Raw genomic sequence first — 72,089 nt, 5'->3', positions numbered from 1 at the left:
ATTTTTTCCTCCATGTTTCAGGCGGATAAATACGAAATTTTTTGATGCGTTTGTTTTTTATCCAAAACAATTTCTTCATGTAATTTTTCAGACTTTATAGACAGAAACATGAAACATGAGCTTACTACGAAGAGCGAGTGACGTGTGAGCAGCGAGAATTCGTATGCCCTTGACTCATAAGATTCATAATTTCATTCGCCATTCCCTACCCTCATAATTCAAATCCCCGTTCGCAAGTATAGCTCCCCAAACGCCAAGCGTCTCGGTAAATGATTAAGCATACCTTGAAGATCATCATTGCATCGCGGAGCACTGATACCTTCTCCTTAGCCCGGCTCGCCAAGGCGCCCAAGCTCTCCCGCCGCAACGCCGCCGCTTCCCCGAAGGAGATGTGGACATGCTGGCCGATGTGGTGGTCTTTCAGCATGCAGAGCCGACAGATGGGAATATCGCAAGACTGGCAGAAGAACTCCAGCGGGTTGCCCCTGTGACTCCGGCACATTTTGTCCTCCTGCTTCGCAAAGTCGCAATCCACCCTCATTCCACTTGCCTAAATTACAAGAAACAAAACTACGTGTTTCTGAAAAACTTTCAAGAAAACGAAGTTAAGAACCAAAGGAAAACATTCAATACCAGTGTGTCATAAGCTAATAGAATGACAACGTAAATATTTTCATTGAAACAGCATGCTACACCACCTTAATACTGAAAGAAATGATTTCCGGTTCTGTCTGCATTTGATTGACAGAGAGTTTGAATGCGTAATCACTCGACCACTAAAACAAATGGGAGCTACCACGGTACCGACCAGTTTCCGTCCATCACCCCCTGAATTGACAACAATCATAAAGCACCTCTCCAATGACACTCCCACTGGAGAAAACGAACGGAGGACCTTCATGGTTCCAAAAACTTATCCACTCACTCACTTGATATTCATCGAGAGTGGTCAATTTGTGACTTTTGGTCACGCGGAGACGACGATGTGCGCCTGCGCAGTCAAAGCATAGCTCCTCCTCGCAGTCCTGGCAGTAATGCGACGCCTCGTTCTCGCAGCCATTACATAACTGCGCGTTTGCCGACGCCTGTCGCTTCCGCCCGATGAAGTCGATGATGCTGTTGACGAAGAAGTTGTCGGGAAGGGCGGACACGCCGTTTGCCGGGAGTTGGTACTCCTTGCGACAGACGGGGCAGGAGAGCTGGTTGTCGTTCTTGGCCACCCATAGCTCCAGGCACCCCTCGCAGAAGGTGTGCTGACAAGTGAGTACCTTGGGCTTCTGAAGTCTGTCGATGCAAAGGGCGCACTGCAGAAATTCCCGATCGATCTCCTCGGCACGCACTACACTACTCGCCATTCCTTGGTTGAGGGTGCTCTCCAGAAATCAGGCTTCGTAGACTCTTCTGTCGGATAGAAATAAATAACAATGATAATAATTCACAACATTTATACAGCGCATTATCACATGAAATGTATCTAAGCACTACGGGAGAAAAATAAAGATATCAATAAGCGTGAATAACCGTAGTGTCGAAAAGAAATGTATTTCTGATCTCAGATTTGGGCGATTTTATGACCAAGACGACATGGGCAACATGACAACATGGACAACAAGGACGGACCCGAATTTCCCGTCTTTTCTGTTTCGAACGTAGGTAAAATATAGTCAGTTCTTTCTGATGAACTGTGCGAAGGTTGTATACAGTGAAGAACTATATAGTAAATTGGTGCAGCTGTCGTTGATACACCGTAAGGTAAAAGCTGCTTCGAGTCCTTGATCAACTCTATGAATTATAATGTTCTTTTAATGTAGTTATCATAATATAAAAAGACAGCTGACTCGTAGACATGAAAGAAATTTGAGTGCACAACGGACACCTGACGGATCACCCAAACACTTTCATCGCTATTGACAATACATTTTTTTTTTTTGCGTTGCTAAAAACATGGGGATTGGTATCACATGTTTTTGATGTTTGGGGAGAGCATTCAGCTTTATACCCCCCCCCCCCCCTCCCAACATCCAGCGAAGGGGCAACGAATTGAATACGAGACCCTCCTTCCGGCCTTCAATAGGGCGTGTAATCTTTGCAGCAGACCGTGTAACACCGCTCCATGACTCACATAACAGTCGCAAACTTTGCGAGCGGAGTCTAATGTCCTCCGAGATGCGACAGACGAGGACATCAAAACGACTTTGGAAGAGTCTATGACTCACTTGTGTGGCATTCATTTACTAGTACCACCAAGAGCGATATGTTGTTGTGATGAGACAGGAAACGGGATCGGACAATGACTCATATAGTGATGACTAATCATAATGAGATATCAATCCGCGCGATATAGAGCCCAGTGATGAGAAAAGTAGTCCTGGGGGTGGTTCACAAAAATCTTGATTCCGTCTTTACCTCTAAAGTCGGATTCGCATATTTTGTGGATCAATTTTCATGTCAAAAGGGCTCATTTTATGATAATTGCAGATTTCTGATTTAAAATGAGATACAAATATTTATTGATACTACTGAACTTTAAAAAAATAATAATATACAGCGTGAACATTTTTAACTATTCTATTTTTGTCTACAATATTCAAGTTCAAGAACATTTTAATTTGGTTTGATAGTGCAAGATAGAGCTCTTAATAACTGTCAATAATTCTTTTTTTTTCTATCAATACGACTTTTTTTTTTCCTCTAGCCAACCACTGGTGTTGTTGTATGTTCTTTCTCATGCTGTGAATGTTATCTTTTGTTATCATATCGTGTTGTTTGTATGCTGTGGACTGATTTACGGACTCACTAAAAACAGCCCTGAAACTGAGAGTTTTAAAAAAAAAAAAAAGTTTTGTTGTAAACAAAATAAACAAAACAAACAAACAAATGCATTCTAACGATCTAAAAGTCTCGTTCAAAATCGTTTTGATCTACGTATAAAACCAGAAAGTCTTCTTTGTCGGGGACAAAAGTTGTGGTTTGTGTGTGTGTGTGTATGTGTATGTGCCGTGTGCGTAATATGTGTGTGTGCGCCGTGTGCGTAATATAATATGCGTGTGTGCGTGTGTGTGCATGCTTATGAAATGGGAGTGATCAAAAAGGGCATGGGTGGGGACGGGGCGGAGAGAAGAATGAGGGGAGAAGGCGGCAAGTGAGACGGGATCTTTGTTAACACTGTGGTGTAACCGTCCCTGATTCGATATCAGTCTCGTGTTCAGTATAATACTGACATTTTGTACCTGAACCAGATAGATGAAGAAGTTGATGTGTCACAATTATGAGGCGATAAGCGATCCGTTTGTTTTTCTCTTTTGTATGTCCTTTTTTAATGCATACTATAGCGCAGTCACGACTTTCGAGATTCGAAAGTGACATCACAAATAAAACGAGTAGTATCCTCGAAAACTTTTCTGACACACAAATCACAAGATAGCGAACATATAGCTGTCTTTCAACTCCATATATGATCACAGTTCATAACTTCAGCCGCAGACACACGTGTCTGGGATGCGACTATACCAAATTGGCACATGGCCATCGCAGCCTCATCTCGGCGGATTTGAATTGTTTGTGATTCCCCATCGGAGAGTGTTAAGGCCATTTCTGCGGAAGCCATTTTGTGTAGTCTCCGATACAATCATGATTGATTAGCTCTCTTTATCACGAGTAGAAGGTTGTCAAATCAGCACACATGCACATCAAGACATTAATGTTTGTTATTACTTTTGTAGTGATGCTTTTCTCCAAAGTCCATACCTTTCCCCTATCCTAGTTTTGCAATCTATCAGACTCTCTAAAGTAAAGCGCATGGAGAAATGATGATGTTTACCAGTGAACATGATGTGTGTATAAAAGAAATATTTGAAGATGTTTAGGAGATAATGCATGCTGTAATGACATTTCAAAACAGGTTTGGACAATTTGGCCCATAATCCATACTTACTGAATCACTTTACAAATAAAGGCAAGACACAGCCATGGATACAGAGGAGTAGATTATCTGTCCACTATTTGATATATTTTTGACATATTTGAAGAGGTTTGTTTATAGGCCTTCACCATCATGCGTCATCTGTCGTTTTCAGTGAGTTAAATGAAGTAATAGCCGAAAAAGTTGAGCTGTTCAAGTCAATGATGGTCTGTTGAAATGCACTTAAATTGCGGCCATAATGCCTATGCCCTATTCAATGACAAATCAATAATCAAATGAAAGAGCTTTCAAGGTAACCTGATTTCTTCATTTCCGTATTATATTAAAGTTATGGTCTTAATCATCCAGGAAAGTAGCCTCTTTCATGTATCTACTATTCTACCACAGAGTCCTGTTATTATGACTCTATTGGCAAGTAAGGCCTACCTGGTGTACACCGTTGCCGAGAGGGGCATCTTGAGCAAACGCATCTTGCACATGCAATGACTTTAACTCTCGGGATTCGATCCCTTGACCTCCGTTTTAAAGGCATGAGTCTCATCCACTACATACGCCTCAGTGTCCCCGTGAAGTTTATACCGCGAAACTAGAAGAGATAAATCGTTTCTACCTGTCGGGCACCCCACGCCAGCGTGCCGTGAGCATGCCGTGAAAAAAAAAATAACATTCGGCACTCGTCATCCGATTACAGCAAAGGATGCGCCCAGGCCAGCGTTATGCCCCTTCAGCGCACGAGTACCAATGCCAACAGGATAAAAACCATGCAAAAGAGTTCATGAAGGAATTTATCGTAATTTCAATGCACCGCGGGAGAGCGTCACGGATTCATTTTCATCATCTACCCCTATGGGGTTTAATACCAATCATCCTTCAGTTCGGCAATGTCGTAATCGAGCGAAGATTGACGAGAGTCGTTCGTGACGACCGGGCCTCGCACGCAGTCGATTTTTTTTTTCAGGTTGGTAAATTCTTGGTCAAGTGACAATAAAAAAAAAATGCTCATATTGAATCAATTACTTATTCTTATTTTGCTCTGGTTCTATTGTGAATAAGGGATGTTGAGTATTGTGCATATTTCGGAAACAAGCCTTTACCAATTCTTCAAAAGCATGTTCACCACAGGATTACAGCTCATTATTCTGAAGGATCGTTAATTCGAAAATGAAATACGGTTCGTTAAGCCGAAGGTTCGTTAATCCGAAAATGAAATGATGTTCGTTATGTCGAAGGTTCGTTAATCCGAAATTGAAATAAGTTTCATTAGTATGCATCCTTAAGTTATTTTCGGATGAAGCGAATCACCAAGTAATCTTTAGAATTGTGGGAAAAGAAAATATGAGACTCAGTCATGCTAGATAACTGACCGATTGGCATAACTCACTTTCCACGTAAACTATTTGACGTCTTCGAATATACCTGTAGCATGGACGTTATCTCCGGAAGATGTGTAAACATTACACCGGTATATCAACACCCCTCTATCAACAAACCATTCCTGTGAGCAGGTGTACCAGATGTTTGTTCATAATGGATAGCATAGTTGTAGCGCTTGTTACAAATGTTCCAGGCAGTTACTTGTGGGTCTTTAACTTGCCTACTAAATATCAATACCGATACAAATCTTGCATTTAATCAACATTTTCGGCACAATTCATTCATTACCATTCTCTTAAAATCCACCCGGCATCGTAATGAATAAACCGATCAGCCTGATACAGAATGGACAGAAACAGAGAAAACAGCGATAAAGATCAACATTTCTTGATTCAGAAAATACTCATTAACTGTTGATTAATTCGTTCATTTATTAATAGATGACACAATAAATACGAGAAGGTCTTTTAAATGTAAACAGCGGGGGAAATGTGTCTTTACAGAAACACAAAATGAATGTACTTGATAGAAAGAATGTAGCTCAAAATTGAATATTGCAGATCCTTGCAGAAAGAAGAGACATACAGATTCGAAAGTACATACAGATACACGTACCACAAACCAGCATGCATAACACACTTGCAACCTGTGCACGGGCTTGAGGCTAATAAATGGTTAGCCATCATGAGAATTAGAAAGCAAAACAGGGAAAACCTAGAAATGAGACCACAAATGCTTATCAATAGGCAATCTTGGGTTTAGCACAAAAAGGAGAGGGGTACGTCCGCAGATTGCATGATTTGAAAATGTCAAATCGCTACTTTCCAGAAGTAAACGAATAAGATATTATGTTTATATTATATGACTATGACATGACAAATTTTCTAAGTCACGTGACCTCACGTTGTAATGCGTTTTACAGTTCAATGTTTTATTTTGTATGTTACATTCTGTTTTCACTCTTTCCATTTTACAAGTGTAAATGTATTCGGTAAATTGTTGCTATATATCTGAAACCAAGCCTCATACAAGACCAAAAGTAACAATAATTGTCACTTCTGATGATGGGCTACCCGCTGTAATTTTTTGCTTTCTATGCAAATCTCACTTGCATTTGAATCTGATGATTGTGTGTGTGTGTGTGTGTATGTGTGTGCGTGTGTGTGTGTGTGTGTGATACGTAAATAAAAGGAAGAAACAAACGAACGGATGATTTAAGTGCGACGTCTTCATCAGACCGTGCTAATGAACTCCATGCTGTATTTCCTCCTTGCCTTGCCATGCCATGAAGTCCCTGGTCATAAAATTTATTGCCATCGACAGCTGGCAGTGGGAGAAGATGGAGAACCGATCTTTCCCGTCGTGACATGTCAAACCCATTATCAGCACGCCATATCCGGCATCTCGCATTAACTCACACCTATTGAACCCCGCGAGTCCACTTGGCCGGGGTGTACAAAGCTCAAAATAGCAAAACTGACGTAAGTGTGTGAAGATGACAGTAGAATTCAATTTCAAGATGCCACTTCCAAAAACAAAACAAAACAAAACAAAACAAAACAAAACAAAAATAAAAACAAGCAAATCCCCACTAACAACAACTCCAATAAAACGATTCGAAACCATTTTTAACATTTTCGGTTGAAGAAATTACCTCTGAGTGCCCAGTGAGATAATTAGATATTTAAAAGCAACATGAGCAAAATGCTGCCTCAGAAAATAACAAATATGTTCAATCCGCTCAATGACACACACACACACACACACACACACGCGCACACACACACACACACACACACACAAAATCTGCGAATGCCACTTTCTTGAGTAAAGTCTATGAGCCCTTTTGATTAAAATAATAACAAAACAGTAGCAACTGTGATGGTTTTCCTGGAACTTCATCACCGTGTATTATGGTTATGAAAGGATGAGTATATTATATGAGTATTTACTGTTATTTTTTGTAAACATGCAAATCCACCGTGCACATGAAAATAAAAACCCTATCATATCTAGCGTCCTGTTATGTTTTGCTTTCCAGTTGAAGCCATAGATGTTACAAAACGTGACGCAGAGAAAAAAAAATATGACGCAGAGAAATATTCTTACTTATATTCAGACTAAAACAAACCAACAAACAAACAAGCAAACCCTCGAAATAAACAAGGCACAGGATGTGATATAACATGTTAAAACATACACGAAAAAATTGATGAGATATAATATTTTAAGGAGGGAATATTGAGAGAGGATGTTACAAAACATGACGCAGAGAAAAAATTGTAACGCAGAAAAATGTCCCTTACCTATAAACAAATAAATAAACCCTCCAAATGAAAAGGCACAGAATAAGATATAAAAAAAGATAAAATATACGCGATGAAAATTGGTGCAAATATACTTAAAGGAAGGATATTGAGAGAGGAGGAGATGGGAGAGAGAATGTCATACGTCTTAATCTAACTTCGCCACTCGATGAAAACAAGGAGGTATCCCCCCCCCCCCCTCCCTGATGAAAACCAATTAAGTTCACCATTAATAGTCTTCTCGCGCGACGTCGACAACGAAAGGGCCACAGGCGCAAATGCGACCGCACCGTAAATGTTGGTCGATTCTGAAACCACGAAAGTTTGAAAATGGAAAGACCAGGGAGCATCACAACGAGTCCTGCCTTCTCTAGACATCGTGTTTCACCTCTACGGCATTTGGAGATAAGGATCAGATGTCCTGGAACATGATCGCCGAGACAACGTACCCTGGGCACAAAATAAGTGATGTAGGAGTGCTCTGTGCTGTACATCATGACGTGTATTGTGCAGCTGTGCGCTATCATGGATCTAATCGTTTCTTACTTCGATCATTGAACTCTGTTTACTAATTCGTTAACAGTATAATTGTAATATGTCAATAATGTTTTTATTTTAGGCACGGAAATATCGATTTTGTCAAGAAGGCATTTGTTTGGCGCGGAAATATCGATTGTGTCAAGAATGTATTAATTTTAATCATGGAAATATTGATTATGTAAAAAAAAAATATTTATTTTAGGTACGGAAAATCGATTATGTCAAGAATGTATTTACTTTTGGAACGGAAATATCGATTATGTCAAATGACAGGTCTAGAACTAGACGGTCTCCTCCTTCCAGAGATGCCTTTCAGCACCATCGCATTACAAGGTTGCGCAACGCTAAGGGCTGATTTCAGATCAAAGACATTCTGAGCTTAAAATAATACCTCACGTAATCTTCTCATATAGCTCATAGTGTCACGATGCTTTCTTGCATGATTTTAACCCTTTTAGCATGGAGCACTTTGGTTATTCGGTTTTTTCGTATTTGTGTGTATTCTTTCTTGTCGTTTTGTTGTTGTTACAGTTTTGTTTGCTTTGTGTGTTTGCTGTTGTTGTCGTTGTTGGTGGTGTTGATGTTACTCGCTTGCCAACGTCAGTATTCATTGTTTAGCAAATATAAATCGTTGGTTCCAAGCATTAATTTATTTCCGGCGTTTGTCACTCCATGCTGTTGCTCACTATAATAGGCAAGTTCTTCCTAAATAATGGAATAAGGAAAATCATGGAAGATTTCTGCTCACGCTATTGTACAGAAAGTGTGCTTCCCAGCCTTTTTTTTTTTTTTGGTTTTTTTTTGTTAATCCCCTTTCAGTGAGAAATTTCATGATTACGTTTCTGTTTTTGCTCGTGTTTTACCGATGGTATATGTCAACGAAATGTTGGTGCACGTGACCCTATACTCTATTCTTAGAATCAGCAGACGACATGGTTCTGTATGAGAGTACTCAGACAATATGTAACGATGAATCTGTAGAAAAATGGCCGAAAATAGATAAGTTGAATGCTTAACAAGGAATTTAAAAAATCTGCAATCCCCTGATTTATCACATTCTATTTCCCGTAGACAATAAGCTACCGGCTTTAGAATAAAAGCGGTTGGCTTTTTAGATCATGATTCTTGTCTTGGCAATGACAGAAAAATTCTCTCCAATTTTGATTATGCGTTGATGTTTCTTATGTCATCCACATGAGTAGCACCGTACAGATCAATAAAAAGAAACACTTTTTCTCACCCTCTTGTTCTACTGCCAATGTTACACACAATCCCTAACTCAAAAGCCATCCATGTAGAGATTATCTATGAGTGAAAGAGATGGGAGAGAGAATCTGAACTCAGAGCCATTCGAGACATACTTCACATACTGACATACCTAAACGTAAATAGCCATGCTCTTTACAATTGGCCACTCGGGCAACTAAGAATATCCATTTCTCATTTTCACATCTGCAGGCAGATCTCTCTTTCCATCCATGTATTTATCCATCCATCCACCTATCTGTCCATCTCACGTCTTTTACACTATCACTTTATCTTGGCCGTCACAAATCTGCTTAAGAGACAGAATATTGTTATTGTTAATCCATTTCACACGTGAAGATCTTCATCAACTCTACATAGACGATAACATGTATACAATTATTGTATAAGCTCTCTAAAAAAAAGTCGAGTGAAAATATTCACTCTTAAAGGAGTGAATACAAAAAAAAAAGTGAATTTTGAGTGAAAATGAACATTTTCACTAAAAATTCACTCTTTTTGTATTCACTCATTTAAGAGTGAATATTTTCACTCGATTTTTTTAGAGAGTGTATATATATATATATATATATATATATATATATATATATATATATAGTATATATATATATAAAACGTGAAGCGGGCTTGGCCTCGTACGTGGTGGGTACTGCATCATTGGTATATGTGTGACGGAAGGAAAACTTGCAGTATAGACGTTGCAGTGATGTTCAGTCTTGCCTTTATTCCCCAAGCTTTCGGCTGTTTCACCAGCCTTTCTCAAGGGCTTGATGAGACATAAACATATGCAAATTGGTGTTACTGTCTACATTCCGTTTGGTTGGCTTCTTGTTATTACTATTTCTATTTCTGTTCAAATGCATGCAAATTGGTTGCTATTTTGCTTTTATGTTTATGTCTCATCAAGCCCTTGAGAAAGGCTGGTGAAACAGCCGAAAGCTTGGAGAATAAAGGCAAGATTGAACATCACTGCAACGTCTATACTGCAAGTTTTCCGTCACACACGCACACATACACACACACACACACACATATACACACACACACACACACACACATATATATATATATATATATATATATATATATATATATATATATATATATATATATATTACATAATATTCAACAGTTTCAAAACTCGTATAGTTCTTACATTTTCATGGCCACAAAAGGGCATGCTGAAAATCGCTTTGGATGCAATAACGCAGCGTGATATCTTGCCATATTTTTGTTATCATTATTGTTGCTATAGATACCATCATTATTATTATCATCACTATAGACATCTGTCATTAAGATGTAATCAGAAAGAACAATGATTTTAGTCCGCTTCATTTACAGTACAGATAGACTTTTCTACTCTTCATGGCCCTTTAAAGACTAAGATGTTTTCGTGGTCCTTAGTTTGAGTTTTGGCTTAAGTTTTTCTTTTTACCCCTAATCTACGTCGTCATCGGAATGGGCACCGACATAATTGGCAGTTATCCAAGGCATATGGCGATCGTTCCCCGATCCGAGTTGTGACTTTTATAGTCTCTTAACCCGCCGAGTTCAGGTATTTTATTCATTCCGTTTATATCACGCCCGTATATCATTTACGCATCTTTATGCACAGGCCAGACATCAAACACAACGCCTGGTTTATCTCAGAACTATATCAATATCATACACTATACATGATATGCACTACGCCACACTTCTTTATTTAATATACGCTTCACAGAATATCACTAGAGTTTTGCAAAATCAAGTGTTTTAGGGTTTAAATATCAAAATCAGTTTTGGAGGCGACAGATACTTTATCATTCTGTACAAAGTTTCGCCATCCTCTACTATATAGACGGAGATTATGTATGAAAATGTACGAGTGTTATCAAAACACACTGACTCGAAATTATATTATGCTCGAAGTGGAATGAAATATCTGCATATTGTGTTGACAAAGAAAATTGATTCTTGACCGGAAATCGGCAGTGTGTCGGCTCCATCAGTGGTCCGTTATTCAGCAGCAGAAAGCTATAAGGTAATAAGTCTAAAAGTTTCAACTTACATGAAATATACTATCATTTTGACGTTTGTAATATTCATGTATACTGTTTGGAAATGAAAAAAAAAACAATGAAAATAAATGAAAAATAACTCAAAACTAAAACCAATTTAGCCAATTGACGATTTGAAAAAGATAAAAGCACTTTATTTTTCAAAGATGATGCACTGTCAATCTCCCCAAAATCAAAATGTGTGATACTAATTTCTTTTCTCACCGTGTTAACAGTAGAGAGAGAGAAAAAAAAAAAGAAGTACAGTTTTAATAACTTTGTCGATCTCCGAATCGCAAGAATGAAATGAAATGAAATGAAATGAAATGAAATGAAATGAAATATAACCTACTCTTTATATCTCTTCCTTTATATAATATTTCTTCAGATCCTGCTTCAATGTACCGTAGCCTATATCTGTATGTATACCATTCACCTTTTCACTTATGTTTTATGTCACTTGTAATCTTATATATCGCAGGGGACTTTTCCCGACAAATGAAATGAAATGAAATTGAATTAAATGAAAGGGAAGGAAAGGAAAGGAAGGGAGAGAAAGTGAAATTAGATGAAATGATATGAAGTGAAGTGATATGAAATATGATATTAAATTAAATTAGATTAAATTAAAATAATTGAAATGAAAAGAAATGAAATGACAGTGTCATTTTTATAGTCTCATAATCATCTATACTCTCGGGTAAATGGCAGCTATGTCAATGAACTTCTCATTAATAGCATTTGAAATGACAGAAAGGAATCGATTTTTAACGTTGTTTCGTATTTGTTTTTGTTTCTTTCTTGTCTTGACTCAACATCCTCTCATTGCGTGATAATGGCATACCAGTACAGTTAGTGATGTTTTTGTTACGGAGAATACGACTAACCTGTTTATGTGTAGATGTCGTTGGTTAAAGACAAGATTGATGACAAACGGAGAGTGGGGGGGGGGGGGAGGGGGTGGGGGCTTGACAGAAGGCCTGCCATTGTTTATGTCTCGACAACTGTTTACTGGGGCAACCCACTGACAACTGTTTTCTTGGAACTGTGTCATCCACGGTATAATGACATCGTTTTCCGCCCAGCATAGGAGAAATCTCCGCGGATATGATTGAAAGTCAAGACCAGACTGAAACGCAAGTGATGGAAAAACGTTTTAAACATGTTAAAGGATTATGGGTATCACGCTGCATAATCAATGGGACACATTTTCAACGCGATGTAATTTGCTAATCCACTTTCAACTATATGCCACGTGTTGTGTTTGAAAACAACAACAACAACAACAACAATCGGTGTACAATGTGAATGCCTTTTTGTTAATCATTTTCTCACACCTGATGCCAATAAACGCATATTAGCCTACTAAGGGGAGTAAGTAGATGGCGACAAAATTGGTGAAAATGACTATGAGTAAGTTGTCCACGTGTTGGTGTAATGATAACATCAAAAATAAAACTGAAACCAAGTTCATGCTGTAATCACCAACAGTTTATTTCGGCACTCAAATTTTCGAGCGATTCGCCCTTTCAAGTGTTCTTGATACTGAGATATATACATTGTATGATTGACTAAAACTTCATCTTTTCGCACTACATAATGATTATGTAATCATATTTATTTTTTTAGTTGCTGACATTCTTACATGCATTATTTAAATTTGTCTCTTTGGTTATTGGTGGTGATATAATAACAATGATGATAATTGGAGGAGGTGATGAACAAATCGAACTAATGTGAAGATTATGACAGTGACGAAGACACCAATAATATTTCTGTCATAAAAAGAAGACACAAATTTTGTTGCAAGGTGACGAATCGTCACTGATAAAGTGTCTGTGTTCTCGGATACCCCCAAGGAAAGGAAAGATTCTCGTATTATATACAGTATACAAACGAGTACAAGAGCAAGTTTAAATTGTTCATTTGTATCGACGACAATGATCCCCAAAATGATGACGATTATCATTATCAGAAAATGGAGACAAAATAGCAAGCGATGTTACAACAAATATAGATTCATGATTTTTTCACCATGTCTACATCTTACTAAGAAGTATATTGGTTTATACCCTCGTTACCAACAACAGTACTACTTACCTAGTGTGGACTTTCGTGGATGTATTTGTGTCCACTTGAAGGAGGCAGGTCTTACATCCAAGGACACATCCACAATATACATACATGTGACTATGATCCAATATACAGAGAATTGCAGCTACCACTCGCGTAAAAACACTACCAGTATTATATACAAGAACTTGAGAAGTTCGAGTACGCCACTATGCGCTTAGCCGTCCATTGCTGATATGCCATCAAAACTCGAAGGAAACCTCCGGCAGCTGCAAACACAAACTGATTTTCATCATACCCTTTATTTACTTTGTGTGTCTGTGTGTATGTGTGTGCGTAATGGTGTACTAGTACGTGAGTGTGCTGGTAGTGGAAGACGTGCATGGGATACTTCAGTACAGTGCATGTGACATTTGACTCCGCCAGACATGATACGCACGGCGAGGGAAAGTCTCACATACTGCGCTTGCGCAGGAATTTGTGGTACGTGAGGTACGCAGCTGAATTATAGCGGTGCAGTGACGGTATATTATGCCTGTGGAAATGGGGTTGGCTGTGTCGTCTGCTAGAACTAGCACGGCAGCCCAATTCCTACCTTTCCCCAGGTGACTGAAAACCGCACTGCGAAATAGTTCACACACATTATGACGAAGACAACACTCTTTCTGTTCACAATACGTTGATGTGGTTCTATTCTTATTTTTTTTTTCGGCAGCTTTAAGATCGATTTTGAAGGAACCAATATGAATAAAAGAAAACGGCATTTCGTGCATGTAATACATTTTGCTTCCTACAAATTTAGAGAGCTTTTACATTATTATTATTTTTTTTTTTTTGGCGATGGTTCTGATTAACATCGCACTTTATTCCAAGGAATTATTGTCTCCAGGGTAAACTTGAGAATTAGATAGTCTGACAAACTAGACAGATTGCGTATAGATGTGGGCTTTAAAAAGAACAAGTAAGTGTAAACCCGGTTAAGTGTAGTTTTTAAAACTTGGCCTCCGGTAGATAGGTTTTCAATTCAAACTCCTAATGGTAATCCCTGTATATTTGACATGCAGCTATTTCTGCACTCAAGACGAGCCTCCAACACTTTATGTACCACATCAAAAATGTTGTGCCTAAACTATACGTTTTACATCGCTGAAACTCCTTGCTTTCTGATTTTGGTTGCTATACTATCTATTCAATGTATAGGCATCTGGTTCTGTGAGCAATTGATATATTTGTTCCTGTTGTCCTTATTGTCATTGTTTGTTTGTGTGTGTGTGTGTGTGTGTGTGTGTGTTTTGTTTTTTGGTTTTTTTTTTGCTTATTTGTTTGTGATTTTTGGGGGGCGGGGGGGGGGGGGCTGGTGAGTGTCCGAGATCATTTCGAAATTACATTTCACTATACTCTAAGGCATTGACCAAAATAACAAAACAAAACAAAACAAAACGAAAAAAATAGTTATCACTGTAATAGGTATGATAAAGTGTACATACCCTTAGCTTGTTCTTACACAGGTTACAAAAACGAAGCTAGTGATCAGAAAATTCAAAGCTATTGCTGATCGGATAGAAAAAAAAAATTAAACCCTTTCTATATCCTCACTTGTTATATAACAAGTAATGTTCTTTAAATTATGATTAAAAACATCCCATATTTTCTTTGGGTTTTTTTTTTACCAGCTTTAATCGCAGATAGGCCTATCTCAAATTAACACGATTGGAGATGACTCCTTTTGCGATTATACTCTTCATACGTAGGGGCTATGATAATGCCTGTTTTAAACTCACTGAATTTTTATTGCCTTTTCTTTTCATTGGTAGACAGACTTCCCATAAAATGTCGACTATAGTGTTTTGACAGAGACTCCAGCCTCTTACATCACTACTGACAGGTTCTGTTCGTATCATCTAACTCTTCTCTGAAATTCTAATTCAGAAACTGCACCGAAGATCTAAAAACAATCGAAGAGTTTCATTGCAAAATGATCTAGGCGCCATTTTTAAACATTTTAAAGTAAGTCCATCGTCAGATGGAACAAAATAAAACTTTTCCAATGATACCTCACTTATTGCATAAGAAGGAATATTCTTGAAGTCATGATTACAAATATCCCATATTTTCTTATCATTTTCTTTGTTTTTAACACCTTTGTGTTCGCAAATATCTCAATTTAACGAGAATGGAGTTAAGTCGTTTTGCAATTAAACTCTTTTTTTCAGAGCATGTCTTCGAGGCCAACCCAAGTTTTTTTTTTTTTTTAACTAATTTTTAGGATGTGATGAGCACCGTGTACAAACAGCCTGCATCCATACCCAGCGTGCCCGGGAGAACAATATAAACATTGTTATAATGGGGTCAATTAGGACCAACTACCAGCAGTTTCTATCAACCTATACATCTGAAAATGACTTTAACGATTCAAGCTTTTAAATCACGCGTGTTTGGGTTCTCACAAGTGCGACTGTATATGCAATGATAGCGTCCCCTAGTTATGACAAAGTCTCTGGAAAGATGACAAAACGAGTAGAATTCTGAAAATTTTGAACGAGAATGTTATGTTGATATCGTCTTACCGAATTACAATGAATGGATACTGTTACGAAGGTGCCCGTCCAAGCACTTTAGAATGCAGTTCTGTGTTTTATGATCATTATGTGTGCGACACACGTGCTCGATCGCGAATGTTTGTAAACACCGCCGGTTATGTAATCTTAATGTCGAGTTATTCGTTTTGAACCGCAGCCCCACACAGTTCGCCCAGGTTGAGTTTAATGTTGTGAATAAGCTAGGCGTGCCTGATGGAATTTTCCATGTATGGGAGAATACTCATGTTTAAAATCCATTGCTCGCGTCAGTCGACAATCGGACTCCGGTTAGAGAGGACCGTCATAACTTTCTCAGCGTTCCCGCCCACGGTCTTGGGAGAAATTGCTTTCCCTAAGACAAGTATTCTGCGAACTGAGTTAAAGTGCTAAACAGCAGGATAATCCAGGAGATGCCAACCTGCTTCTAGCCCTTTTCCCTTCGACAACGACGGCGTCGATAAGTTTTCGTTGATTTGGCCAGGCGAACCACCAGGCGGTCTGGAGCCAACGCCCACCTGTGATTGCTACACGGCAACCAGTGGGAGCCACGCCGAGGTCGATCCAGGGAGCCGAGACACTGTGAATGGCAACGCGCACCCAGCGGCCAACGCCCTTCTGTCTGACATAGTCGCGGAGCTGCAAACTGACCGGAGATTGCGTAGTAACAATGGAGAAAACCCTACCTTCCTTTCATTTTCTTCATTTTAAGAAAAAACACAGCGGTAGAATTATGTTTCAGGCCTCAAAATATCAGCAGAAGTATATTTTCTGTCGATACGTTAAAAGAAAATTGAAGAAATGTCATTACTTCTTAATCTGTGGTCCTTCAAAGATTATATTTGAGCTGACAAACGCCGTCGTATACCTCTTTCTCTCTCGGTCTACTTTAGCTCAAACTTTGTGGGACTGCATATTGGAAAATGAATGACATTTCTTCAATTGGATTTCATGGTTAGACAGGAATGATACTTCTGTATGACAAAATGAAGTCCTAATTACATCTTTTCCCCTGTATGCCCCCTAAAAAGGGGGAAAATGAAAGGCAGACAAACATCACTACTATAAAATCTGAGTTATGATCACGTAAAATACGCCCTCTAAGTCCATCTTGCATTTATTAGTGTGAATTTGACCGTAACAATACCATGCAGGCTTAAAGGTATTAGCCCACATTTGTAAACCTGCAGCAATTGGTCTCATAGTTAGCGTGGAGTTTGGGTATGATTGCAGTAACACCTGTGCAAAATTTCGTTCCAATTAGTCCATTACTTTCATAAAAATAAATGAAAATGCACCGTAATCCGTATGGATGCGTATAACGCTCGCTAGCTCCGGTCCACGTACGTGTTACATGTACAATGTACGTAGCTATAGCCCGCGCTCGTAATTCGATTTTGGGTCGGGTTGACCCGGTTTGAAAATTGATTTTAAAACGTTGATTTTCTCTCTTTTATCGAATGGTATAGACAAAGAGCGACAGGTGAGGTATGTTACTGTTATAACTTGTACTTGAAGTCATATTGGACCTGTTTTATGCAGTTTTGATTTTCGTGGGTTTGCAAATGTGGGCTAGTACCTTTAAGACACTATCGTGTACAATCATCAACGGCGTAAATCCGTACTGAGGAGTGGGGGGATGATCGGCGATAGTCACCATCACCACGATTACAAGCCCATAACCGGACCGGCGCAGCCCTTGGGGGTGGGGGGGGGGGGGGGAGGGGGGAGAGAAGCTTGCCCCCCCCCCCCCCCCACACACACACACACTTTACAGGGATCAAAATGTCCCTCTCTTTTCCATGCAAAGTTTGTTTGCATGTTTGTTTGTTTGTTTTTTGGTCGTCAGCCGACTTTCGGCGGAAAATCAGACCTTAAAAGTATGAAGACTTTTTTGTTGTTGTTTCTCTTGTCTTTTGATGTTCTTTCTTCTTGAATGACAGGCGATTTTGACACCCCCCCCCCTTCAAAAACGTAGCGCAGCCCTGAATAATGCCCAAATAAATTCAATAAAATGCTAATATAGATATCCATTTCTTTGCATGTAATAACGTAGTAGGTATTTTCCTGTAGCTTTTAATTGTATTCTTCAATGTTCTTGATTTAAGTCAATAAAGCAATCATCCCAGGGGCATCGTTCCGTTTTAATAATGGGGGGTGGGGGATGGACTTGGAGTTTGAATATCTGTGCGAGGGAGTGGAGCGGCCTAGCCGGGGGAGGGTGTGGGAGAGGGGTATCCCCCTCCCACACGAGGAAAATGTGGCATTTTCAGACCTGAAATTCAGCGATCTGGTGCACACTTTTGGTGAAATTTGGGATTTTTTTCCTATCAAAAACAAGTAAGAAAAAGAAATATTATATATAATTGAAAGACTACATCGTGGTATTTCAGCTGTTGCTCCGCCTGTCCGACATCACTGTGCCATGAAGACCTACAGTGCACTCCCGTTATAACGAACACGGCTATAACGAAATTCCGGTTACAACGAAATAAAATTTAGGGCCGCAACATTATCAACTCTATGTATTTTTACTGTTTATTCATTCGGTTATAACGAAATTTCGTTATAACGAAAGAAAACTGCCGGTCCCGAGGACTTCGTTATAACGGGAGTCCACTGTACTAAATAGTGGGGCCTATCACCGGCGTAGCCAGGATTTGATCTTAGGGGGAGCGGTTAGATGCGAGGGAGCGATGCGAGCGAGGGGGGAGGGTGAGAACTTTTTGCATATTTATGTTGTAAATGGTGCAATTTGATGCATTTTTTGCGTGTTTTATCGACTTACGAAACAGTCCAACATGTTTAAGGTAGCAGTACATTTTATGTAGATTATTATTGAACAATTTTGCCTATAAAATGGTATCATCTAGATAAACTTCTTGTATTAATTCTTACACTGAAAATCATGAACGCGATCATGAATTTTGACAATGTGCAGTCCCCAAAAGGCCGTTTGTAGCTAGGCCTATATTTTTTCGCTTAGGCAATTAAGGGGGGCGCACCGGGCGCAACTGCTGGCAATTACTGGCAGCAACATCGGGAGAATGACATAACGATTAAATGCGAGCAAGCGAAGCGAGTGAGCTTGAAAATGTTGACATTTTACGGTCCAAAAACTGCCGTTTGTAGCTATATTTTTTCGCTTTGATTAAGGGAGGGGGAGGTGCACCGGGCGCAACTGCTGGCAATTACCCGGCAGCAACATCAGGAGAATGGCATGACGATTAAATGCGAGCGAGTGAAGCAAGCGAGCTTGAAAGTTTGGACATTGTACAGTCCAAAAACGGCCGTTTGTAGCTATATTTTTTCGCTTAGGAAATTAAGGGGGTGGGGCGCACCGGGCGCAACTGCTGGCAATTACTGGCAGCAACATCAGGAGAATGACATAACGATTAAATGCGAGCGAGCGGAGCGAGCGAGCTTGAAAATTTTGACATTTTACAGTCCAAAAACTGCCGTTTGTAGCTATACTTTTTTTCGCTTTGGAAAGTAAGGGATGGGGCGCACCGGGCGCAACTGCTGGCAATTACTGGCAGCAAAATCAGGAGAGCGAGCCAGCTTGAAAATTTTACAGTCCTAAAACTGCCGTTTGTAGCTACATCTTTTCGCTTTGGAAATTAAGGGGGGAGCCCGGTAAGCTCCCCCCCCCCTCCCCTGGATCTGCCACTGGCAGTCAAGGGTGTCGGTTTATGTTCATGATTGGGGGAGGTATGACTAGCGAGGTGGCGTCGAATTGACCAAGCGGGGGAAGGATGTCCAAAATCTGCACTTTAGAGCATCCCCTTATTGTTTGTGTTTGTGTGTGTGTGTATTTTATATGCATGGAAAAGTTAGGAAATAGCCCAGGTCAAGTCTTATTATTGACAATGCAAGGCATTTTAATATAGACAAGTATGTAAAGCAACACTGCAAAATCAATGATCTAGCTTTGATATAACGAAGCGTAAGGCATAAAGGTGTATACATTCTATAGAATCACATTGCGCAACATTGCAGCGACTCTTTTTTGCCGTTCGGATGTTCTGAGTACACTGTGCATATCCTGCTTATATTCCGAATGCCAACCAGGAATCACGCTGAATCACAATCTTTTGTCGGCTCCTGGCTTTTTGAACAATGTTTCACAGTATATACCTCTTTAATTACTAAACCCTTTACTAAACCCTTGAATTACCATTTTGGTAAGTCTTTTTTTTTACCAGCTGATGGGGGGGGGGGCACATGCCCCCCCCCCCCCCCCCGTATAGTTACGCCACTGCACGCCCCTGCATACGAGGGTGCTTTTGCATTTTTAGAATTCAGATGAAAATATCTCGTAAACACATTTATGGCGTAATCTGGGGGAAAATTCAATCCCAGAAGTGTATACTTTTTTTTTTAGGGGGAGGGGTGGAACCCTCCGTTAATTGAAAATATCTAGATATCTCCTTCCACCCAAGGAACATTTGCATTTCTTTAAACTGAAGTAACAGACCTGGTGCACACTTTATATAGATGAAACATTTTGAAATCTGTCAATCTTAAGTGTGTTAAGTAGAAATGACTGAACGGGGAGGGTATGGGAGGGGTTACGCCTAACCCCCTCTTACGCGAGGGAGATTTTGTATTTTCAGAATTGAAATTCAGCCATCTTTGGGTGAAATATTTAGACAGTAATCTATCAAAAAAAGTAAGAACATTTCCACATCTCGGGAGTTACGAGGAGGGGCAAAATGATCTGTTTGTCCACAATACATTTATGGGGGAACCATCCCCCCTCCATCGACGCCTCTGCATATGAGGGAGCTTTATGTGAAAGATCTGCTGCACACTCTTTGATAGATATAAGGAAATAAAACGTCAATCTCAAAAGACAAGTCTATCAAAAGGGACCCAGTAGCGGAGCTTTTGCATATTTATGATTGCAATTCAGCGATCCGGTGCATAATTCTGGCGGTATAGTTGTACAATTTTCCATAAAGAAAGTTCGAGATTTGTCCTCATCTCTGGAATTGCTTGGGGGAAAAATGATTTGTCTGCCCCCAACATTTCCGTGGGGGCGGGGCAAATGCCCCTTTGCCCCCCCCCCCCCAAGATAGATTGGCACCCCTGATCATCCCTGGGTATGCCCGTAGATGTATCAGAGTCATCATCGTTTCAGGAATGATTCAGGAAATAGAGGGGGGTTCAATATTATGGCGGTATAGTTGTTGTTATTGTTTGTTTGTGTTCATACATAATTTGCAGATGGTCCCGAGTTGCTCGCTTCATAGCATGTTTACATGTAAGCCTATTTATGCTATTTGACGTTGTCAACGTCTGGACCATACCTTATGTCGATATTACTTTCTTCGCGAGCGAGCGAAGCGAGGGAGCGCTTGAGAAAATTATGCATACATTATCCTACAAGATAGAATACTGTTCAGCTCTGTTACCTGTCTGAAGGCGGGCGTACGAACGTCATGCAATATGCCAAAATTGATACGATCACATTTCTGCTTCCTCCATTTTTTCTCAGATTTCAGGGGGGATGATTGTACAGGCCATCCCCCCCCTCCTCCATTTCAGGGGGGGGGGGGATATATCCCCCCATCCCCCCCCCCGGGATTTACGCCCATGACAATCATGGGATAAAATGGGAAGGGGTAAACAAAGTGTACACGGGCAACGTTGTCTTCATTATTCAAACTTTTCACCCGTGAAAAGCGATCATTGTGAAGAGAGCAATTAACCAAGATCAGTAACTTTACGCGCAGTTTCGAGCCATAGCTATCGCTGTCACCAACTTTGCATGTTTTTACCTTCAGAAAACACTGTCTGCGGTACCACGTCACCTGCAGTTAATAAAATTGTCGCTGCCTGAAATTATTTTTGTCTTGTTTTGTTTTGTTTTTGTTTATTTAGGCGTATTATCAATGATATGAATTTGAAATTATTTGTCTCTCGATGTACGTTTCAGTTTTACTTTTGTTTTGTTTTGTTTTTGTTTATTTAGGCGTATTTGTCAATGTTATGAACTTGAACTTATATGTATGTCTCTCGATGTATACCCCCTTTCGAAATATGTGAGTAATTTAATGCTACACAATACTATGCATTTAGACAGTCTATAAATCTGGAAAAAAAAAAAGAAAACCAATCCAATAGTGGTAGGCAACAGTGCACAATGGAACTAGTAATGGCCTACATCAAAAACTTATAAACAGAATAACAGACTCAAGGAACACAATGATTTTCTTAGAGGTGCTTAGGCCTATATACTTTATAATCATACATAGAAACAATAATGACGTTTACAAACTTGACATGTTTCGATAAACTTGTTTTACCTTCTTTTTTTCTCGAGTATATATCATTCAAACAACAGGGCAGCATATATTCTAAAATACAATTAATATGAGTAAAGGGCCTACAGCATGGGATAGATTCCACCCTGTTTTCCAATATAAAATATTCTATCTGGTACAAAGTACGTTCATTGTCTTGAATTACATCTAGCGCATGGTATAGATAGTTTCACAACGCATTTTACACAAATTTGGCGATGATCGGCATCATTCTAAGTTTTTTTTTAAATCGAGTTTAATTCCAAGAAAGAATACCCGTATACTTCATAGGCCTATGGTCCAAGAGCTATAACTTTAGCTTTTGGAACTGCGCCTGTAGACGTGTTAACTATATCTGTTATCATTAAATGTATTACTAGTATGACTTCCGACTTCCAAGATTCAAGCCTCATAATAATTTTTATCATAAACCTTCTCCATCTCTTTTTATCGTAACTTGGCAAGTATCTTTTACAATTTCAAAACAATCATTATGCAGATTGACACTTACTTATCCACTGAGATTCCCGGCTTCAATTAAATTCCGCAGTCTGTGTTAATTAAAACTCAGAGATTATTTGGAGCTGAATGGTTATACCAGTACGAAATGACCACTGGTTAAGGAAAATCATAATCATACAAATGCAGAATTTATTAGACGTCCAGGTACGGTATATCATTTCCTATGTTGACAATCTGGCACACAAGCGCGGGAAATCTTGCACAAGGAGCTTACTTGCTCTGTCACAGTGCTGGTGGTGCTGGTGGTACTTATGGTGCGGATGCAGAGACATGCCACCCTCTTCGTCTGCTGCTTTTTGTGAGATGAGAGGATCTTTGATGTAAACATCCGCACACATCCCGCTCAGATACCAGAAGCACGCAGCCTCCAATAACTTACTCATACGTGACGTATTATTGGTCATATCAGCGTTAGAGAGTCCCATTTCGCCGATTTGTAAGTACAATGTTGCCATCAGTTGTTTAGATTTTTTGCAATGTCTGTATTTCATGTGTAGCAAGCTGTTCCTGAAGTATAGGACTAGAAATTGATTTGTCCAGTGCTGTGGTCCCAATCGATTGCACGACTGTACCATAGTCCCATGCGTAGTATTTATTGTTCTGCTTTGTGTGCCCATAAATCCAGCCATGGCATGGGATGTATGGATGGCATTGCATGCTGAGTGGGAACGAACTCCGAATGTTGTTGGGCGGAATTAGGAATCAAGTTAGATATACTAGTAGGGCCTACTGTCTTATGACCTGACACAAATAAAGAAAAGTGGGAAAGGAGGATTGCCAACGAGTCGAGAGCTGAGGGGAAAGGATTGTTAAGAAAAAGAACGAACAAGCAGCAAGAATTTGAATTTAAAAACGAGAGTTCCTGGCTTTCGCTCAACGAACTTTACTCAACAAGTCAAGCCAGAGGAACATTATGCCATTAATGCTGGCACTGCTGCTCATAATGCCACTAATCCCTATTAGCAGCAGTGCCAGTATTAACACAGTAAGTTAAATTAAGTTCAAGCATTTCCAACCAGTTAATGATAGGGAGAGTGAGTAGGTGCTCTTCACATTCTGGGTCCACTGTGGTTTACCTTGCTTCCTGTTTTTGTGAACTCTGTGGGGAAGCTTAAGTGACTGTTCCATCATGTGCTCCTGAAGATATACCGACAGATGATCTATGCCATCCTGGTCAAGTGTCAGCGAATGCAGGTCTCTGCGGAATAGAGAGGTCGCTGCGGATTCCAGTGCAGTGGGTCAGTGTAGAGTTCTGCAATCTTGTTGGGGTCTGAGGGCCATTGGACTGTCTATCTCTGAGCTGGGCAGACTGGATTTGGCACTGGCTTCGGCACTGGATGAGATTCACATCCCTGAATAGTGGCAGGATCATTTGATGGGAGGTGTGCAGTCACTAGCACTGGGCAGTGGTCTGAAGTGTTTAGTGGGTGTTCCAGGATAATTTTAAGGTCATGGAGTAGCCCTGCATCTTGTCTTGGGATGATGAAGCCATCAATGTTGGTCTTCCTGGAGCCATCATCGGACATGAAGGTGTAGTGAGATGAGGAGCATCTCAGAGCTGTCAAACACAAAGGTCTTCTGAGGTGATGGTACTCTTAAGAATCTCTGCTGTGCACTTTCTTGGTGGAATGCGGGAGACATTAAAATCACCTGCAACGATTTTCAGGCAGAACTTTGTGTCGGTGGTGTTGAGGAGTGACAAGGTGGTAGACAGACAGAAGTGGTACTCATTGACTTCATCAAGTGAGGTGCCACTGGGGAGGTAGCAGTTAATGATGAGGATCTTCTTGGATGTGGAGACATGTCGTGTGGAGATGGCAAGAACTCGTGTAGTGTTACACCTGAGTTCTTTTGTGTCCATGAATTTCACTTTGCGAAGGAATGTAGCTAGACCTGAAAACCCGAAGGGATTGGAGTAAGGTGATATGGATAGCTGGCTGGAGTGGGGGGTTTCCATGATGGAAGCACGGCTGTTGAGGTGGTGTAAGCCCCTGACTGTAATGCGATGGTGTATCAGTGTGTCCTGCTGAGTACTGGGTGGGAGGAGGTTGTGAAGGATTCTGCAAGGTGACAGGCCTAGGATTTGGTAGCCCTGGGGTGTTGATCCTGCTCACAGAATGTAAGGTATGCAGGGGGGCCTGGTATGGGATATTGCTGGGTAGATGTAGTTTACTCCGAGTAGCCTCCTGTCCTGACGAGTTTCTTGCAGGGTTGGTTTGGAAATCCGGCTCAGTAACTGAGGATCTCTGTCCTGGCATCAAGGAGTCTGAGTTTCTGGTTTGCTGCTGACTATTAGTTTTGGCAGTAGAGTTTACTTGTCTTTGGATCTGCCCTGCTGAGGAGGGAGTTCTGTTCTCACTTATTTTGGCGGTCTTTCCTGAGGTATGATGGTTTGTAGATCCAACTGCTGTGGGTGTTGCTTCTATAGATGTGGGAGCTTTGTTGGGGTGACGGGTTACTTTCTTTGGAGATCGATGTCCATAGAGATCTGGTGATATGGGTCTCTTTGAGGGCTCTCTCATGGGTCGAGGCAGAATATCTGCAGTAGTGTTGCCTTTCTCGCAGTAAGTGCCAGTGGAGATGCGATCTTGCTGAGCAGTTCCAAGGTGTCTACGCAGATCATGTTTGACGGGTTGGTGGTAGTGCGGCCTCTTACCGATTGCAGCCTCATTACGACAGCTCATGTCTTTTGCCGGACTCAGTTTCTTGGAGGATAGGTATGGGTCGCTCTGGCTTCTGTGTAAGTGCTTCCTACCAGTGTTGCTGCGACCTCCTCCTGCTTGTGTGTGTTCAGGGTGAGTGCTTTGCCTTCTGGGGTTTAGGGCATCATCCTTTGTGTCCTTCATGCCATTCACTTTTATGTACACTTTTTTAAAACAATTTGTGAAGTACACTGTATTTACAGAACTGAAATCAAGGGGTTGTGACCAACATAAAGTACAAAGCCAAAATTCTGAGTGAGATAAATCAAATTATAACACCACCTATGTTCCACAACTGTGTGAATGGGACCCTGGCTTGGTCCGGTTTCACCTTTGATCTCAACTTATCACTTTATCCCAAATAATTACAACGACTTCACTATTAAATTACCATCACAATCCATATCACTATCGCCATCACTGTCGTTATCAAACACAATACTATTACATTCACATCACCGTATAGTGCTGATCCTGAGGTGACCAGCCCGCACGCACGACGGTTTACCGCGGTTATAACATTCTACTAACAAGTTACACTGCTTCCCTTAACATAATATCAGGGTTCTGTACTAACCCACAATTCTGGAATAACAATATTCAAATTGTGTTCACATTACATTCTTCTCACAATTTCAGCCGCATCTCCATGTGATTGCAATTCATGTCTACCGGGGTGCCATGCACCCGCCCGGTTCATCTCTCATCTGCGTCGTCCAAAGTCACAAATTCATTGTTAACAATTTCTCGCTTCCAGCTCATAACCTTTTGGGTAGAGCGTCCGTGGATGCGAGGTTTCGAGGTTGAGGTGGAATGCACTATCCCTGTTCCAGCTCCAAAATGTCGCGAGGGACCCGCATTCCGCAGTCACAGGCGTCCAAAGGCTCTCCCTAGCGAGGGACGGACACAGTCGCTCTGCTGGGAATGTGTCGGCCTGGGAGTAGACTCGACCTCGGCGCCATCTACAAAATTATTTTAAAAAATGCAACATGTACCATTGGGGTGCGTTCTAGTCACACACACACAAAGTTAGCTTAAAATCCTGACATCACAGTGAAAATTGAAAACTTCATTACTATTCATTTCACATACAAAATTCACACAAAAAATGTTGCAAGAATTAAGAGTATAACAGTGCATGCCTTGTTAAACATCACCGCATCATTTTCGAAAGCTGTACACCATTATTATATACTTTATCATTTATTTACAGAGTTCTCCAGGGCTATATGTGGTGCCCTGAAGTACATTCACATCTTTATACACGACAAAATTTTAAACCGCGATTAGCTTACCGATGACCGGTGTAATATGAACAAAATGCCTCTTCGCCTTGTGTGCTGTAAAGCTGCAAAGGCTGTTGAAGTACGACTTCTGGCAGCAAACAAAATTTTAGCTCTGGTTAAACAATATACATGTTCCTGGCCGCAAACGAAATTGAGCTCCGGTTAAAATATCGTGCCAACTGGCGCCTGGGTGTGGCAGGTAGGTTTCTTGCAACGGAGCTGAATCAGTGTGTTCTCGATGAAATCAATGGTATCTGCAATTTTTGTGTTTCATTCACTGCTTCCTTATTGCAAACAGAAAGTTGGTTCTTTTTTCTTGAATGTATGTAAAAAAAAAAAAATGTCTCAATGTCTCACAGATACATAGCCAACAGTGCTAAATGATGATCAAGAAAAAAAGTTACATGTATGATTTTAAAGGGGTCTATGTATTTCAAGTTACATGTATGATTTTAAAGATGTATTTCATTTTATAATCTGTAGTTCCCTAAAAGTGATATAAACATGATAGAGACACTTGTAACATCACCAAAATATAATCTAAAAATATCCTGACATCGTAGTTCCCTAATTTGTTTTAACCAGCTGTATTTCAATATTATGCCCATAGACACTTGCCCGTGTATACTCCGGACTCGTCCTCAACGGGTTAATAACAAACATCTCAGGATCAACGATGATCATGTCTCTGTAAATGAACTACCACACCTGTTTGCTGTAATCACAGCTGGGCTCTCTCCATGACTTTCACTGCTGCTTGCATTCATCAGGGCAGGACCACCACAGGGGCCCCTCACCCTTGGCCCATTGCTCCTCCCATCCCCTGCCATCCCTTCCTTCCTTTTCCGCTTGTTTTCCCCCTCCACCGTGTTCTCCTCCCCATCTGTCGTGCAGTGCTTGCCGCTGCTGTGGCCGGCCGGCCTCCTCATCCTCTATGTCTATCACCTTCTGCTGCTGATGGCGACCACCCTCTTCCTTGGGGGCTTGTCGTCATCGGCCGGGGGAATGCTGGGCTTGTTGGTCATCTGCTCACCGAGTGGGCTCCCTGCCTGCTGGATCAGAACCATCTTTCTGTGCCCGCGATTCTCCCGGTATGGACTCTGATGGCGGCACTCCTGACTTGGAACCTTCAATATTTTTCTTTCCTGACTCACCCGGAACAGCTTGTAAAGGTTTAGAGTCTGATCCTGCTTTTGGCTCTGGTTTCTTCTCGAGAAAGTCATCGGGACCAGGTATCTTCTCTTTGTCACATGGGCAGACTTAAATAATAACTCGATCACACTCGTGCCATTTACTTTTATGTACACTTTATTAAAACAATTTGTGAAGTATTTACAGAACTGAAATCAAGGGGTTGTGACCAACATAAACTACAAAGTCAAAATTCTGTGTGAGGTTGATTAAATTGTAACACCACCTATGTTCCACAACTGTATGAACGGGAACCTGGCTTGGTCCGGTTTCACCTGTGATTTCAACTTATCACTTTATCCCAAATAGTTATGATGACTTCACTATCGAATCGCTATCAATATCACTATCGCTATCGATATCACTGTCGCTATCGCTATCACTGTCGCTATCGTTATCAAACACAACACTATTACATTTACATCACCGTATAGTGCTGATCCTGAGGTGACCAGCCCACATGCACGACGGTTTACTGCGGTTATAACATTCTACTAACAAGTTACACTGCTTCCGTTAACATATTATCAGGGTTCTGGATTCTGGATGTAACAATATTCAAATTGTGTTCACATTCCATTCTTCTCACAATTTCAGCCGCATCTCCACGTGATTGCAATTCATGTCTACCGGGGTGCCATGCACCCGCCCGGTTCATCTCTCACCTGCGTCGTCCAAAGTCACAAATTCATTTTTAACAATTTCTCGCTTCCAGCACAAAACCTCATGGGTAGATTGTCCGTGGATGCGAGGTTTCGAGGTTGAGGTGGAATGCACTATCCCTGTTCCAGCTCCAGAATGTCGCGAGGGACCCGCGTCCGCAGTCACAGGCATCCAAAGGCTCTCCCTAGCAAGGGGCGGACACAGCCGCTCTGCTGGGGATGCGTCGGCCTGGGAGTAGACTCGACCTCGGCGCCATCTACAAAATTATTTAAATGTAACATGTACCAATGGGATGCGTTCTAGTCAGTGACGGTCACACACACAAAAGGTTATCAGCTTAAAATCCTGACGTCACAATGAAAATTTGAGGACTGCGTTATTATTCATTCGACATACAAAATTCACATAATAAAAATGTAATAAAATATAACAGTGCACACCTTGTTAAACATCACTGTGTCATTTTCAAAAGCTGTACACAATTATAATATGTACTTTATCTCTTATTTACGGGGTTCTCCGGGGCTATATGTGGTGCCCTGAAGTACATTTTGTATACTTAACATCGATTATAATGGTACAAATTTTTACATTGGTTGTTTCTATCCCTAACTCACATTTTATAACTATTTTGAAGCACTAGTGCTGGGTTTTTCTTTCATCTGCAAATGGTAAATTATGCCTTTAACACTGATTAAAGGGACCTCTGGTCTACTATTCTTTTTACTGACAAGAAGGCGAATGAAATGCATGTATGTTGTGGCTGAAGCTAGGTCTTCTGTAGGCCCAGGCTACTGGTGCTGCCAACTGATCAATCAGAATACATAGTCTGAATTGTTTAAACTTCATTATTTTACAAGTGAGTTTTGACAGATACGATTCTAAACATGCTAAATGAGTAATTTCACACACTGACAAGATTCTACCAATATCAAATGTCTTCTCCATACATTCTTTGCCTCCAGGCTACAGCGTATTGCTCCACCAGTCATCACTTGTGGCCGGCCATACTCAACTCAAGCCGGTAGGGAGCACTTTGCTCATCATCGACAATGACCAATATATACGACGTGGCCAAGTGGCCGATATTCTCGCTGCTTGAAGACGAACTCTTGAGCAGTATCAAGCTGGCTTGTGTGTTCGGCAGCGCGGGCAACGAAGCCATCTTCGTCACCAAGGACGACGATGTCTATGCGATCGGGAACAACCACAACGCATGCCTCGGTCTGGGCGATGTTCAGTCTATCTTGACACCGCGCAAGATTGAGTCCCTCTGCCAGAAGGGGCTGTGCACGATGTCCTTCGGCAGTGGACCCCATGTGGTGGCAGCCACTGAGAATGGGGAGATATTCAGGCATGTAGACCATTTCTCTCCTTAAAATTCTATTAATTCACTAGCCCAACCAGATGAATCGAATTGTGTACAGCGACAGGGCTGTGTTTAGTTATTAATTCACCTGCTATTAATTTTCATGCTGCTACTCTGCCGTTTATTCATTTATGCTGTAATGTTCACTATATTCCAGAAGTGGAGAAACCATTACATTAAAGGGAAGGTTCAGTATTGGTGGAGATGAGAATTGAGCTTTTAACTTTTTGTGAGATACCAAGAAAACACTTATGAAATAGTACAGAGCATACCATTCTAAGAGGAATTCAAAGTTTGTTTGATGAAAATCGGGTTTGGAATGACTGAAACATCAAAAAACAAAGTAAAACAAAGCGATCGTAAAAAAGTGTGGGTCCCACACCTTATTAGAATTGCTCTGTTTTGGATATCTCAGCCATTTCGAAACCAATTTTCATCATATAAACGTTGAATTCCTCATGGAATTACATGCTCTTTCATATTTCATAAGAGGTTTCTCATTATCTCACCAAAAAATTTTAGAAACCTGAAATTAGGTCTCAACCAAAACTATACAATCCCTTTAAGGCGATATGTTTGCAAGAAAGATGTCATTGCAAGAGGGAAGAAATAAAACGTTGGTTTGAATATTCCATAGGAAATTGAATAATGATTTGATACACGTATCAGTATACTGTACAATGCTCGACCCAACCTGTAAGTTGCAAAGAAATTCAGCTCTCCTTCACTTGTACATAATTCAGAAATATATAATAGATATCTTTTCAGTTATTTAAGTTATGATTCAAAGTCCAATCCTTTCTTCTGATTAAAAATTTGTTGTTTCCCTGTACTTACAATGTACACGTGCCTTAGATCTGTTCTGATAGGGATTTGATTCTGTTTGGTATGATGTCTTTTAAGAATATTAATCTATCATACAGCCCAAGGATGATTTTGCGTGCAGCAAGAATGGTATCGATTTTGTTTTTGTTTAATCATTCTAGTAAAGAAAAAAAAAAGAAGATGTTTAGTACACCTGTAGGAAACATCAATCTCATTCGTCTTCTAATTTGATATATATTTAAGCAATTGGGTGAATCTTTGCTTGCTTCGTTCGTTACATGTGCCTGTTTGAACATGTAGCTGGGGACACAACGGCTATTGTCAACTCGGTAACGGGTGCACGAACCAGGGAATGCTGCCATACCAGATCTCCACCAATCTTGGTGACAGCAAGATAATGCGACTGGCCTGTGGAAGCCACCACACTCTCGCCCTCACTGACAAAGGGGAGGTAATAAGCCCCCACTGCTGGCAATTTGCTAACTCCGGCTTTCTCATTTTTAAGAATAGGTATTATTACTGAAAGGTAGCAATTCAGTGATTAGTACAGAGTATAGAAAAAGAAATGGCTTGCCTGACTGGCGTCCACAACGCACATATTTGATCCAAATGCTGTGTCTTACTCTCAGGGGTTGTATTCTGAAAACACCTGAAAGCTAAAAATTTTCTCATCTATGTCACTCAAAATATTTTTACTTGGTATCGGAAGGTCAATATTTTGAAATGGTATATTGATATTACGTAAGATGAGGGTGACAAAGTCTGTGTAGCTCCTGTGGCATCTACAAATTGTATGTTGATGAATGAGGAATTGGTCTGCTGAAATCATTTATGAACTAATACTTGCTGTTTGTTGTAGATGGCAAAGATTAAGATCCAAATGACTATTTTTGTTATCTCATAGAGAGTATGTGTAGCACACATTACCCATGATTCTCCTCGTATGATCTGTGAAGAGGGATCAGCGTGATCAGTGCAATTGTAGCTCACCTAGTTCCTGATAAAACACTGAGTAAATAATTAATCATTGACTAAAACAAAGCCACATTCTTAGCTCATTAAATTGATGATCGCAAGCATGGGTGCTGTGCAGAGTAGTATTGAACTGCACATTGAGATTAGGCAGTACATATGCATACGACTCGTACGTACAACACATCTGCATACTTAGGCACAAAACGCAGACCTCGCTCTCATAGGAAGAAAATGATATGCAAATATTAAGTTTTGTCTCTAATATTTACGCAAGCATGAGTCACATTAAATGAATACAGTTTAGGAATATGTGCATGTTAGATACTGAATTGGGGGGGGGGGGGGGGGGGGGAGAGAGAGAGAGATTGGTTAGTGACCAGACACGAGAGAAGGATGAATTAGGCATGGCAGTCAATATGAACTGCGGGCAACATATATATTGCTATCAGTCCAACATTTTGATATGCTACAGTCATTTATCTGCTCACATAATACGCAAGTCACACAGCCACTATGCGCAAAGCATAATTTTTGGCTGCGTGGAAAGGGAAGAAATAGAGAGTACATTGTGGTTCACTGCAATTCACAGCGCCGTACACTGTAGTGTCTGGTACTGGGGAAGTATTAAAACTGAATAGGTCCACGTGCAGACAGGGCATTGATTCATCAAATTTCATCAAGCAATTGCTAATTGGGTAATTGTAGCTCACACATACCTCTCAAGTGGTATCATAAGAGGTTTCAATATCTATTTGCACATTGCACACACTACATTTAAGAGCAACTAGATATATCGCTACGGCGATTGATATGCCTCCGCCATAATGCATGGTTCTCCTAATAGGTCTATAGTACAATGTCTTGACAATGTGTGATGACAGTTTCACACAATTGGCAAAATATTAAAATGACAGGTTTGCCACAAATGTGCTGAATGTTCACTTTCCTAGAACTAGGTTCAATTGGATGAATGATTAAAATGTCACAGTGCAGGTATTTGGGGAACTGATGATTTTTACTTGACTTTTGACCCTTTTATAAGTTTATGCATTGAGTAATTTTCAAGGTATTGAGAAAAAGTATAATTTCAGTATCAAATGGGAAAATAGCATTATCTAAACCTGGCCTTTGACCTTTGACCTCACAGTTCCAAAGAGAATCCCTGTTAGGTTGAACATGCATAAATATGTAAGTTTCATGATGATACCTTGAGTTACTTTTGAGATATGGAGGAAAAAGTGCAATTTAGCACTTTCGCTTGACCTTTGACCTTTTGGCAAGAAACTTCCCACAGAATATATATTGGGTAATACATGCATACATCAAGTTAAAACAAAAACAAAAACCTTCAGGCATTGCATAAATATAAGGAAAGTAGTGATATTTTGAGGAGTTGACCTTGACCTTTGACCCCCTGACCTTTGAACCATGACCCCCCAACTTCCCTAGATAATCACTGCCCATTGGAACAATGTTCCATGAAGATACCTTGAACCATTTGCGAGATATGGAGAAAAACATGAATTTTCAACCTTTTTTTTTTCACAAAATAACCTGTGACCTTTGACCTTTGACCCCGTGACCCTAAAATCCAAACAAAGTATTATCCCCCCAGGATATACCCTCATACCAAGTTTGATGTAAAACCACCACACGGTTCTTAGAGATATCGACAAAAACAAAACGGGACGGACGTACGTACGGACGGACGGACGACCCGAAAACATAATGCCTCCGGCCACTTCGTTGGCGGAGGCATAAAAATGACTGGACTTTGTATTCTATGGCATTAGCTCGCACCATTGAAATGTTGACCTTTTTTTTAAAGACTCTTTATGTGCCACGTTTACATGTCTGACTCATTCGACGGCATGCCAACTTCGCATATTCTGCTCAAACGCACAAACCCGCCAAATTGATCCATAAATCGCCAAATGCCATAGTACAATGAAAGCGTTTCTCACGCTTTCGTTCCTCTCATATATAACTTGCATTTTATGTGGTGATTGATTATCAAGCGGTGTTCCTTTCTGGATTTGTGTGTGAATTCTAAGTTTCTGTCACTGTTTTGTGTACAAAAGTCACGCTTTTACAGTAATGTAGCTACTGGTCATTTGAAAGAAAAACAATCATAGACTTGTCATACAATTTACATCAAAGCAAAGCATAGCACTTTCACTACAATGTTACTCACTATATGTCCATCTTATCAGAAATCTATAGGAGTTACATAGTTTTGAAAAACAGAATGTTTTCTCAAAGTATGACTACGTTTGTGTCTCAGAATAATGTGGCACACAGGAGGTTTCTGTCATGGCACATAAAGAGTTAATAGGCCATATGCCATTAATGAATTTATTGTTTGTTGAATTGCTAGTAGCTTTTAGAACTTGTTCTTTTTTTTTTCAGCTAGCACTGAAATATTCTAGAAGTACCGGTAATCAGAAAATTACACATAACGATGCCCTTTGGATGGATGATATCATAAGCTGAGATCCAAAACGGCTTTATTGCAATTTTGGGGCATATTGAGTTATTGGTATCACATTGTAGAGCTCAATCTCCTTTACATTATGTTGTCAATTTTAAATTATTTTCATTTTCAGTAAAATGTTAAAAAAAATCAAAACCACAAGAGCACTATTTTACCCAATATTTGGAACAATGCCTATATAAAATCTACCTACACTTGATAGTAATAGGCTTTATATTTCATGAAAATTGATTGCTCCATCTTTATTTACACTCAAATCTTAAAATGCGATGGCGCCCTTCTGGTTCACAGCTGATGACGTGTAGTTTTTTCCATTTGTAATGAATCTCCTATTGTTTCGTCTCTGCCTAATGTAGCACATACCAGTATTTTTGCATTTAATAGCATACTCATCTGTGTTATTATCGTTTGTGCTATCAAGATGTCCATTTCTTGTTGTTGATGCTATAAGGTGTTTGCATGGGGATACAATAACTGCGGCCAGGTGGGGTCAGGAGCCACAGCGAACATCAACACACCAAGGAGAGTGTCTTCAGTTCTAAGTAAGTATGATTGTAGGTAAATTGATAACTCAGCTACGTAGATACTGTAAACCCAGAAATGTGTGCAGCATGAAAATTTTCTTGAATTGGAGCCGATGTTCTTTTCGCGAATCTTGGCTCTTAAGCAAAATTCGTGAGAGTTTCGTGTACAAAAAGAAAGAAAAAATGTCAGGATTGACAGTGTTGCACTGACAAGAAATCAGTATACCCCATTTGTTTTTGTTTTCGTGACAGAGTCTTGTATGTGGGAGCATGCATGTGAGCATGCGTGTAAGATCTAATAATTTACATGTCACAGAAAGCATTATAGTACATTTTACTTAATTATGAAGATATTTCTCACTATTGCCCTGTCTGGAAATAATATGCATGAGCTTATTGAAAGGTGGTATTACATGTTAAGTTATGGATTTTGACAAGCTCTTTTCTACCAAGAGTGTGTCTAAAACTTCTATGTTGAAGTAGTACTTGATGAAGAAGGTGTGAGTAATAAATGGAAGGAAATCTTCTTTGTACTACTGCATACATTTAGCCATTGTTTAGCCAATGTGTGATCTATTGATTTCAAGCTGAAGATTCAGTTTGTAATAATTGATAAACTCTGGAACTTGTTGATTTTTACAAAACTTGCCTTGTCTTAAATAGTATCATTATTGTTTAAGATATTTTAATATCATGAGAGAAAGCGCATAACACACAAAAAAAGTAACTACAGTTACTTGCCTAGTATCTTTTCAAAACATTCAAAACATTTATTCTGATAAAATAGATGATGTGTAACTATGAATCATTTAAAACTTTAATGGTAAAAATTTGCCATTTATTCACTTGTATAATTATCATTAACTGGATTTCCCCTAATTCAGATGGAAAACGAGTAATATCGATAGCTTGTGGGCAAACATCATCATTAGCTGTTCTGGAGAGTGGAGAGGTAAGTTCAGGATTGTTGCAATAAAAGAAAGAATTTATCTACATGGAGTATTGCAATCTATGACGACATTTCTGCTCTAGATAACATCTCTCTACAACAACAACAACAACTGCTGCTGCTCAGTCGTCTACTATGACTACTACTACTACTGCTGCTGCTGCTGCTGCTGCTGCTGCTGCTACTACTAGTAGTACTACTACTACTACTACTACTACTACTACTACTACTACTACTACTACTACTACTACTACTACTACTACTACTACTACTACTACTAGTTGTACTACTACAATTACTACTACTACTGCTACAACTACAATGTACTTCTACTACCACAACTTCTACTGCTACTTCTACTGCTGCTGCTGCTACTATTACTACATCTGTAATCAGGGCTAGTAAGGCAATTTCACAATTGATTTAATTCATGATTTAGAGCCACAGTAACCCTTTTTAGCTCACCTGAGCCAAAGGCTCAAGTGAGCTATTGCGATCGCCCTTCGTCCGGCGTCCGTCGTCCGTCGTGCGTAAACTTTTTACATTTTCATCTTCTTCTTGAAAACCCCAAGACGGATTTTCATCAAACTTGGCAGGTAGCATCCCTAGGGGGTTAGGAACTCAATTTGTTAAAATGGGCACCATGCCCCATCCAGGGGGCCCCCAGGGGGGCCCAAACCCCCCAAAATTAAGGAATCTGTAAAAATCTTCTTCTCTAGAACCAGAAGTGATAGAGCTAAGTTAATACTACGAGTTAGTACATTGATGACTGTAGTTTCAAGTTTGTTCATGGCAGAATCAGGGGTGCCCCCCTTGGGACCCAGGGGAGGGGGTTGGGGAGGGGTCCTAATGGGGCCTAAATTGTACATTTTCATCTTCTTCTTGAGAACCCCATGACCCATTTTCACCAAACTTGGCAGGTAGCATCCCTAGGGGGTTAGGATCTCATTTTGTTAAAATGGGCACCATGCCCCACCTAGTGGGCCCCAGGGGGCCCAAACCCCCCCCCCCCCCCCCAAAAAAAAAATGAAGGAATCTTTAAAAATCTTCTCTAAGATAAGCTAAGATAATGCTATGAGTGAGTATATTAATGACTGTAGTTTCAGGTTTGTTCATGGCAGATCCAGGGGTGCCCCTCTTGGGGGCAGGGGGGGGGGGGGGTTGGGAAGGTCCAAATGGGGGCCTGAATTGTACATTCTCATCTTCTTCCTGAAAACCTCATGATGGATTTTCGTCAAACTTGGCAGGTAGCATCCCTAGGGGGTCAGGATCTCAATTTATCAAAGTGGGCACCATGCCCCACCCAGTGGGCCCCAGGGGCCCCAATCCCCCCAAATTAAGGACTCTTTAAAACTTTTGGCCCTTATTGTACATTTTCATGTTCTACTTGAGAATGCCTGGTCAAATTTTAGTAAAGCTGTGAATAATTTAGATTAGTGACTGCGTGAAAGGTGAACTTGCGATACTCAGGTGAGCGCTAGACCCGCGGGTCTCTTGTTAAGAAGAAGTGAGTGATATGCAATTTTGGAGATGATGATTATACAGTGCACTTGTGTTACTGGAGGTATTACTTTTGGAAGTTGTTAATCTTATTGGTTAACTCACAGAATTTAATGAAATAAAAAAACACTGCAAAATTTACCATGTGTAGTGTACATTGGAGGCTGTGATAGCAGAGTGTTTTGTCTTCACAACCCTTCTAGGTGTACGGTTGGGGCTACAACGGCAACGGTCAGCTGGGACTTGGCAACAATGTGAACCAGCCGAGCCCCTGCAAGGTGTCCAGTCTCAATGGTGTGGTCATTTCACAGGTCAGTGAGTAGAAACATGAAGCACTAGTAGAGTTATGCAGTAATTATTACCGGCACACTGGCTATTATTGTAACATTTTTGCAATGTGACACCAAACTCAAATGTGAAGTAGCACAATATCATGATCCAAATCTCAGTACGGAGCAGGATTTTAGGACCTGAATACATTATTTGGCCGTGCCGTGTGATAGTTTGCATGTACGTTATAGGTAATCAATTGTGTATATGTTATGTTTTGCTGTTCCACTATGTATAAATGTTGTTTTGAGTTACGATGAATGTTTATGTATTTTTATCATGGGCAGGTCTCTCTGGAAGAGCAGGACCTGCTGCTGGTCTTGATGAGACTACCCTGTGGAAATAAAACCAAAATAAATGAATAAATGTTAATGCAGCTATCTTGGCAGGAACAGGTTAGCCAGCCACCCACTTTGTTGGTGCCAGATTAATGTGATGACAACCAACACGGTAAAATGTCAGTATGGGCAGAGTGACTTTTGGTATGGTCCTGTCCTCTCTTGGTGATCTCCCTTCCTGAAAAACAAACTACAAACAAATATAACAAAAAACTTCCACAATCTTGTTAGTTTATCCTGTTTCTTTGTTTGTTTTTGTTTTTCTGCATTGTCAAATCTTGCTTTGTTCTAACCAAGTGGCAAGTACACAGTGCAATGAGAATGAAACTAACTCCTTGAGGTTAAAGACGTTGATCACTTTGCTGTGCGACTGTGTGCTTGTCTCTGCAGATTGCCTGTGGATACGCTCACTCACTGGGTCTGTCAGATGAGGGCCATCTCTTCACATGGGGGGCAAACTCCTATGGTCAGCTCGGGACAGGAAATAAGGCCAATCTGTGTGGGGCTACCAAGATCGCAGAGGACCTGGGGAGGTAATTCCTTGCCAATGAATTCTCTTGTTTCCTTAGCAGTAGACTGTTTTTTAGAATGACACAATTTCCTGAGGACAAAGATCTCCTAATAGGTTGCGGATGAGAGTGGCTGAATGGCAGAAATTAAGCCGAGTGCACTGAGAGCATTACTTGTGGCAAACCCATGGAATCGGAATATTGGAGTGTATAAAATTTATTTCACGAGCAAATCAACTAGATAGTGAATAGATTTAGAGCCAGCAGATTTTTGGTCAATTGAGAAAGAAACGCACAAACACCTAATACACACCCTGTGTACACCCACTTCCCACACAATGCACTTTAAGATCACCAATGATGTAATTTAAATAATGAAAGCATGGATGCATCAAGTCAGTGTAGGGGTGTATGTGAGAACGGAGCATATGAGACCTGTTAACAAATCACACTAATGGCACTGGAAGTCATATGTGGGAATTTACCATGGTATCCCTGCTCCCAGATTCACTGATATAGCAGCAACCCACTACTCCCACATCTCGGCCGCCCTCGCCCAGTCGGGAAAGGTCTACATGTGGGGTCAGTGCAAGGGTCAGTCGGTCCTGTCGCCCATGGAGACGCGCTTCACCTGTCTGGACGACGTCTTTGCCTGCTTCTCCTCACCCGCTGTCACGTACAAGCTTCTCACGTTCGGTAAGACTGTGATGCTTCTTCTTCGTCATATCCAGCATCTACAGAAACTATTTAAGTATGTGCAGTATTTCACACACATTTTCGTGGCTTCTTCTTATTTGTTGTATCCAACATCTTCACAGTCATTAGATAATTAGCCAGGACTTCCCACATCGCAGAGCCTTCTCATTTGCAGCCCATCAGGTCGTTTTAGGCTACACTGTTCCTCAAGGCTAGGGCATATTTGAGAAGGTTTGGCATGGTTTGAGGTGTCCCGCATTATCTACCATCATGTTAACACAGTGTGAAGGAAACCACAAACCAAATTAGATCTTCCAACATCTTAGTTCCTGCAAAGACCATTGTTGTCAGCTGCATGACTGTATCAGGGCAATTACCTCCCAAGGGTAATTACCCCTGGCTAAATACTGGTTAGTGGTAAGGTTAGAGTAAAGATTAGGATTAGGGTTAGGTTTAGGGTTATTAGAGTTTGGGTTAGGGTTAAGATTAGGTTCAGGATTAGGATCAGGGTTATGGTTGGGGTCAGGGGAAGGGTCACAGGGTAATTGCCCAGAAGGTAATTGCCCGAGACCCTGCATGACATCACCCTGACTTTTATAAGAATGGTAAGATGTGACAATCGGGAGATAAATTAATGTCAAACCTTACAAAATAAGATGGGAAAAAAATGGGAAAAAAAGCACTCAAGCAGTTCGAATGTAAGATGATTTGATAATCTTTCTGCTTTACCGAGAAGGTCGCTCATGGAGCCGTTAATCCTTATCGAGAGTAGTCAAAGAGAGTGCCACGAATCAATGAAATCGGTAGAATTGCAGAGAAAGTTTATGAGTGTTTGAAAGTCAGGAAGCGGTTTATCAGTCAACTGGTGCCTTGAAAAAGATGAATAATATTGTGATAATGAGTTGACTTCTGAAGACCATTTCCTCATTTGTTCATGTGAAACATGGCTACTTTATAGATTTCTGTAAAATTGATTATGCTTGTGCAGCTGCCCTTTTTGTTGTTGGTTTTTTTGTAGCAAAAGTAAAGACTAAGAGGAGTTATGGTCATAGTGACCATTTGAGTGTGTCATTCAGTATCACAGACAATAAGATATGGATTGTCAAGCATGTGGTACCCAGTCATTTGAAATTAAAGGTGTACATTGTTGCTTTTAAACGGGATGGCTAGTAACTGATCACTGGGAATCAGTGGGAATGCTGGGGGATGATTGTTCCGTTAACGGCCCGTAACGATTGCCCCGTCACTGTACAGGCATGCTAACCTGGAAACATTGAACTGCACATTACTTGAATAGGAGACCATTCTCAAGCAAATAATTTTCACACAGCAATAGATATATAATGTGCTCTTAAATGAATCCCACAAGGATTGGAACAATCATCCCCCAGCATTCCCACTGATTCCCACTGATCAGTTACTAGCCATCCCCTTTAATCAAACAGTTGCATTGTGCACTTGCCAATGACTGCAAGAAATACTATTCCTGGGTTTTGAAAGTGGCAATTTATTGTAACTTTACAGAGAATTTTGCTGGCAGAAGAGCTCTGGAGGAAACGCTGGCAGTGGCATTTGACAACCAGGAAACATGTGACCTGAGGTTCATGGTGGAGGACAGGAGTATCCACGTTCACAAAGCCCTGCTGAAAATCAGGTGAGTTTTGTGGTCATTCAACTTTGAAAAAAAAAAGCGAATCCTTTCCCCACAAAATCAAGTATGTTTGGGTCGTGCTCTTTACATTTTGTTTCTTTTTAACTTGGATCTTGGATGATGCCCCGATATTGACTTACTCCTGGTCCTACTGTTGCTTGCTTACAGGCATTCATTTGCTTCCTTAATAGTGACCTTGTAAAAACAAATCATAATTTGATTCAATAAAATTGTGATATTTTTTTTTTCCGAGAACAAGCCATACAGGAAAAGCAATAAGAGTTTAGGAGTAAATTGTGTCGTTCTGATGAACTGTAATTCCAACATTTTAGTTTGCTAGAGTACTGTATACGCCATATATTTTGCGAACCTAAATTTTCGCGAATTGGGAATTCTTACAATTTTGCGAGTGGTTGAATTCGCGATCTTGGAGTCCTGTACTGCACAAAGAAAATGCACATGCGTGCGTCACATTCACATCGGGGATAAGAGTCAATATTTTCGCGTGTCTTTAATTTCGCGAAAAGCACAAGACTTGCGAAATTTGCGAAAATAAAAACCTCGTGAAATATTCGCCGTATATGGTATAAGGGTATGATACTTGAATATGTATGTTGTCACATAGATGAGAGATTTTTGCCAGAGCCAAGAGTATGAAATTCTGATAATGGGTTTATAGTCATTTTAGAAAGGGTCAAGTCTTGTCTTGACCATTTTGAGTGACTTCTGTAGATGCTGCTCAACCCATCAGTAACTGAACCGCCCAAAACCGCCTGTCTTATTACTCCCTAAAATGCCCGAAACTGCCTGTCTGCTTTACTGCTTTATTGCTTTACCATTTTTATAGTTTTCATAAAGAATATATAATTACATATATGTCAGAATTACTTTTGCGACAAGCCAGTTTCTTGGTAAAGTCTCAATAGGCTTTCAAATAAACGTAACTTATTATGATATACAAAAATAAGCATGCAGTGAGCTACATTTTACATAATTTTGAAAAATGTCGAAATGAGAGTTGCTAAAGGGTTACCTTCTTTCTTCCCTGCTGGAATTTCAAATTCAGGTGTCAACATTTTAGGAGCATGTTCCAGTCTCACTGGGAGGAGAATGGAAAAGAGTAAGTTACTGATGCATTTTTATGCCTCCGCCACGAAGTGGTGCCGGAGGCATTATGTTTTCGGGTTGTCCGTCCGTCCGTCCGTCCGTCCTTCCGTCCGTCCGTCCGTAATGAATTTTGTGGACAAGGTAACTATCAAAACCCGTTGAGGTATCCTAATGAAACTTGGCATGTATGTGTATTAGGGGGTGAAGTTGTGCCTATCAACTTTTGGGTGCACATGCTCAAGGTCAAAGGTCAAAAGGTCAAGGTCAAATACATAAATTTTCACTATTTCCACCATATCTATTGAATACCTGAAGATATTTTCTTGAAACTTAGTGTATACATGTATTACCCAATTAAGATTCTCTGGTGAAAGTTTGGGTCGTGAGGTCAAAGGTCAAAGGTCAAAAGGTCAGGGTCAAATACATAAAATTTCACTATTTCCACCATATCTATTGAATGCCTGAAGATATTTTCTTGAAACTTAGTGTATACATGTATTACCCAATTAAGATTCTCTGGTGAAAGTTTGGGTCATGAGGTAGGTCAAAGGTCAAAAGGTCAAGTAAAAATATTAAAACTTTTTTTTTTTCTCCATACCTTGGAAAATTGTTCAAGGTATCTTCATGGAACATAGTATATACATATACTGACTGGAAGTGATTATCTAGAGAATGTAGGGTTCATGGGGTCAAAGGTCAGGGGTCAAAGGTCAAGTGCAACACTTCAAAATTTTACTATTTCCCTCCTTTCATGCAATGCCAGCAGGGTTATTTTTTTTTACACTTGGTGTATGCATACATGTGTAACCTAATAGAAATTCTCTGGAAAGTTTTTTTTCTTCTTTTTTTGCCTCAAAGGTCAAAAAGTCAAAGATCAAGTGAAAGTGCTGAACTAACTTTTTCCTCCATATTTCGGAAGTGGCTCAAGTTATCTTGAAACTTAGTACATATTATGCATGTTCTACCTGAAAGTGATTATCTTATGAATTTTAGGGTCAAGGGCCAGATGAAAATGGTAACAATTTACTATTCAATTCAGAAATTGCACTTTTTCTCCACACCTGTACCTTGAAAATTACTCAATGCCTAAATGTATGAATGGGTCAAAGTCGAGTTAAAGTCCTTAAATCCCTAGATACATGCTCTCCTATTCATCCAATTAAACCTAGGTCAAGGAAGGTGAACATTCAACACATTTGTGACAAACTTGTCATTTCAATATTTTGCCAATTTTGTGAAAATGTAATCACACATTGTCCACATGTACTATCTAGACCTATTGGGAAAATCATGCATTATGGCGGAGGCATACCAGTCGCCAAAGCGACATTTCTAGTTCTAATTATTATTTTTTAATATTTGTTTTAGCATTTTAGTTCTTTGTCAGAATGAGGTAGGTAATGTATGTATTGTACTCAAAACGTCATGGGGTATGCCACTACAAATTCATGTTCTTTTTTTGAGAGAGAGTAGTGTCCATTATTCTGAACAGGGAAAACTGCAAAATGAAATATCTGAACAGAAATCTGCAGTTTTATTCCATTTGCTGTTATATAGAAATTAGTTTTTGAACTGATTCAATGTAGATTTACATTGTAAACTTTGCATTCACACTTCCCCAAATTATATGTGATATGCTCCTCTTTCATCTATCACTGAACTTTCATTGGAAGTAAAATGGGCACTGTTAAAGGACAAGTTCACCTTCATAAACATAAGGATTGTGAGAATGCAACAATATTAGTAGAACACATCAGTGAAAGTTTGAGGAAAATTGGACAATCGAAGCAAAAGTTATGAATTTTTAAAATTTTTGTGTTGGAACCGCTGGATGAGGAGACTACTACAGCTTGTGAGTCATATGCGTACAACAGTATAAAGAAAATGTAAAAGAAAATTCAACATATTTTCACTTTTTTTGCATAATAAAAGAGCACTTGACTTGCCTCTTTCTAAAGGCAGGGGGAATAATATTACCCAAAACATTTGTTGGTAACGAGTCAGGGGAATGTGTATTTTTTTCAAAAGATGGAATTTTGTGAAATTCTCTTTATATTTTCCTTATATTGTTGTACGCATGTGACACCTAAGTTATTTGTACACTGCAGTAGTCTTCTCATCCAGCGGTTACTGCACAAAAACTTCAAAAATTCATAACTTTTGAACGGATTGTCTGATTTTCTTCAAACTTTCAATGATGTGTTCTACTAATATTGCTACATTCTCTCAATGCTTATGTTTATGAAGGTGAACTTGTCCTTTAAGTGCTACTAGGTGTTGTGCATCAGTGATCACCTCCCCTTCCCTTCATCTTGCCTCCTCACACAGTGTCATTGAAATCACCCAGTTTTCGTATCCGGTCTACCGAGCCTTCCTGGAATATCTGTACACTGACCAAGTATCTCTCTCCCCAGAGGACGCTATTGGTATGTACGAGTCCCCAATACTATTTTAGTAGTGAATGGGAATGACCCTCTACATTGAACGCATGTGCACAACAAACAAACACACACAAATAGACACACACACACACGTATATACTCATTTTTTTTTTTTTTTTTTGTGCTCTCTTTTTCAAAGGAATAGTTGATTCCAGTCATTAGTTCAAAGATTCACAAATTATGCAAGCCATTGTGCTACGTGAATGATACAAGCAAAGGGGAGAAAATAGAAAATATTTTGCAGCGCACAACTGAACACTCCGTTTGATGATGATTGCTGAGGGATTTTACGCGTTTATATGCAGGTCAAAATGACACAAATTGTGTCTTGAAATTAAACAAAATCACTGCATTCACGTCATTTACATCAACTTGAGCTGACTTGGGGTTTCAGGTGTTTTTCGTTTGTTTATTTTTCTGGCAGAGTTAACTTTTCTTCCATCCACAGTACGTATGATATTCAGTCACACATTAGAATGATTCATGATTAATTGTTAATGTAAGCTCATACAGTGATTTGTGCTAATGGCTTCTTTTTTCTCTACACTCATACTTTTTGTGATATTCTTATTCTTTCTAACATCATTCATAGATGTCATTATTGGTTTCTTTATCAGTTATTTTGTGCCTTACGTTTTGCATACGACCGCTTTCCTTCTCTCAGGTCTGTTGGATCTTGCCAACTCGTACTGTGAGTCGCACCTCAAGAAGCAGTGTGAACGCATCATCAAGCAGGGGATCAACATCGAGAATGCCGCCCTCCTTCTGGCGGCCTCCATCAGATACGAGGCGAATGTGAGTCTGCCCTTGCTGCCCCGTCATCTCATACGAGATTTACAGTGTCAGAGAGTGGAATGTGTCCCAATACCCCCATGACAGGATTTAAAGGGGAAATCCACCCTGAAAATTAGTTTTGTGTGAAAAGAGAGCAGAAAAAATTGTAGGAACATGACCTGACTGAAAGTTTGAGCAAATTCTTATATAAACAGAGAAATCAGTATTTTAAAGTTTTCTCTTGGTTAGTAACTGATCAGTGGGAATGCTGGGGGATGATTGTTCCAATCCTTGTGGGATTCATTTAAGAGTACATTGTATATCTATTGTTGTGTGGAAATTGTTTGCTTCAGAATGGTCTCATATTCAAGTAATGTGCAGTGTAATGTTTCCAGGTTAGCATGCCTGTACAGTGACGGGACATTAAACTGCACATTACTTGAATATGAGACCGTTCTGAAGCAAATAATTTTCACACAATAGATGTATAATGTATTCTTAAATGAATCCCACAAGAATTGGAACAATCATCCCCCAGCATTCCCACTGATTCCCACTGATCAGTTACTAGCCATCCCCTTTAAGTGGCATAAATAAACATGGTCCAGCTTCAAAATATGCACTTGCAAACTCTATTCCTTTGTGCCATATTTGGATTTCAGAGAAGGAGTTACACTCATTGTTATGAAAAGTTGAGCAATGTGAAATTTTATTAATAAAACCTTGGAGACATGTCCACAATTACGTCACAAGCTGTCTACTGCCCTCTAGGGATCTACTGACTGTTCAACTTTGCAAAACTGGGATTTCTTTATTCCTTGCATGCCATAGTTAATTCGAACATACAAAGAATTCGAATGGGGGGGGGGGGGGGAAGGGGGTAATTACCCTGATACGAGGTACTGGTTCCCTTTAATATGCCCAGGCTTAACTTCTCAAGCTTCATCATCAGCATTCAATAATCATGCCAAACTGGTAAAGTTATAGCAAGCCCACTCGGGTGTAGCGATGCATCCAGCAGTCCAAGGGAAAGCCCATGGTGAGGCAGTGAGGAATTAGGGGGATTAGGCGGATTACGAAGTAATCTCTATTCACTGACAATATTAGTTTCCAGACATCCGTGCCAATCTGCAAAGAAAGTACTCCGGTCTGTGTGCCGATTGGCAAACAGCACATTAACCCTCAGCATGCCACATTAATTACCTGTTCATAGTTGTCTGTGTGGAATTTGTGCACATTTGAGTCATTGGCACTGAAAACTTTAAAGGCGCATAGTTCCGGTAGTGTAGAGGGCGCTGTTGATGATACTGCCGATCACCATTAGTGTTGATAAGAAGATTGCCAAAGTTGAGCTGTCATCAAGAGTAAAGCGCGTAGATGTTGCTAAGTAACGTTGCCTTTGTTGTCTTCTCTGCGCATCATGAAGTCTGTAGTAATGCCAGGGTGCGTGCATATGTGTTTCTTATTATGACATCACAAAAGAAGTTTGCTAAAGCTGTCATCCCCTCGGCCGAATCATGAGCCGAACTGTGATCGGACCACTGGCTCCAGTGGATTTGACCACCGGGACCATCAGTTTAAAGATGGGCCTTCCCTTTTGCATTCCTTCCCAAATAGCACAGAACATGATATATTCCACCAGGATGACAAGACTATTGTAAAGCTACAACATTTTGGTGATATTTGAAGGTTGTTAGCCATTAAAATTCAAATAATGCACCAAACGCTCAGCGTAACGTATTCTGTGTACTAGGCACAGCTGCATACATTAATCCTCCTGTGGTTGTAATGTGATACTTATACTTCAAACAAAAAATATGCATGTTCAAACTGTCAGAAAAGAAAAATTCACTAGCTTCTCTTACTTTGTTATCGATGGCAAATAACAACACACCACTTACATTAACTACATGTGCAACTAAGTGCATCACACAGGTCTGTAAAACTAGACTGGTAGTTTAGATTTGTAATTTTTTTCGTAGTACGAAAAATTATTCAAATCTAAACAGTCAATTTAACTAAACAAATAAAGACCCTCTTGAGTTCAAAATTTACAGGAGGTTTCCAAATAGTGTTTTCTTCAATACCTAAGTGTTCACTCCAATTTTTCAAAAATTTGCATGCAAAAGGGATTGGTTGTCTTGAATGCATTGATGCATGTAGATTTCCCCTTTGATGCATGCCTCTTAAGATGTAGATGAGCAAAGTGACTATCTGGCCTGCATCCATACGTTGCTGTAATGCATCATCATTATTTATTGTCATACTCATCTTGCTAAGAACATTTCTACCATAAATCTGTCTGGCCAGGAATAGCATTCTCCACTTGTAACTGCATTCCATCTGCTCACAACCAAACCCAGATCCAGGTATATGCCTAAGAGCTACCGAGTGTCCCTGAAGTTCAGTAGAACAAACTTTTCTCTGTTGCGGAAACATCCTTGTGTGGATAGGGGTTAGAGGGGGGAAGGAGGGAGAGAGCAAATTACATTCTAGCCAAAACACAGTGCTAGCATGAGATGATGGTATTGATATATTGCCTGGCATATCACTTTCAATCTTGTATTGATATACTGCCTCGCCTATCACTTTCAATCTTGTATTGATATATTCCCCGGTTTATCACTTTTAATTCTTGTCTTGACTTGCGTATCGCCAGACATCCCTCAGTGACACAAGAAATGCCTTAGTGCCAGTTTAAATCATCCTTCTGGATGATCAACCTGGCATTTTTTGCAGGGGTTATGTCTGCGAAAGTATGGCATAATATTATGCACTTGTTGCTTTAACGTTTTCCCTCCTATTTCTAGATATTTGCAGACAGGACAAAAATTCCTCTTTGACAATCTCCCCATAGTATATTAAATCTATTTGATGTAATACTAAAAAGATTTGCTATGTTTGCTATCTGCTATCATACATTAAAGTGAATATTATTGTATGTATTGGGGGGGGGGGGGGTGATCCTATATTATGCACCATAAATGATGTAGTTTTCCCAAAAGCAAGACTTCTTTGTTTTCTAAGATATGTCTTTGGGCAGTTTAAACATGTACAAATATACAAAATATGAGGAAAGTGATTTAATCAGGTCTCTTGTAAGAAGAACACTGTGAAATAAAATGCACAAATGTCTCAGGTACACAGCCCTGTTGGTCAATTTGATGAATGAATGAAATGCCATGTCAGGTACCTCTCATACAAGATATTCATAATCATGTCTTATTTGTTATAGAATTTCACTCATATCTTATTGCAATTTTTACATTTTCACACCTTGCACTTCACAATGATTTCATCTTTATTTGTAAGTCCTATTCAGGGAAAGATTCTTTGAAGGGAAATTTAACAGTTTTCATCAGGATTTCCATCCCGGGATGGTATTGTTTATATATATATATCACCATTGCCATCACCATTTTTTACCTGTTCTCCCAGGACCTTGAGGCATTCTGCTTCAAGTTCGCCGTCAATCACATGACCGCGGTGGTGCAGACAGAGGCCTTCAAGAAGCTGGACGAGGCGTACGTGAAGGATTTCATTCAGAGGGCAGCGGAGTGGGGCGCTTTCAAGTACTGACTGCTGGCAGCGGCCTTGACCCCCTAAAAATGGTGTAGCCTGCAATGTGTTCATCTGCAAAACTGCTCCTGTCAAGACTGCTTATGGTTTCTTGTGAATGGCCACTACTCCCCTGGGCCAAGCATTTACTCAAGTAGATATTTCTGTTCATCTCCTGATATTTCTGTTCATCTGATTGCACTGAATGCTTTAAAAGTCAACAGTAGGCGCGGTCAGACTGGCAAAAGATCGCGAAGTTTAAGATCGCGATCTTTAAGATCTCGAAGTTTTGCCAGTGTGACCGCAAACTTCCCGCGAAACTTCTCGATCTGTTTGCGGGCGTTGTCTCCGAAGCGTGAGGCCATTGTCATGTTCAGATATACAAATGATGCACAGGATAGAGTGTGTTAGTGAAGGTGCGGCGCGCTCGAGAGTATTGACAATGGTGCGACATGCGCAGCCCAGTGCATGTTTGCAACCGTTGTCAATACTCGAGAGTGCGCCGCACCTTCACTAACGCCACAAAATAATCCTGTGCATCATTTGTTTTATAAAATGGGTCGAAAACTAACAGCATTATTCACGTACCTTTGTGGGTCAATACCAGTCAGCTACATGTAGCACTCGCTCAAAAGTCAAGATGTCCGAAGATGTTCGTCCCAAACATTTACGCACGTCGCACTCGGAAATCCCGCACATAAGTACTGTACGTACGTATAAGAGTATACGTACGCCACGTACTGTTATGCACAAGAAAGGCCGCTGGCTGTTGTGGCAGCCCGCGGCCCGAACTAGAAGTTGTTTACAGGATTGACAGCGCGTATAGTAGCGCGTGTGCATTGTTACATCACAATCACTAGCCATCGGACGGCGCACTCTTTCTTGCGCGCGTACGAATGGCCCAAACTTTGCGATCTTAAACTTCTCGATCTTTTGCCAGTCTGACCGCGCCTAGGGACATGGTGTGGAAATGCATACCCAACTTCTTGTCATAACACTATGATCAGTAAGAAGTGTCTTTATTAGATTTACTGGCATTAAATGCTGTACATCTGACCATTTTTCTTGTAATAGCAGCACTGCCTGACCTACTCCTAATTATTTATTCAACTAATGTTGGCATGAGCAAAGGTGACAGGGCAAGACAGGGTTTCATTCACTACTGGATGATGATCTTTTTGTTTTTTTTGTTTTTTTTAATGAATTTTGGCTCCTTGTCAGTCTGCTGCTCTGTAAAGCTTGCCTTCTGTAGTCATCCTTACCAGGTATGTACAGTGTGTATATAGCTGAAATCAAGTGCAATTTGATGACTGACGCCAATTGTGGAAAATGGGACTGTGCTCGTCTGCGCTAGGAAGGCTGCGTATAGACAAACCAGCTGTGTGTAGATAGAATAGGCAAATGCAATGTAGACTGGTGGCAGACTGTATTTATGGTATTATTGTCTTGATGGTGCGTGTTGTGAAGTGTGAATAGCTTTGTTTTTCAATTGGACCAACTCGTGTGAGCGGTGATGCGTGTGATTAGGCAAGTGTTAACTGCCCGAAATAATTAGACATTATGTAACACTACTAGTGACTATGAGTGAGATTCTATTTATATTTTTTTAGGACGTGCTTAGTCGATAAAAGATATCATACCATCTCCGTACATCCTCCTTCACTGAAATGCTGCGTGTGTGGGCATACTCTGAGGATGAGCGGATGTTGCTCCGACACACAATTTCCATAGACACCTGCCCGATTGAGCTTGTGGCGAGTCTTCAGTGGTTAAACGTAGTCGACAAGGAAAACATTTTGGCTGTAAATGTGAGAAGTCCCAAGCGTACTTGGTTTTATACCTCAGTAGTCATCTGTGATGTGCCAGTAATTGGTAGAAAATTCTCGGTGCTGATATAGATGATAATCACTATTTTTTTTTTTTTAAAGAGAGTTAAAGTTCAAAGTGCCTAGTTTGGTTTAGTGCATACAAAATCTTGTTTTGTTATTAATTTTGCTACCACTATATGATATGTATCATTAACCCGTATTGTGGACAAGAAGAATAAGATGTAACTTATTGCAGGTAAAAGTGTTGATATTATAGTTCTATTATTTTGAATTAACTGGTATGGAATATCAGGTACATTATCAGGTACAACTACAAGGCATTTTTCTATTTTATTGTTGGTATTTCCTTGTTGTTTTATTGCTATAATTGTGTGTATTCAGAAGAATTAGAGTCAGTGTTGTGTTGTGTAGTAACAGTATTAAATGGACATACTGTAAACATGATATATTCGCGGCATGAAATTTTCGCGAATTGGAGCCGACAGCCTTTTTCGTGGCATGAAATTTTCGCGAATTGCCACTGGCGTTCAATGCATGTAGTGTAGACAAAAACTTTCGCGTGCATTTTAATTTCGCGAATTTTGGCGCTCGCGAAATTCGCGAAATTAAAATGCACGCGAAAATTCCTCGTTTTACAGTACATGTATTGTACTCATGTAGGAATGTACTGGTCTGGACTCTTACGAGCCCCTCAGATTTGACAGTGAATAGTTGATTGGGCTTTAAACCCATTGAGGACGGACTGATTTTGTTACAACACGCATTTCCCATAGACACCTGCCTGAATATACTTCGGACGCATCCTCAATGGGTTAACAGCACAGCTTCGTCTGGATCAGTGTAGGCAAGGTATTGGCCACTCTTTTGTGTGCACATGTATTATTTTCAACTCTCCTCTGCCCATTGTATTAAGACATAATTTCATCAGCATTAACTTTGCCCAAGTTGAAGTACAAGTGCCATTCCATTATTTTTTTTCTCTCTCTCTTTTAGGAGAGGAAGAAGAAACCTAGTGCATGAGATTGAATATTATTTGAATGCAGATACTGTAAACATGATTTGGCCATTTTCTGCGCAGTGAATACATTTTCTCTGTGTGTGTGTGTGTGTGTGTGTGTGTGTGTATGAATATGTGTGTACAAAGTGATGAATTTGCCTTAATGTGGTGAAAAGACCATAGAATTTAGTCGGGAGTGCTGAACAATAAGAAATGTGTATCATTCCATTCTGAGAGTTTTTTTTTTTTCCTTCTTCTTTTTATTTTGCATTTGCCATGTTCTCCTTGGAGGCCTAGTTTCAAGCAAGAACACTTAAAATTCTACTTCGGGATATCTTAATTAAGACGATGCACCACTGCAAAAGTGGCAGATACTGTTTGCTTGTTTCAAAAGAAACAGCTTCTTTTCAGTTGCTTCCTTCTTTACTAGAATGGGGCAATTGTGTCATTGTTTTGTTAGTGTAGTTGATTTTTTTTTAACTCTGCATGTGTATATGTGTTTGTGTGTGTGTGGGGGGGGGGGGGAGGGTGTGATTATGGTTTCTTTGTTGGCATATGTTTAACATTGATGCATCCCATTAATGCTGGTACATGTGGAGAAAAATCAGAACAGGACAGAGTATTTCACCTTCTTTTTTCTTTTTTTTTTCGTATTTTTGCTGCCAAGATAATTCCAAATTTTTTGCTCTCCAAAATGTAGAAGACACAATGTATGTGCTTGCATTTATGCTTTCATGCTTTTATGCTCAAAAATGTATTTTTCCATATTAGAGTGATCTTGGATGTACCAGTAAGATTCTCACTGTGCAGATTTTTTTCTCTGTAATATCTTTTTGTGCATTTATTTTACTTTACCAAGATGTAAATGTAATGTTTCACTTAACTGATCTTGTCGGAAAGATTACCTCATTGATGAGATAAGATGCCAGGAATGCTGTGATATGTGTAGTGTGGGACAATGCTTGCACCACAATGTCTTGAGCACAGGTGGTTGAAAAACACTCATATTACTATTTACACATTACAGATTTCTGTTCATTTTGTGTGTTTGTCTTAAATTAGTGTGAGAAAAAAATAATAATCTTACAATGCAGTTCTCACACGGATGTAAAGTGATTTTCCAAGGAATTCTGTGGGTGTGATTATATTTATTGTCAAGCCTCTGTTTATAACGTAATATGTATTGTGACGTAATTTACCGTGCTCACATGGGCCGTTATATAATTCAGGATCATTTTGTAGATAAAAGCTTCTCATGTAAGTGTACAGCTATCATTGATACCATGGCCTGACATAGCAATTGTATTCATTCACCAACAGCAGGAAAATGAGAGGAAAGAAAGAAAGGATGGCTCCCAAGAAGTCATCTTCTCAATGAAGAAGAAGAAAAGTTTTGTATTCATTGCTGTTTTCTAGCATTTCTCATGTTAGATAGATGTCCTCTCCATCCTTAACAAAATCAGAATATGGTTAATGACTATGCAGTGATGATGCTGTAAATACAGATATTTGTGATAAAATTATAAAGATGAGAACATTGATATTGATGATGACGCTTATACACTACAGCTACTATGCTACTACTGATAATGCTGATAATGATAATAAAAATGATAATGTTCCCAATGATAATAGTAATAATGATAATAACACCATGCATTATAGCAGCATATAATATTTTATGCTAATATTGTTATTCATGATAATTACTATCATCGTCATCATAATAGTCATAGCAATATCAATAATTTTGACGACATTTAGATTAAGAGCTGATGCCCAAAATTAGACTATTTAGGAGCAGGGGTGCTTACTAGACTGTACAAAGTTTGTGTCTTCTGGTTTCATTAAGATGATGCAAAATCGTTTACTATTAACAAAGAAGTTATATAGAAGTGAGATACAAGCTGAGCTCCACCATTTCAAAAGATTACTCATATTTTCTCATCAATCTTGATACATTAATGTACTGTTAGATTTGGACTGAGGCCGTTTAGACAGGTGAAGAAGTACTCTAAACGATACCTGTGCTGAATATGAACGAAAGTTGTGACGCTTGACTAGGCCTGGTCCAACGCTGTGTCTGTTGCGTTGAACGCAACTTTGTCTCCTCAGATGAAGTGTTTAATTTTTTTTAATTCATTCATTTTATTTTTTTCCCTTAAATATACGTCCTGTATATTTCTGTTGGGTTTAATAGGGTTCTCTATTTTTTTTAATCTTATGTACAGTTACAATGTATAATTTAACGTCTGGCTGATTTCCATCCATTTTAATGCACCAGTAGGTTGCAGTATTTATTCTTTGTATTCAAGAGCCTTGCATTTGTACAATTCCTGACTTGCAAAGAGCGCAACGCAGAGAAGATCTGGAGACAGGGATAAAATCGATTGGACAGTCTCAATTCTATAATTTAAAGAGAGGGACGCAGCATGGCATTGATTCGCTCTTGCGTATGGAACTTAGACTATATTACGCTATGAATAATTGTGATTCTAGCCGTGCATTTCATTGCCTGCTAACTCGCTTTCGAATAAAGTATTAAAACACTCGTGACTACTGTCTAGTAATTATGCGTCATTTATTGCCTTGTGTATGTTTTGTTTGCCCCATGTGCCACAAATGTGATACATTGTATACTTACATGACATAGTGTTACATGCACAGTGTCGATTATAGACCTGTTCGGTCCTAAAGCGCTGTAACATATGTCGGCCATAACGTTTGTGTGTGTGTGTGTGGGGGGGGGGGGGGGGGGTTCCACAATAAGAAAAGATGGTTGAATGGGCTGTGCAATGAGTCGGTTGCATTACTATGTCAGTGCATAAATCGGCTACATGTAGTGCACAGTTAGGCATAAGGAAGCCAATTCCCAATCCCCCCCCCCAAAAAAAAAAAAAAAAAAAAATCTGCGACGCAAACGCTAAAACATCTCCTCCCGGGTTGGACAATGGAAACAGCTGTCTCGCGCATGTATAGAACACCATTTTTGTTTACATGTGTTTTGTTTTATTACTATTTTCTCTTCTTTTTTTTTTTTTTTTTTTTTTTTTGGCCTAATAGCGTCGTCTAAGCGTTCGCGTCCAGATCTAAAAGCTCATTAATACAGCAGTAATAATTATGATGCACTTGGACTAGATGACATGGGTTGGGCGCCGTCTGTCGCCTACCTATACTCCATTCTAACCCGGAATTCGATCTAGAGATGGTCATATTGTGTGTTGTACAACGATAATGATGAAGAGAAGGGGGGATTAAGAAAAAAAAATCATCAATACCCTTCGTTATACGAAGATCATCAGTGTATTAGGTAGGACAGCAAGATGTTGTGCGCCATCATGGTCACAACGATGAAGTCCTAAACACATCGATACATTTTATTTGATATAAACCTCTCCAGGCAGTCTCGAACCAACTAGAAGATGTCTTGGAACATTCAGAGAAAATAACATGGATCTGTATATATCTTACATCACATAATTTATGTTATTATTATTGTTATTATCATTATTATTATTATCATTATTTATTACTTCATTCTTTCATTTATTCATTTATTTCTCCATAGGCCATCACGATACCAAAGTTTATACTAAGACCTATCTTATTAAAATAACTCTCTCAAAGTAATGCCGTATAGCTTTAATTTTTCCTAAGCCGCCGTTGGTCACTCCCTGGTCTCTGTCTTCGCGCCGATAATTAACCTTCAGAGTGTAGGCACAATATAGTTCGGTGTGACGCAAATCGTCTGCAGAGATATTATCTTTGGGATACGGGGAAAGAAGAGAAGATGTGATGTGTCTGTATGAGCCGAGATGAAGATGCCGCGTCTCAATACAGTCAATCGTGATATCCGCTTCGAGGAAACACCAGTAGGGCTGGGGGTGGGGGGGGGGTGGAGGGGAGGGGGTATATAGAAAGAGGAGGGCGGATGGTGGAGAGATCTTGCGAAAAGGCTTGAGGAGCTCGCAGCAGAGATCTTCCGTCGAGTGTTATTATCATTATATCTACGCCGTTTTACCCATTATTATCTTGATATCCATGCATCGTCATTTCCCCTCTCTGGACACATGCATGAACAATGAAGATTAATGGATTGTCACAAAACCAGTACTTGCCAAGGTAATCATCTCTTTTTATATTCACTGAAAACGGATAAATCTGTGTTAAAGCTTATCACCAGCCCGTGGTTTTCCGTGCAGTGCCTTCTCAACAGTTTTTCAGAACAAGATAGGCCTATCTTGTTATCTAGTATTCATGAGATCACACATTTAGTATCAAAAGAAGCGGGAGATAATTATTCGAAATTTACGAATTCTTCATTCAGCATAATATGCTTCTGATATCCATGATGTCAGCAGCAAAGAAACAATTATGGTTTCGGGGAGGCATAGTCGATTTTTGTTGTCCTGTTGCCACTAAAATTATCTTCTTTCTAGAAAAGAAGCTGCTGATACAATGTATAACTGAAATGCACTCTCCAGAGAGACGGAGGAAATTGGACTGTTCTTTTCCCTGCCGCTGTTTCTAAAACGGGGTTTTCTTAGTTTGATTTCCGCTCAAGCTCGTGCAGTGATATGACCGCTCCTCCTCGTCCTCGTCCTCCTCCTCCTCCTCCTCTTCCTCCTCCTTTTCCTCTATTCTCTCTTCCTTTGTCTGTCCTTCCATAGCGATCTATTCTTCCTATTCTGCCTTTTCTCTTTCCACTCTCTACTTTTCACATTCCCTCCTCCTCCTCCTCCTCCTCCTCTTTCTTCTTTTCATTTTCTCCCTCACCATCATGCTTCTTATCACCACTCTTAGTCTACCCTCAGATTATCTTCCATCTCAGTCGCCTTCTTAGTCTCATTCGTCCCACCTCCTCCTCCTCCTCCTTCTCCTCCTCCACTTTCTATTCTCCGTCATTCTCTCATCTTATTGTTCTCCGATTTCAACATCCGACTGCAACAAGTCAGCAGAAATAAAACAAACAAACAAATAAACAAACAAATAGGAAAATTGTAGATGGTCGTGCACATGAGGAGGGGGGGGGGGGGCAGTATCATCAAAGACACAACCTCAATCCTGACGGTGTAGCCCGTAGACAAAGCGAAGATTCCGTGTGATGACGTTAGCAATTAGGGGATGCATGCCCTGAACAGCGTGTGGTCGCTCTTTCTGTATCAAGAGAAGAAGCGCACGCCAATATCAGCGCTGCTGCACTAATAAAACGATTGGGCGTGCAGATGCTATGAGAAAAGGGGGCCGAGGTGTATACATCGCATCCCGCGCAGGGCTTGTAGCCAGAGAGAATTTAGAAAACCCATCAGCTAGTGTGTGTCGCCAGTCGTGTTCGTATGTATCGTCTGCGCGCAGAGCTGTGGAATACTAGTACCGGATGTGTGTGATAGATATCGCAGGGGCGCAATTACCTGCATTCTTACAGTAATCGCCGCATCCCTGCACATCACCCGCTCGTGGATTACCCACCAAGGTCTGGTTTACACGCTCTTCTCGTGCAATTTACAACTCCCGGAGGCTGACAGAATGACATGAGCTCGGTTGCTATACAGTAATATCAGGTGAGAATTTCTCTCTTTGGGTACGTAGAAAGAGAGTGTGCCGCATGGTGCAGCCTTTAAAACTTCAAAGAATTACGAAAATATCAGTGTCTCAATCTGCATTTTGCCTGTCGCTTCCCGACTAATTAGCGCCGATGCGAGTATAATCATTTTTTTTTTCACAATCATGATATCAATTCCGTTTCATGCCGTCAATACCAACAGTTTGTTTGAAAAACACAAATTTTCGGGCTCCTTGTCTTTTGTCAAGTGAATATCACTTGATAAAGGGCAGGAAGCCCCAAAATTTGTGTGTTCTGCAAATAAACTGTTGGTATGGACAGCATGATACATGTCTTGAGTTCTGTTCTAATTTTGATTTTTATACCAACACTTGGACTACCATATACGTAGGCCTACAACACACAGAGTGAGTCAGAAAAAAAAAATGTCTCGGCATTTGAAGTCGTGTTTTAAGTGTGAACATTTTAATCATGGGTTTCATAATACAACATTGTAGGTTTCATAAAATGTGTCTTCTCAGCATTTTTGGTATCCTTTTCATTTGGATCTTTGCATGCATGACTGAATAAACAGACAATCTTTAGAAGACTGCAAATTTTTAATCTCACTTGCGCCAAGTTGCTGGCTGAAGATTGTAACAAATCTTGAAAGATGTATAACTTGTGTTATATGAACACAGAAATACACACACACACACACACTCTCTCTCTCTCTCTCTCCCTCTCTCTCTCTCTCTCTCACACACACACACACACACACACACACACACAGGCAGAGTAACCATTTGTAGTACAGTGTTAATACTTTCCTTTTTCTTATGAAGCATTGATTTTTTTTTTAACCAAGATCATCGATGAATGTTAAGTGGTAATTCCCTAATAATATCTCCCCTAACACATTCACCGTCATCACCGCCACCATCATAATCATCGTAAGTTTCATCAAGTGTGTGAATGTGAGTGTGTGTGTGGGTTGGTGTCTTTCTGTGTGTATATACATATGCCATAGACATAAGTTATACAATCTTTCAAAATTTGTTTTGAAAGAATCTTCACCCAGTCATTTGGCACAAGTGAGATTTTGCAGTCTTCTAAAGATTGTGCAATGTGTTATATTTTCAGTCATGCATGTAAGATCCAAATGAAACTGGGTACCAAAAATGCTGGGAGGATACCTCTGCCAAAACATATCATGAAACCCATGATTAAAATGTTCATACTTCAAACAGGACAACTTCAAAGTGATGGAACTTTTTTTCTGACGCGCTCAGTATATCATATTATCATATGCCTGCTTTTTAGGTTTGCTCGGAGCTTTTAAGGAAATTTGAAGAAACTAGAGTGAGTGATTTCACATCTTGTCAAGTTGAAATTTCATTTCATTTCATTCCGTTTCATCTCGTCAAGTTGATGAATAATTTGATTCATATGGGTGAAAATTTGTTATATCATTTCTACAGGTAATTGATCTATGCGAGTGTATAGTTTATTTATCATGATAAAAAAACGTGTATATTATACAAGTCATGTATATCAACCCTGTATGGAAGGTATTGATGTATTCTACTTCCCTTGTCTCTCTGTACAAGCAGTCTACTAGTCACAGGTATCATACGGTAGATGGTAAAAGACATGGTGGTCCATGACGAGATCGTATCTATTATAGTTCAATAATGTGACCGGGTCATGCAGGTACTGACTTTAAGGAAGGCAGGTGAGAGGGCCAAGATTGCATACAATGCATCATACAATGTTTGACATACAGCTTTTCAACCGTGCAAGCGGGATCACCAAATCTACCAAGATCCTCCGATCCCCGACATCGGTGTTGGGAGTAGGGTTCAAAGAGCCGAGCCGCGGAGGGATTTTTAAATCAACAATTACAAACGTTGTATATCCGTTCCTGTCATTTTTCTCTCAGGGCCCCGTCATTCGTCAATGTTATAACGAGGGGAAACTATAATCGTGCTAACAGGATAGATTATAGACAATCCTCTCCTGAGTGCATGAGGCTGATGTGTATGTGTGTGTTGGTGTGTGTGGGTGCGTGGGTGAATGTATCTGTGGGTGTGTGTGTGTTTGAGAAAGAGAAACTGAGAACGATTTGAATAGAGGGAAGGAAAATATTGATCTAATGTTTTGACGAGAGAACAACAAGAAGATTAAATGAAGTATTCATCTCTTCACTTGTTCCAAAGCTCCAGATTATAGTCATTTAAGCTGAACTTGCCAAGATATCCTCAAACGGATACATGCATATACGAAATCGATTACGAATATAGGATGAAACGAGGGTGCGTTTGTGTGCACTTTACTCAATATTCAATTTGTTATTATTTTTATCACAATAATATGTAGAGTGATGGTATAAAGTTATATCTCCAGAAGAAACAACTATATACCAGAGACAAAGATATATATATATATATATATATATATATATATATATATATATATATATATATATATATATATATATATATATATATATATATATGTGGAGAGGGAGAGAGAGAAAATGAGAGAGAAACAGACAGACACACACACGCATATACAATGTATGTGTGTGTGTGTGTATAATGATAAACTTTAATAATATAAACACCAATGTTATATGCATATCAGTCTGTGTGTGTTGTGAGTGTGTGTGTGTGTGTGTGTGTGTGCGTGTGTGTGTGTGTGTGTCCACACGTGAGTATCAACTTGACTGTCGAGAGGAATCAATATCACCATGGAGGAATGGAAAAAAAAAGAATTACTTTCTGCCATATGACTAATATTAATATGAGGCCAGCCGTAACAAGAGTTTGGGTTACTGTATATCACGCTACTGATGAGAGCTCGTGACTGCCTTAACCCAACCTATTACCAAGATAACCTTTTCGCTCGGTGTGACATCGTAGTCTTTGTTAATCGAGTTTGAGAATATTCAGCGAATGCTTTATTTCATTTTGTTTTCATTTTATGATATAGGTCTACATATATATATATATATATATATGTGTGTGTGTGTGTGTGTGTGTGTGAGTGTGTGTGTGTGTGTGTGTGTGTGTGTTTACCTATGTATGTGTGTGTGATTTTCTTTTGAACTATTTTTGCATATGTAGTCTTACATTATTTTCTACTCTATTTATTTAGGGGAATTCCTTCCAATGTTGGATTTGTTTGTCTGTTATTGTTGTTTTTGTCAAGACCGACAGTTTCGTGTTTTGTAAATGTTCATACGAAAATCAATACGCTATAAGCTTCTTGTTCAATGAAATATATTTCATACAATTCTGTTAATATCAGCGTTGATTCGTATTGAAGATGATGGGGGAAATGACTTCAAACATGTTAAAGAATTGTGTGTATGCCTGGATATGATTTGTTCGCGAGGACTGGATAAACGAACATCATCGTCTTATGATAATTATAATCCATACTCGGCCATGTATGCCTGCTGTACAGAAAGTTATCATTAAAAAAAAAAAACAACGACTGGTTGCATTTTTGGTGCTAGCTTCTATAGGTGATACATGCCCTCCTCCGTTGGAATGGGGGCGATTTCTCTGTACGATATGAATGCTTCTCCTTCCTGTTAGACGATGAAGGACGGTGGGCAGTGTGTGGCGTGGCAAAAGGGCATTTTGTGGTACGTGGCGTTAGTATCTATGCCTCTTTGACCTTTTGCGTATATAGCTTCGGTCTCGGCGAGATGGTAAAGCAGCGTGAATTGGCTTTTTGGCGCGGGGGTATACAACAGACGAACAATTGTCGGCAAATGCCACGCGGACAGGCGTCACCATAGAGAAGTTAGCCACCCGTGTACATGTATGTGGCATTCTGCTACTTTCCATTAAGAGAACGACACCGCCAAATGCCTTGACATATTTTGTGACATGACAATTCATTTCCTGTCAAGATATTCATGATAATGTTCCGCAACTTGCCCTGGGTGTTTTTTTTTTCCGAGATTCCATTTGAGGAATTGAAACTTATTACATCTATACGCGCTTGAACATCTCCGTTAGCTGGGACAAAACCCGTAGAATGTGAAAATTGAATTGATATCATTTTTATTGAAGACAATAATGTGTGATTTTAAGATCTGTTCAGAAAATAGAATGGTCGTAAATTATCTCTTCTTATATTTATGTTATATGTAATCTTTTGTTTTAACTCGACTCCTGTTCATGTCTAGACACAAGTGTTTGTAGCGATGTAAATACATCATGTTTAGAAATAATTTGATGTCTTCAATTTTAACTCTATGAGCCATTGCAAAAAAAAAAAAATACATTTTACTATATCATGAGCAAGAGTAGCAGAGAAGATCGAGAAGGCCAGAGTGAACACGAATCGATCCAGTCCTTAACATGTTGAACAGCATCTAAATTGCACCCGTTGAATTATCATTGCTTATCCCAATTCAAGTCTTGTCAAAAAGATGAAAGTACGATCAGCGGACACGGCATGAGAAATTGAAATGTTTAATAATTTCGTTCGACTGGAGACAACCTCACGACGGTGATCTATTCTCATTCAGTTGTGGTGTGCCATATACAGAGAGCGAGCTAAATAACGGCCAAAACTTATTATCATATCTGTCAATGATTATTGCTTTATGCAGACCAAGGACGAATCGCTTTATGTGCTTATGTAAGTTAATCTGCTACGTATGATATGAGTTTGTTTGTTTGTTTGTTTGTTCGTTCGTTTGTTGCTACTTTGCTCTTGCCTGCGACCACCATCGATCGCTATAAGCAATCTGTATTCAAGAAACGTCTTCTCCGAGTATACAGTATCCGCTCAATAGTATCACAGGCTAATTTCTGTCACGTGTGTTTGTAGCACATTCTGTGCGTGATATATTTGATTTCTGTATTTGTTTTGAGCTAAGCAAATGAGATGCCGCTAATCATTTGACATGTAACAGAAAAAAAAACTCACATTGAATTGCAGCAAGCAATAATGAGCAGGCAGTGAGACAAACATAGGTCTGGATTTCATAAAGGCATAGTTTGAATTTGGTCCCTGGATCAGTGTGGATACTGCAAATTTTGTCTGCGTAAATGTGCGTGACAGATCGCTTGTGCCAATATATTCAGTAACTTAAAGAAGAGACATAAATTAAATCACCACTCCGCTTCCCTGAGTCTTTCCCCTTTGACCAACAGGAATTAATTCATGGTTCATAAATATATTTAAAAAAAGACATATTTCACATGTTATAATTATATACTTTAATGTTTCTCTAGCACGGAACTCAACTCATAGCTAAATAATACCAATATGCGACAAGCGTGTTACCCAATCGTATTTGTGTGCACCTGCACTTGCTTGATTCAAAGAGGATAATTCATACACCCCCTCCCCCACATCTGTCGCCGTATCGGGATCACTTTGTTGTCTCCGTAGGACAAGGAGGTTAGTATATGGGTTTGAAACAGGCACAATTTCATCAATTATTCCCTCCGGATGTGGTCGTGGTTGTCGCTGTACCAAATATTAAATTACGGTGTAGGTTTGATCGGGAGGACAAGTTTATTGTTCACGTTTCCATCAACATTTATATGCCTTTACAGCTAGATTTGCATGACGTTAACAGCTATAGTTCGAACGATCGCTATCAAATATTCAATTACGGCTTGCATTTTGATCAGAGAGACAACTTTTAACAGCATGGTTATTCAGGTTTGTTGTTTCATCGAGAGCACGTGTTTACGTTTCTAGCGAAATCTACGCCACTGCAACCTCAGATGTGCATTTAAGCGTAGCCTATACATCCATTGATCGAGCACCGTATTGCATTTTAATTGCGCCCAGGAAAACGACAATCATTCTTAACCCATTCAGTGAATATGATATTACGTGCTCTTGCCATTGTTTCATATTCCTCCACCTAAAATACCCCATCCTTTTATTACTTCCTGTATATACTGATCGTCTAAATACGTGATTGTTTTGATACATAAAACTGAGGACAACGTATAGATGAAAAAGGGGGATTTGTTTGTATCATTCTTATATCCCTTTTTCTGATCTCATCGTGTGCCGGCACACACTCTCCGTAAAAACACTTTTTTTAAGTTCATGTGCAACATTTCATGTTCAATGGGCAGTGCATTGGCATTAAATGTCACGCTCAGCCTCTGGATTGCCAGTTTGATATATGACTCTTCCCACCTCCCCCTACCCTCCCATCGCACATAATCCACTTCAAAGGCAGCATCGTACACCTTAATAACTATACGTCCCTTGAAATGAAGGCACACATTAAAGGCTGACGCAGAACTGACAACGTTATACACCTGCGTATACGTATCTGCCTGTTGTGGCTGAATTATCAATTATTTGTATCAAACTAAAGTGAAGCCATCCGCTATCAATACATTCTCACTATCGTTTCCCTCCCAGCCTATACATATCAAATTACATCAATCCATCGTACACATAAAGTCCCATAGATGCGATCGCGAGAAAGCAATCTATTCGCATTCCGGTACAACATGGATGACTGTGTGTCGATGAGTTAAGCTCGTAACGGAGTGCACCACTATGAAACATCAAGCCAATGCATTGGGCCTCGCTATCATTACCGCCTCCTTAGCAACCTCCACCCCCTTTTCGTGTCTGCACCACAGAGGCAATTTCTCCCCTATTCATTTCAATCTTAGCGACAGCAGTCTCGCACGAGAACATGCCCTTGCATTGTGGACGATAATGTACAGCCCTGGAAAATTCAATTACCCATCCGCACATGCCAGTGGTATCGGCCAAAATATAAGCGCACGATCGCTGCTGACAGCGCCGGAGCTGATATCATGCGCGCACTTTTTTTTTTTCATTCCCCAAAGATCCTGTTCTTAATCAGTAAATTGCTAAGAGCATGCATGGTGATAGCCGATATTACACACCCGTCACGAACCTGTCCGCATAACGAGCGGTAAACACAGCTTAAATGTTGCAATCTGGAAACCCGTGGGGATGAAAAAAATGTATATATCGGTGCATTTATCTGTGGGGCGAAAATGGGTGTTTTGTGTGTGTTAGCTTACATAAATGAGAGTAACAATATTTTACATAAGTGTCAGATATTTACAGAGACCTTTGTAAGGGGCAGCTGCTACAGGCAAAGCATTGGCAGGAAAAGGTGACAGGATGACGCATAATTTGAAATGTCTAGCCTCTTGGTGAAACCCTCCGAACGAACATTATAGAATTCAATTTCACTCCAAAGTCAGCATGAAACTTGAAAAAGAAAGAAAGAAAGAAGATTCCATTTATCTTTTCTCGAAGAGGAGCCATTTACGATAAGTTTTTTTCGCCAGCATAGAAACTTTATTGATGTACATTCGCGATTGTTGCTGTATTGAACTGTGTGATAATAAAAAACCAACACAATTCAAACAAACACATTTGTTGCAATTTACATGAATTTGTGTCATGTAAGTATGTAAGTGTCATGTAAGTAAGTCATGTAAGTAAGTAGTTTTTCAAACTACAATGTATAATTACTATAAGATCCTCCTCAATTGTTATACATTCTCCTCAATACATAATGTTCTGTTTACCTTATTCTCTGTTATCAAAAGAAGTGTAACTTATATGTTTTGTCGAAAAATGAAATAAACTTTGAATTGAATTGAAAAAAAAGGTCAAAAAGAAGATGTTTTCATACAATCGTTCGGATATTGACGCACAAGGCAAACACAAGCAAGCAGCATTTTCTCTAGGCTCATCTTAAAAGCTATAGTTTTCGTTGAACTTCCAACTATAGATTTTTCTTCACCGCCTGTCGCTCGTAGACGTATTATTACTGTGCATGCTTATCGATTGTACAGCTTCCTGGAATAGGGAAATATCGAGACGGCCCCCTGTTTATTGCCTCGCAGCCGATATTAATGATATGATTATGATCATAGCTGGCATGTTCATTATGGCTGGCGGCGGAAGTAGATCCGCCGCTCGCCTGCCGGTGCGCGCGAAACTTGCGAGGGAATTTTTAGTTGTTTCTTTTTCACTTTTCTCTCCCTTTTTGTCCTGACTCTCGTATGGGCACGTATCCTGTGCTGCAAAATAATGTAGGCGACTATTCGTCAACTGATAAATGCACGCTGAGCCATGCTTCGCTTTAAGTAAACACTTGGGACCAACCGCTTGAATATAACACGTACGCCGAGTATTGCCAAAATTATGGTACATGGGTGAAATCTACGTAGCTCGGTATGTATTTCTCATATAACATTTCTAGGTAAATGCTTTCATCCTGGTTGCCAAGCAACGGGAGAGCATCCGAAGTCTTTCATTGCTCAGGCACTACATAAAGGTGACGGTTATCTAAATGTATTGTAAATATTATGATCGAATTACTCCATGCACATTATTCGTCTGGTATATGCTTCTCCGCTATCTCCCAGACTCAATCAACCCTTTCCCGCCCGCCGATTATAATTTTCCTTCCTCATACCATTGTTTACTTCCACTGTCAATTATATCAAATATTTACCAGTGGGTGGATGTGCCTAAGGTTGGACAACATTAGCAGGTTTGGGAACAACATTAGTCGGTTTGAAGACACATTGAACGTAGCAGCTATGGATGAGATGCATACCTAACTGCAGACTCTATAGCGTAGGCAAAAGTGTGGCTTCACCTTGTACTAAAGATTTATGAATAAATTATTCTTATTCACAATCTTGGACCACCCACTGTAATTTTTTCTTTCCAGTCAAATCGAAGAAACTGTCATAATCTGTGTCACTTTGACTTAAAGGACTTTCGAGAAGAACATGTTGTTCGAGTGAACGTCTAAAGTACGGCCGGTATCGAAATTGGAAGACGACGCAGTACTTCAAGATGGAGGAAAATGAGAAAAGCACAAATGAAACGGAAAAGGATGAGGAGCAGCAGAAGTTTCTTCTAGAGCCATTGCTTGATAATGTCTCTATAGCTTAAAGGGTGGGAGCTGCATAGACCTATAATGCTCCAGTGTCTTTGATATCACTAGCATGGAAAATATTATCAAATGCTTCAAAAAGTGGAGATGCTGAATGATCGAATTTATATCGTAGCCATGTTTTCTTCCTCGCCCCCCCCCCCCCCCCCCAGACTATGGTGTTCTAGGCTAATAGGCCATACGTTCAAACTGCATGGTGATCTTTGTTGGGATGAATCTTTGATCAATTGGTGATGACAGGAATACTTTCGCAAAGAGAAAGTTTACATAATTTTGCTTTGATAAAAACACCACAGTCATGCAAGGTGTCTTTTAGAATTGGTAGGTCGAACCTCAATGAGTTCGTTCAGACGAGTGTCGATTTTTTTTCTCTTTTTACTGTAACTTGTCCAAGATTTGAGAAGCTGTTTTTTACATTGTCTTGCGAAACATCATTATGATGATCACTTTAATCTACACGTTAAAAAAGGTCACAGAAATCAGGAGGACGCGCTAAAGCCTGCGTGCTCCTATCTTCATTGGTGTTGAACACTTGCCGTCCTCGAACAGGTAATACGCACAGGCGAAACGCCCTTTCTGCAGGTCAAGAAGACGTGGAGGTATCGGGTACCGTTAAGTAGCCAGCCGCTTACACCTTTGCGGCCAGGCCGAACGTAACTCCATACTCGCTTTCTGTCTACCGACACTTTGTAAAATACCTGCCTTTTCCCTCTCCTGCTCTTCCGCTTTCTCTTCTTCCCCTTCTCCCCCTCCCCCCCCTTCTCTCTCTCTCTCTCTCTCTCTCTCTCTCTCTCTCTTTCCATCCCCGTGTATCATGCCCACATGCAGGCACGCACACAATGAAATATATTTTGCCTGCGAAAGGAGTATGTCTTTTCACTGTGGGTTAAAGTTAAAAGATTGGGGAAAATAAACCACATATACTACAATAATATTTTGGATGTACAATCGTTATAAAGACCTTAGTGTTCGGTAGATTTCATTGCTTTATTCCTTTAGAACGATGCATGGAAAGCATCTCGAGAAACCGACAGAAAAAAAAATCAAACCGTTTTTATTTTTCTGTTTTATTTCTCTATTTTTCTATCAAATAGACGTCGCCATTATAGTGTGCAAGAAGATGAAGACCCTTCGCGGAACAGATTTTTGACAATTAGCATGTTATTGATTCTCGTGCAGACAGAAAAATGATTTTACTCGTCCCACACACCAAATTCTGTGCTGAGTTGGTTGTAGGGAACAAGGTCCTTGATATTGGCGCGATGTGAAAATTCCAATTTAACCTTAAAGGGAAAGTAAACCCAAAGAGCAATGTGGATTGAGTGAAAGCAGTAATATTAGTAGAACACATCAGTGAAAGTTTGAGGAAAATCGGGCAATCGATGCAAAAGTTATGAATTTTTAAAGTTTTGGTGTTGCAACTGCTGGGTAAGGAGACTACTAGAGGTTATGACGTATGAGTGGACTACAATATAAAGAAAATAAAAAGGGAATTCAATAAAAATTCATTTTTCATGAAAATTACACATTCCGTCAGCTTGATACTGACATATGTTAGGGGTAGCACTTATTCCCCCTGCTTTCTGAAAGCGGTTAGTCAAGAACTCTTTCATTTTGCTAGAAAAGTGAATTTTTGTGGAATTCCTTTTATATTTTCTTTATATTGTGGTCCTCTCATACGTCATAACCTCTAGTAGTCTCCTCATCCAGCGGTTCCAACACCAAAACTTTAAAAATTCATAACTTTTGCATCAATTGTCCGATTTTCCTCAAACTTTCACTGATGTGTTCTACTAATGTTACTGCTTTTACTCAATCCACATTGCTCTTTGGGTTTGTGTTCCCTTTAAGAATAAGGTGCGACAAAGACAATGCTTCAATTTGCGTCTTTAACAATTAAAAAAAAAACTGTTGCCACCCTGCTTAGAAGCAATGAAATACGTTTTGATAAGCGATACATGTGATATTCCTCAAAGAAATTCCGGGTGTGGACCTCTTCATCGTTGTTACTATTATCATTATTATTAATATTGATATTATTATTAACATTATTATTATTATTATTATTATTATTATTATTATTATTATTATCAATTTCTTTATTTACTTATTCATTTATTCATTTATTTATCTATTTATCTATTCATTTATTCATTCATTCATTCATTCATTATTATCATCATCATAATTCTCATCGGTTCTGGTTGTTTGGTAGGTTGGTTTGACTTTGGTTTGCCGTTAGGTAATTTGCCCCACATAATACATATTAGCAAATACCTTTTGTCATTCCCATGGCTGAACCATGAGATGAATTCTGACTCCAGCAGGCTTTAACATGTCAGTTGCAATCTACTGAAGATATTCCAAGGATGAGTAAAAGGCGTTGTTGTTTGTTTACAGGCCATCTGATTTGGCAATGTACTTCTCGAGAATTTTTTATTATGGTTGCAAATGTGCTGTGATCTTGTGATACGTGCGTTCTGTCTTTCATCGTTGAATTTCTTCCGCGATAAAGAGCGGTATACATGACGCGATAATCCAACAGAAACCAATGCTCCGAATAAACTCGTGAAGCTAATGACATCTGAGGGTGGTAGCAGTGGCGGATCCACCCCCCCCCCCCTCCTTTATTCCTTATAAAAAAAAATGATAATAATAATAATTAAAAAAAGAAAGAAAATGGGGGACGCACGCGTCCCCCACCCCTTTAATTTTGTAAAGGCGCCCCTCTTTACGGAATTCCTGGATCCGCCCCTGGGTAGGTCTATCTTCCCGGCTGAAGTGGCGGGGTCGATCAGAGCAATAAGGACGTCCATAATTTTCCAGACAAACAGAAGTGTGATATATCATATCGTTGTTATTATTACTGAGAACACTATACCGTGCGATTTGTGTGACAACATCATTTATCAAGCTCTGCGAGTCTATAGTATGCATGGTTTTATTAGTGCTTGGCAGTGATTACGAGGCGCGAATGAAGATACCAAGGTATAAATGACGTATTTTCGACGCAGCTCCATCACAAACAGACGGAAGACACACTCCCTTTCACCCTACATCCCTTTCCTCCAATTAGACCCTCTTGCGTTCTTGCTATCATTATACGGATAAAAGCTCTCCTTCCACCATCATAATGATATGAGCGATCTGTTTTCCTCCCTCTAAACCCTAATTCATTATTTTTTTCCCCTTCAAGCGTCTCGTCGGAAGAGGGAAGGAAAATACGTCGGATGTGATGAGAGAAATTTGTGGAGGAAAACTGAATAAATGCGGAGAGCTCGAGAGGAACGCGGCAAGCAGAGAAAAATATTTGCACATAATATATATATATATATGTATATATATATATATATATATATATATATATGTTACACCCGTCCCGATGTGGCAAGGGGTGTTTAAAAACTGTGTACTGAAGGAAGGGAAAAATGCCACGTCTAGTCACAATGGATGCAGGGATGAAAGTGTGTCTCTTTATTCTGGTATAAATCATACCGAATTTCAATGATCATATTTATCACAATCAAAATAATTATCAAACACTTCTTCTCATCAACACAATGTGAATGACACATGCCAGTTTGCTTATATGAATACGTAATTCTTCATCAGTGTAATTGATAATTTACCTTGCTCAATATGATGCTTGATTTATACCTCAAAGAGTCTCGACAATCAAAGGTTAATTATAACACTTACTCATAACAATCACTCTTATTATTCCTCTGTAGTAAGCATAATTAACTGTAAGATTCTCCTTTGATAAAACAATCTATAGCTTTACCTTAACCAGTCATTTAAAATGTTAATGATTTAATCAAATAAACGCAACTACATATCATTTGATTAATCTCTGTTTGTATCGATGAATAAATCAGTCAATGATTACATAAACCTAAACCTGGAATGTATTCACTTCTTTGACAAGAATTGTTTAAAAGCAAGAAGGAAAACCTGTAGTCTTAATACACTGCAAAACAAATCTGAGTTCTTTAGTTTTCCTTTATTTCTCTAAAAGCCAGGTTTTCTCTCTCTTTCCAGCTCGTTTCTGTATTTTATTCCTCTGATATAAAACCAAACGCTTCTGTAAAATCTTTTACAATATAAACTTTAACAACATTTGAGATGATCCCTGCCGTCAGGCAAAAGCGAAAGTATTTCAAAAATGCAAGAGCAGTTGCTCTGAAGACCAAACTTTGGGGACGATCCCTGAATGATTCCTTTTTAGTTTCTTTATACCAAAGTGAGGAACTGACCAAAAAGTGAGGAACTGAGGAGCTGGGAAAGTGAGAGAGACACTGACCACAACTATAAACACACCGTCCAGAGAGCTAGTGGTCAGCGCTCTGGCCGATAAGGCGTGGAGGTCGCTGCATGAGTCACCCAAACTGTGTTCATACCGACCCTCTGTCTCTATCTCTATTCTACATGTATCTACAAATAAGTGTACTCTATTATCATCCGTCACTGTTTCTATTCTGTACAATGCTACACTGCTATTCCACAAGCATCATACCAAGTATCCACGTAATTACAATTAGTACACTTGTTAAGGCATTCAGGCTTTCAGTCAGAATAACATATATATCAGTCACTTTACACTCAATCCCAAGAGAGCCGTATCAATAATAAGGTCAGTGGACTCTGGTGCGACGCACCACCTAGGAGAGTGTTTACACTCACCATTCTACTCTGCTTTCTACACGGGATGGCACAGCCTATGGCTTGTTCGCATTCGCACAAGCGGAACTTAATCCGAAACTAAATCAGCTTAAGTAGCAATTTTACATCTTTCATAATGAATACTGTTAAATCACTACAGAAATCTAATAATGACACAAGCACTAAGACTCATATGGTCACTAGCACATCATAAACAAGCAAACAAGCAATCATATCTGGCATTAAACAATAATTCAATAACTTCATTGGGAACGTCATCTTTGGTCTTAATTCCTCTTTTACTGAAGGAGGAACCATGTAGCTCAACTACAAAACACTAAACATCATAGAATTCAACAAATTTACCAGTCAGAAAGAATGATTTAGAATAATTGAACGGAAGTAGAAGTAAGATTTCTTACCTGAAGGAAGGGAAAAATGCCACGTCTAGTCACAATGGATGCAGGGATGAAAGTGTGGAGCTCAAAACCACATCCCATAAATCGTGATGAAGGCATTTTTCTTAGAATTTGAAGAGACTGGGTAAACTCCACTCTGATTTCAGGGGTGGGTGAAATAAACTTGTGAGGGTAAATTTCCCTATTTATACAAATGCATGCATCTAGAAACTTCCAAAAAATTTAGGGGGGTCTATTTTCTTGGGGCCTTTACACCTTCCCCTCCTAAAACAAATGTCGTCCCCGACATTTCCTTATATAAAAAAATCCGCAATTCCACTTGGTGTGTGTTCTCAGTGATGTTCTATTTACAAACATTGGATTACATAGGCCTACCTGGCTATAAAGTCATATTCTAGCACTTCAAACAAATAACGACCTAGACCATCTGATGACAGGGAGTTTAAAGAGAGTATTCGATGCAGCATTAATACTGCACTCCATCATCAGCATTACTCCACAATACTGAAGCTGGCATTGAACGAAGTCACCAGGGCGCGCGTTCCCTGTTGATACTTAAATTCAACATAAATCGTACGATTCTTTTCGAATACCTCAACCTATATATCATAGCTTACGTGTCATCTAGATAGCCGTGATTACACAAAAATATTTTCTAGGACATTTGCAGATCTGTTTCCTCCCGTTTCCTTTTACACTCTGTACTTAACGTAGAGAAAAAATTGCAAGTATTTAACTTCTAATCTGCCTTCTCTCCTACAGAAAATCTGGCTATACTCTTTCTCCACACTGCGCAGTGGTTTATACTTATCGATTTTGGTAATCACCTTCTGTTCGTTTCATCATTTCTATTCTTAAATAAGCCAA

The 72,089-nt window shown here is 39.7% G+C and overlaps 2 protein-coding genes across 2 annotated transcripts in view; one reads left to right on the top strand and one right to left on the bottom strand.

Moving 5' to 3' along the window:
- LOC140244732 (tripartite motif-containing protein 2-like) overlaps nt 1-1,355 on the bottom strand; it is a 6,043-nt gene extending 4,688 nt beyond the window's left edge. Inside the window, exons 1-2 of the mRNA XM_072324345.1 lie at nt 930-1,355; nt 284-550 (exon numbers count right to left, since the gene is read on the bottom strand). Of these exons, the coding sequence (XP_072180446.1) occupies nt 284-550; nt 930-1,355 (693 nt within the window). The remainder of the gene's footprint in view (nt 1-283; nt 551-929) is intronic.
- A 28,397-nt stretch (nt 1,356-29,752) lies between these two features.
- LOC140244512 (RCC1 and BTB domain-containing protein 1-like) lies at nt 29,753-49,132 on the top strand. The gene is made up of 12 exons (XM_072324142.1): nt 29,753-30,125; nt 31,266-31,416; nt 34,886-34,976; nt 35,843-35,910; nt 37,611-37,718; nt 38,466-38,608; nt 39,090-39,280; nt 40,805-40,934; nt 41,998-42,051; nt 44,367-44,464; nt 45,144-45,274; nt 48,692-49,132. The coding sequence occupies exons 1-12, from the start codon at nt 29,824-29,826 to the stop codon at nt 48,830-48,832; spliced, it is 1,608 nt and encodes a 535-aa protein (XP_072180243.1). The 5' UTR covers nt 29,753-29,823; the 3' UTR covers nt 48,833-49,132.
- The last annotated feature ends 22,957 nt before the right edge of the window (nt 49,133-72,089 follow it).

This window comes from Diadema setosum, chromosome 21 (assembly GCF_964275005.1).
Source record: "Diadema setosum chromosome 21, eeDiaSeto1, whole genome shotgun sequence".
Lineage (NCBI taxonomy): Eukaryota > Metazoa > Echinodermata > Echinoidea > Diadematoida > Diadematidae > Diadema > Diadema setosum.
This window is presented reverse-complemented; position numbering and strand designations above follow the sequence as displayed.

What these genes read in the sequence shown, in the direction of transcription:
- LOC140244512 (XM_072324142.1), top strand. Translation starts at nt 29,824, where the DNA reads ATGACCAATATATACGACGTGGCCAAGTGGCCGATATTCTCGCTGCTT. An exon ending in AAAGCCCTGCTGAAAATCAG is followed by an intron (nt 40,935 to 41,997) that starts GTGAGTTTTGTG and finishes TTTCAAATTCAG; the next exon opens with GTGTCAACATTTTAGGAGCA. An exon ending in CCATCAGATACGAGGCGAAT is followed by an intron (nt 45,275 to 48,691) that starts GTGAGTCTGCCC and finishes CTGTTCTCCCAG; the next exon opens with GACCTTGAGGCATTCTGCTT.